Source organism: Rattus rattus, chromosome 4 (assembly GCF_011064425.1).
Source record: "Rattus rattus isolate New Zealand chromosome 4, Rrattus_CSIRO_v1, whole genome shotgun sequence".
Classification (NCBI taxonomy): domain Eukaryota; kingdom Metazoa; phylum Chordata; class Mammalia; order Rodentia; family Muridae; genus Rattus; species Rattus rattus.
The window spans coordinates 112260235-112331448 of NC_046157.1; the positions used below are offsets into that span (position 1 = coordinate 112260235).

The 71214-nt window shown below is 50.5% G+C and overlaps 1 protein-coding gene across 1 annotated transcript; it reads left to right on the forward strand.

Annotated features, from left to right (window-relative positions):
• Nucleotides 1–11843: 11843 nt before the first annotated feature.
• Nucleotides 11844–50780, forward strand: Hs6st1 (heparan sulfate 6-O-sulfotransferase 1). Its single transcript, XM_032900914.1, has 2 exons — nucleotides 11844–12635; nucleotides 47874–50780. Exons 1-2 carry the CDS (start codon nucleotides 12109–12111, stop codon nucleotides 48580–48582), a joined length of 1236 nt encoding a protein of 411 aa, XP_032756805.1. The 5' UTR covers nucleotides 11844–12108; the 3' UTR covers nucleotides 48583–50780.
• The last annotated feature ends 20434 nt before the right edge of the window (nucleotides 50781–71214 follow it).

Here is a 71214-nt window from a genome sequence, read left to right on the forward strand (position 1 = left end):
AAACATTTAACGTCTACTGGGGAGACAGTTGGTTAATATAGGACCAGAGTTTAATGCCCAGAACCCACAGTTAAGCTGCATATGGTCCTACGTGCCTGTAATCTCAATACTGAAGAGGAGAGGCAGAGACAGTAGGGATCCCTGGGGCTCACTGGCCAGCCAGCAGAGCTGAGTTCTGGGACGGTGAGAAGCCCTTACTTTAAAAAGAAGCTAGGGCTCTCAAGATGTCAAGCAGATAGGGGTTCTGCTGCCAAGCTTGACAACCTGAACCCAAACCCCAGGACCCTCAAGATGAAAGATCCTGTGTCTCTGTTAAGGCTCCTTGTCTCAGCCTCACAGTGTGATAGCCCAGCTCTTGGTCATCACAGGGGAGGTGGGGCCATGTTGGTCTTCCAAGGTAAAGCCTAGACATTGGCTGGCCTGTGCTATAGTCACAGAGAGTTCAAGGCAAGTAAAAGAGCAAGCCACCGGCTCACAACTTCCCTGGAAGCCCCTGTCAGTGTGTGCTGGTTATACAGAGGGTAAGCAGCAGGGCTTGGCACAGCAAAGCCGAGAACATGGAAGAGGCTCACAGGTCCAGGGTATCAATATGCACCCCACATGGACGTGCATGCATGTGTGCATGTGTGTGTGCATTTCTATTCTTCAGTGTGAGTCCCAGGGATGGAAATCAGGTCATCAAACATGGTGACAAGTGCCTGTACACACTGAGTCATTCCGTTGGCACTATTCTTATTACTATTGTTGTTGTTGTATGTGTGTATATATCTAACCAGGGGCACATGCCATGGCACAGGTGTGGAGGTCAGAGAACTTTGTGGAGTCAGGTCTCTCCTTTCCCCTTCAAGTGGGTTCTAGGGATCAAAGTCAAATACTCAGTATCATGCAGCAAGCGCTTCAACAGCTGTGTCAACACCGCGGGCCCCACACCTGGCTTTTAACCTGGGTTCTGGGGAACCGGACCTCAAGCCTCATGCTTGTGCAGCAACCTCCCAGCCCTGCTTGCTTTTTTGTTTGTTTATTTGTTTGTTTGTTTTAAGGCTTAATTAATTCCCTTTGTTCTAAGCTAATCATGGGCAGGCAAGCAGTAGGAAGGACTTGCAGAAAATTGGCACAGTGTTATCAACACAGAACCTAGTGCAGACCAGTCCTAGCTTCAGCACTAGTTACTTTGTGTCCTTTCAGTTCCATATAATTCTGTATTTGTTACTTTGTGTCTTTTGGTTCCACACAATCTCATACTAGTTACTTTGTATCTTTTTGGTTTCACGCAATCCCGTACCTGTTACTTTGTGTCTTTTCTGTTCCATATGATCCTATAATATGTAGGTTTGAGCCTCCACAACCACTACCAGGATACAAATCTTAATCCTTAGTAACTATTGACCTGCTCTCTGTTCTTAAAGGGTTTAGAATATAAATTGCCCTGGGACAGAGACAGATCAGCCAGTAAAGTGCTGTGTGTGCAAACATGGAGACCCGAGTTTGACCCCCCAACTCAGCACAGTGGTACACACTTATATCCCAGAGATGGTAAGGCAGGGATAGGTAGCTAGGCCTCACAGGCTGGCCATCCTAGCCAAATTGGTGAGTTCCAAGTGAAAGTGAGATTCTAGTCTCAAAAAATAAGGGGAGAAATAGCTCAGTGGTAAAGAGCACTTGTTCAATCATGAGGTCCAATGTTCAATCCCAGCAGCCATGTTGGGGGGGTCCACAAAGGCCAGTAACTTCAACTCTAAGAGACCTGATATCTTATTCTTGTACATACACAGACACATGCACACATACAATAAAATATTTTTAAAGAGGTCAGATCTCTACAAATGACACCCAAGATTGAACTCTGGCTTCAACACATACACACACTCATGTACTCCCTTATACAAGTACACATACATGCAAAAGACACACACACATGAGCAAGGGTTAGAGCCATAACTCAGTGATGTAGTGCTTGCCTGCCTCACAGGTATAAGAGCTTAGATTCAATCCCTAGTACTGCCATTAAAAATAAATAAAATAAAATAAAGTTATCGAGGTTAGAGATGGCTCAGCAGTTAGGAGCACTGGCTGCTCTCTCAGAAGACTGGTGTCTGATTCCCAGTACCTACCTAGTGGCTCACGCTCATCCGTAACTCTAGTTCCAAGGGCTCCAACATCTCTTTAGGCCTATGCAGGCACCAGGCACACACATGGTGTGCAAATACATGTGAGCACAAAACACACATATATATATATATATAATAAGTCAATAAAAATGTAAACAATGTGATATAAATGGAATCATCCTGTGTGTAACATTTTTAATGGCGCCTTTCACTCTGCTTAATGCCATTAAAATGGTTCCAAGTTGTTACTTGCGGGGTTTGTTTGTTTATTTGTTTTTGTTAGAAACAGAGTTTTTCTATGTAGCTCTGGCTATCCTGGAACTCCCTCTGTAGACCAAGCTGGTCTTGAACTCAGAGACACCCTTGCCTCTGCCTCTTGAGTGCCACCACATTAAAGGTATGTGCCACCACCACTGCCACCAGCAACCCTACCTTTGGCCAGTATCAGTATGTTGCTCCTTTTCAGCTGTGTGTAGTATCCCAGTGTATGGACATACCACAGTTATTTTAACCATTCATTTGTTAGAGAATGAGATGCTCCCATCCATCATTCCTCTAAATACTCCTTCAGTCTCACTCTTGATCTCTAGCTGGACTTCAGTCATACAGATATTGGGTCTCCTTATTGTCTCCTGATCTCTGCTGCTGTGGTAGGTTTTTTTTTGTTTTTTTTTAAGTCTACTTCCTGTTATTCAGACTAAGGATTCTGTCATTTCATAGATCCCACCTTCTTTCATTCCTTTTTTCAGGTATTGTTTTATTTTGTTAATTAAAAAAAAAAATCAATGCAATATATCCTAATCAGGGTTCCCCTCTCCCAACTTTTCTCAGATCCTGCCTGCATCCCCACCTATCCACCTCTATACCCTTTCTCTAAAAAAAAGAAAGAAAGAAAGAAAGAAAAAGAAAAGAAAAGAAACTGTCCCCACAAACAAAAACAAAAAACTCACAACATAAAAATGGAAACCGAAATATACAAGCAGAAGAAAAAAAAAAAAAAAAAAAAAAAAAAAAAAAAGCCCAAACAAAGCAAAATGAGACAGAAAGTCTACAAACATGCCACTGAGTTCGGTTTGCGTTGGCCGTCTCCTGCTGGGCATGGGACCATCTCTTATGTGGTTAGTATACCCCGGGAGACTCCATTGGAGAAGAACAGTTCCTATGTCAGCAGGTATCAACTAGCTTCTGAGTTAGAGGTGGGAGCCCATGTCCATCTTCCTCTCTCAGTGCTGGGATTCCATCTAGCTTGAACCTGTGCAGGCCATGTGCATGCAGCCTCAGTCTTTGTGAGTCCATATGTGCATCAGCCCTGTTGTGTCTGAAGGACACCATTTCCTTAGAGTCAGTCATCCCCTCAGGCCCTCTTCTGCTTCGCTCCTCAGCCCTGAGGAAAGGGTTTGATGAAGTCAGCCCCTTCAGGGCTGAGTAGTCCAAAGTCTCTCACTCTCCACACATTGTTCAGCTATGAATATTCATCTACTGAAAGGAGCCTCTGTGAGGATGGCTAAGTGAGTCCCAGCCTAGTGTGGTCCCTGGGGTCCCAGCAGAAAGTGTTTCTGAGGATTGTCAACTGACATAAGGGAACAGTGATCACTAGCTAGAAATGGAGACTAAGAGGATGTCTGCAGAGAAGACCTAAGCTGGGTCCAGGTGCAGTTTGTATAACTTCTACTTCTTTAATTTATTACTAGTGTGTGTGTGTGTGTGTGTGTGTGTGTGTGTGTTGTTCTGCGTGTGCACGTGCGTGTGTATTGTGTGTGCCTGAGTGTTTGCATAAGGGTGTGCATGCACATGTGCACCCACGAGCATGTGTGTGAATACAGAAGCATGTATGGAGGAGACCAGAGGAGCACCTGAGGTGTCGATGTTTGCTTGTTAGAGACAGAGTTTCTAGTTCTTCATCACTGCATGCAGCTACTAAGCTAGGTGGCCCACAAGCTTCCAGAGATTTCCATCTCCACCCCCACATCTCCCTGTAGGCATGCTGGGCATCACACACATCCTGGAGGGGGCCTTCCAGCCCTCCTGCTTGCAGAGCGAGAACCTTAGCCACTCAGTAATATCCCCAGGCCTGGTAGCGTCTATTTCTTGCCTACAACTTTTTCTATTTTTATAATGCAGTTTCAAGAGAATGTCTAATTGCTTATTGAAACATTTTTTTTTTCAGGATGGCTACTTGAAAATTCCTTCCAGATAATTCTAACACCTGACTTAACTGTGTGTTAGCATCAGCTGAGTTTCTTTTCATGTTCAAGCTGCAATTTTCCTGGTTTGGGAACTGATGAGTGCTTGTTGTTGTTGTTATGCCCCAGACATGTTTTCTATTACATTAAGATACAGGGGAGTGCTGGTAAGTGTTTTTATTTCAGCAGCCAGCCCCTGTGAGGTGGAACAGGCAGGTCCCAGCCTGTATGGTGGGCTGTGGCTCTGTAAGAATCTCATTTCTGAAGCCTTTTCCTGCACTGCTTTTGTCTGTGTGGTTTATCTGGTTCTTCTAGTATTACTGCTGGGGACTGAGGGCCAAGTGAATCAGCCAGTTCTCCAGGAGGTGGAGGAATATTCCAGTCAGTTGAGCTCAAGGGGCTTCGAGTGTAAGAAACAAGCCCCCCACACACACTCTCCAACCATGAGCTCAAGAGGCTAGCGAAAAGGAAACAGTTCATTCAACTCTGGAAAAAAGGACACCTAGAGAAAAGACAAAAAAAAAAAAAATCGCTTTGAAAGCCCCTGATTGAGAAACCCCTGTCCCCTTTCCCCATAGTCTGGCTTTCCACAGAGTTAACAATCTGAGCTCTTTTAGCATGCCCAACCCTTCCCCAAGTCCTCATTCTATTGGTTAAGGATGCAAAGCTTTATCTAATGAATGTCCTGAGGCTTGAGACTGCCCCCCTTTAAAGAGAGTAGGCTCTGTCACGTAACAGACTGCCTGCAATTTTCCACCTCTCAGAGTTCTGGGACAATCAGCTTCCAGGCACTTGTGAAGGAAGCCTAAGGGGAAAGAGCCTCCTGCTTATCTGTGTTTCTTTAATGAGCCCTAAGCACTCTTCATGCTCACAATGGACCGTAATGACTTACCTTTTGTACAGGCCACTCTGTGTGTGTGTGTGTGTGTGTGTAGGCATGGGGTGGGGGTGCACTTTGCCGTCACCAAATGATGACATGTGGAGACAGGGCTGGAACCTCAGGGAAAGGAAACTCCCCGATCCAGTCTGGTATCCAATCTCTTACGGGAAGGAAATGCAAGGCTCACCTGGAATTCCCAACAGCATCGCTGGCCTATCAAGACAGGGACACAGCTGACAGTCCCTCTGTGGAGGTCACCTTGAGAGCTATGCCTAAAAGAAATGTGCCCTGGGAACCACACCCAGAGAGGAGGCACATGCCATGGAGAAGGCTCAGTCACTTAACCCACCTTTGCCTGTCTCTGACGCCGTTATCCAAGGTCCAAACAAAACTTGGCAGATGAAAGGATCTAAACCGCCGTGTCCAGACCAGAATCAGACCACTGCTTTGTCTGTGCGAACCTGTTCCTACCTGCCTAAGCACCAATCCATTCTGAGGGAGAGAAAACCTGACTCAAGCTCGCCCGGGGAGCCATCTGATCCAGTAATTGCTGAGGCTTTCTTTTGTGTCTTAGCTTGTGTGTGTGGAAAGTTAAACTCACACAGATGTGGAGCAGGTGGCATCACAATAGGCTTGCTCTCTCCCAGTCCGTCCCCCCACCCCCACCCCTGCCAGAAGCCCATCAGATTTCCCACAGCCCCAGGCCTCGGGAAGATTCAAAGCAAACCCTCGATGATGTATCTCAGAGAGTCATCAGACAACCGCCCACCTCTTTGGACAGTCTGGTGTCTTATTTGCATGGCTCGAAGGCATTTGTGGTCTTTGACATTTCTAGACTTAGGGAATCTTACAGGACCATGCGTGACATGGTGTCCACAGCCCAGCACAATGAGGCTCTGGGTCTGCAAGAGATGAGCAGAGGGTTACAGGCAGCGGCTTTGAGACTCCAGGGTCGGCCCAGATTCGATTGTCATGGGGATAACTTGGCCCGTGTACCTTTAGCTTCCATCCTGTCTTAGCCTAGATCTGAATTCTGCATCCCCCCCCCGCCCCCAATTGAAGCACAATGAGGTTTTGTAGCCTCTGAGTCCTATCTCTGCACCAATGACTCAGGAATGGCCTGGAGTGCCTGCGGGACCCTCCTCTCCCAACCAAGGGACCATGTGCATAATCTTCTGGACTTTCCTCAGTGATGGACTATAAGGGGGAGGGGTGGGCTGTAAGCTAAAATAAAACTGTTCCTCTCCAGGTTACTTTTTAGATATGGTGTTCTACCGCAGCAATAGGAACCTGAGTAAGGCTCCAGGGTTCATACGTGCTAGACAATCACTGAGTCCAACACTATCCTTGGACCCTCTAAGCTAGCTGGGAAGGTAGAAGAAATATACAAAGCCCCAGTCACTCAAAGCTATTCTGGGGCAGGGGTTGAGGATGGGGGGCAAATATCTACCAGGAGACCTCTGCGTCTGTAGGCTCCTGAGCTCCACTTAACTTAACCTGAAGCTCTGCCCCAGAGTGGAGCTAAGTGGATCCTCTCTAGTCACCCAGCCTAACTGCATTGGCAAGCCCCAGGTCCTGGTAAAAGACGGTACCTCAAAGAAAACACAGTGGATATCTTTAGGGGAACAATATTGGAGCCTGACTTCTGGCTCTCCTGTGCATGCACACACAAGTGCACATAAAGGTAAATGCACCCCTTTCCACAGCCAAGAGCTTACTGGCAAAGACCCTCTCTGAAACATTGGCCCTCTCCTTAAAGCACCCCAGAGTACTGCCCTAAGAAAGCAGCTCCCACTGAGCTCAGTCCCAGCTGACATTAGCCTATCAGGAAAGCAACATTGCTGTCAGCAAAGATGAGCAGTTCAAAAGAAGTTGGCCAGATAAGGGAGGGGCTCTGCTATCTTCCAGCAAGGGCTGCTGCTCCCAGCACTGGAGAGATGCAGTGTGTCACAGGTGAAGGAGGAGTCACATGCAGGAGACAAAGGAGGTGAGATGCTAGCAGCCACGTGGTGGATGGAGACTCGGTCAAGATGCTGAATGCACCACTCTCACCAGGTTCTGGGTAGCATAGGGCCAGGACAGAGGCTGTCTTTGCCTATTCAGTGTAGGCTGCTTGTCTCAGCCTGTAGGGGTCAACCCTTGGCAGAGTCAGGATGCTCCCCAGTGGCATAGATAGCCCCACGAATTTTCCTAGACCACCCACTATCCTGTCCCAAAACTCCCCCTACCCCAGCTGGATCAGGGTTCCTTCTGGAAAACAGAAAAGTCACGTCAGGAATCTGGTAGAAGACATCCCATATACTCTCTCGGGGCAGGTCCTAGCATATGTTCCAAGCAGAAAGGACCAGCCAGGGGTCTAGGGCCATGGCTTAGCAGATAAAGCGCTGTTGTACAAATATGAGGACCAGAGTTTGGATCCCCAGAGCCCAAATAAAAACCAGGTGGGTGTGGTAGCCTGCCTGTAATCATAGTCCTAGGGGGCAGAGAAAGGAGATGCCCAGAGTCAAGGATTATTAGCAAAACTCCAGGGACAGCAAGAGACCATGACTGAGTAAATCAAACAGATATCAAGTTGTCATCCCCTGACCCTTTGCATACAAACACATGAATGCCCACATACACACATATGAAGAACACATACACACGCATGTACAAACACTCACACATACATACAAGCGAATGCACACACGTAGAGACAGGCGTTACCCTTTGGGTAACAGTATGTCTGCCCACGTCTCATCAGACTATAGGAATCTGCCTTGCCCAGCCTGTCACTGTGAGACCACCAGTTCGTCTCAGAGATGTGCTGTGGGAAGACAGTTCAGCACTGGGAAGGTCAAGAGAAAGAGGGGCCTGAAATGAAGTTTCCACTGCTGGATGCCATAGTCCCCATACACAGCAGGCAGCCTCTGGGCAGGGAAGATGATTCCTTGGGAGTGGGCAGCCTTCTTCAAAGTGGCTCCAGCATGCAGAAGACTGTTCAGACTCTCTGGTAAAAAGGGGGACAGTCTCAGTAGCTCCGATGGCCACTTCAGGTCAGAGTCCTTCCATCCACTGGTAGTGGAGTGTTTTTAGAGGACAACTAGATCTTGTATGTTCTCCGTGGGTCCCAGCAGGCAGGCCTTTGTAGGAGGGTACTACAAAGTTCTGGAGTAGGGAGTTCACCTGGCACAACTCTGTCACGGGAGGGAAGGGAATAGGAGAAACGGCTGTTTGGTAGAGGATGCTGGGGACTCCAAGAAGTACCCTTCAGACCAGGTGACAGCAGACGGTACAAGGAGAAGATGAGGTCTACGGGACTGGGGGGCTCAGATTCCACGAGAGTGGCCCAGCTCGGCTTCCCTGGCCCCCACAGTAGCAGCTTTGGACTCAGTCCATTAGCCTGAGATTCCATGGCTTCACCAAGTCACCTTTAAAAGTTTGTCCTTAAGCAAAACCTCTCTCTCTGTTCCCTGCTTGCAGCCCCAGGGGAGGCTCTAAAGGCAACGTGACTGCCCCCTCCACTCCTTCAGAAACAATGGGCAGACAGCCGACAGAGAACCAGCGAAGCAAGTGTGGAAAATCCCCCAATTTACAATGTCAACTGCTGAACTACTGAGCAGTCGGTGGCTGTGCCCCCGCGTGTCGGCCTGCGGGACTGCACGCCCGGGGATAGAGGGAGGAGGGGGGAGTAGGAGGGGGGAATTGATCTCTTGGTTCTCAGACTATAAAGACACATTATGTTAGCTGGCTTAATCTTTTTTCCAACAGAAGTATGGTAACCCGTTTTCATTCACATCCTACCACTAGCCGCGTCCTTTTCGTTTTCCTCCGTATTAGCTCAGAGCTCTGAAGTATGCAGTCTGAGGACAAAGGTAGGGACAAAGTGGACGCAAACACCGAGGCTTGGGCACTCCCTCCAGCAAATATTTAGAGGGGTTTCTCCTTTTCGTGTGCACCCCTAGGGTATTAAGGAACCTTGGCTACCAGGGAGAGAAAAGAAACAGCTAATAGAACCCTCACTGAGTCCCGGTGACAGCTGGGCCTCATCGATCTCACAGGCAATCCACAGCAAAACCTAGGTGTCACATTTCTGCCAGTTTTTCAGAAGGAAGAGCCTGGTGAAGCCTGGCTAGTCTGGCTGCAATGCCTCACTCCTTGACCTGAGACTGGGGGAATTTGACTTCCGGTAGTTCCCATTCACCAATTGCCTCAGGAGTATCAAGCTGCACCTGCCGGGCTTATTATAAATAGGGAGAGTGGATAAAACCTTCCGTGTATAAGAGTTTAGGAAAGAGAGGGCTTTCTGGTTAGGGAGGGGCTCTTCAACCATTCTGGCAAGAAGAAGTTTGAAGAAGCAGCTTCTCTTATGAGATGCTGTCGATTGCTGACCCAGCGTGCTGTGGCTACCTCTGCAGTTTGTCACAGGGACAACCACCCACTGGGTACCTATACCAAACTCTTCTGCTCTCATCAGGCTTCTGGTTTCCCTTTGGGGGCAGTCGAGCATAGTGTGGTCTTGTAGTGACCCTCTGCTTTTTCCTCTGGCCTGGGGCAGAGGCTGGGCATAGTCAGAGGTCTGGAAGGGGCTCCACACAGCCAGGGAATCAGAGTGAGAAGGGGGTTTGGCTCTGGAGATCTCCCCTAGACTGCAGTTTTTGCTTTCATAGAATGGTTATCCTAGCTTGTGTTTGCAAGATTTGCTAGTGGAAATAACATTATCTGCTATGCCTGGTACTGGAGCAGCTCTGTTTGGGATTGGCCTCTTGGTAGATCTTTAGCCTCTGAGCAAAAACATCAGATGGGTTAGCCTACTGCAATGCCCTGAAAGTCTGGACTGCTGTCAACCAAATCCCATGCAGGAATACTGCCCTGGTGGAAGCTCCCCACCCCACACCCCCGCCCCTGCCACCCCCGCCATCCCCCCAAACCCCCCCACACACACACACACTGCTGTGACACCATACCTAACCAGAATAAACCATTACCAAACAGACTGCCCTTGGGTGTCTCCGGGCTGTGGCAAAAGGCCCTGGGTCTCACCAAGGACACCTTTTGCCCTGGTTCTAGGACATTATGTAGCATGTTTAGTGCCATGTGCCCATCTGACCATAGTGGCTACTTCTTCAGTTATCTGCAAAACATGTTGAGAGAGAGAGAGAGAGAGAGAGAGAGAGAGAGAGAGAGAGAGAGAGAGATTGTCCTGTGAGAGGTGATCATAGTTTTTGAGACAGTGTCTTACACTGACCTGCTACCATATACACTGGAGAGATCTGCCTGTCTCTTCCTCCCCAGTCCTGGGATTTCAAACACATGCAAGCATGTCTAGGGTCTTAAACCTGGGTTGGGAGTACCGAACCCAGGTCCCTACTCATGCATGGCAAGCACTTTACCAGCTGAGCTATCGGCCCAGTTTCTTCTGTTCCTGACTGGGTGGATTTAGAGTGGGTCTGAATTCTCTCCTGTTCTCCCAGTTTGGGAGGGTTTTCTCATTTGCTCTTGTTTTTAAGTCTTGGATGGGGGAGGGGTGCTCTGGCGCCCTAGTGCTATCCCCTCCCCCTCTCTCCACTTTTTAACCCACCCCTTAGCAGGACAGGCTCCGGGTACTTGATGTGGGCACCTCAGCCTTGTCTTGCAGCAGGAGTGCCTCCCAGAGGCCACTCTGGCTTGAATCCAAGCACCCGAGCCCCTCCCAGCTGCCCTAGGGTATGGAGTTCTGGACAGATCTTTTCACTCCCCACCTCCAGTTGCTCCCGTGTCCTAAGTATAGCTAAGGGCCCAGTACAACACGGACAGGGCCGTCCAGATGCCATAGGCTGCGTGGAGCTCCTACTAGAGCCTCCAACTTGCATGCTTGGGCCCAGCAGGCACTCCACTGCAGGCAGAGCACCAATCAAGGCTGCAGGTCCTGCTGCCAACCTTAAAACAAAACAAAACAAAACCACGAAGGTCGGAATTCTAATTTTTTTTCTAATGTCGGTTCAATTTTTTCAACTATTTTTTTGGAGCATGACCAGGATCAAAACAATGCACACTGGGGAAAAGGGACAACATAAAGCTGGTCCTCGGGCCTCTGCATACATACTGGTTTATCTTCACTGAGGTCTTTGGGTCATTGTCCCAGTGCTGCCAGTGGAATGGTGATATCTACATAAGAGCTGGATCCATGCCCTCAACGTCTCTCTTCCTTCCCCCGCTTTATTCGTAGCCCCAAAATGTGGTCCCTACTCCCAGCGCTCTCGAACTTGGAACTTTGGATCCTTCAGTGTGAAGGTCAAAGCCTCCGTATTCCCGTGGAAGAGAGCGCGGGTGACACAAACTACCACGACAGAGAAGGTGAAAAAACTCGGGCTCCCAAATCCAAGACCAATGCCCAAAAGAGTCACCCACTCCTGGGCTCGGGACAACCCAGACGCCACCCGCAGGCCTGCGAGTTGGAACCAATGCCCTTTGCGTAACGATCCGCGTTGACAGTGTGAGAGACACGCGACCCGGCGCTGGACACTGGCCTGTGCCTGGGCCTCCTCCAGCCCCTCCCCTCCCCCAGGGCGCTCCAGAGGCGGAGCGGAGGATCAGAGCGGGCGGCGACAGCAAGAGGCGCCGCGAGGGCGGGCCGGGGGCGGGGCGGGGCGGAGCCGCGACGGACTGCGGAGACGCGGCGGCGCACGGGGCGGTGCAGAGCGTTCTCGGCGCTGAGCTTTGCGGGCGGGTGCGGGGCGCGCGCGGCTGCGGGGCGCTGTGGCGGGGGCCGGGCTGTACGCCAGCCGAGCCGGGATCGGGGCGGGGAGCAGCCACGGCGCCGCCGAGGCCTGGGGCCGGGACGCTGCGCATAGCCTGGGCGCCGAGTAGCCAGGCCGGGCCGGGCCGGGCGGCGGGCGGCGGTGGCGGCGGCGGTGGCGGAGCAGCTGCGCCCCTGCCCTCCCAGGCCCGGCGCCCGGGCTGCTGGCGATGGTGACACATGCGGCGGCGGCGCGCCGGCGGCAGGACCATGGTTGAGCGCGCCAGCAAGTTCGTGCTGGTGGTGGCGGGCTCGGCGTGCTTCATGCTCATCCTCTACCAGTACGCGGGCCCGGGGCTGAGTCTGGGCGCGCCCGGTGGCCGCGCGCCCCCCGACGACCTGGATCTCTTCCCCACGCCGGACCCACATTACGAGAAAAAGTACTACTTCCCGGTGCGCGAGCTGGAGCGCTCGCTGCGCTTCGACATGAAGGGCGACGACGTGATAGTCTTCCTGCATATCCAGAAGACCGGCGGCACCACCTTCGGCCGCCACCTAGTGCAGAACGTGCGCCTCGAGGTGCCCTGCGACTGTCGCCCGGGCCAGAAGAAGTGCACCTGCTATCGGCCCAATCGCCGCGAGACCTGGCTCTTCTCTCGCTTCTCCACCGGCTGGAGCTGCGGGCTGCACGCTGACTGGACCGAACTCACCAACTGTGTTCCCGGTGTGCTAGACCGCCGCGACCCAGCAGGTCTGCGTTCGCCCAGGTGAGTGTCCGCTGCGGGCGAGTGTGATTGGGGGGGGGTGCCCTAAACCCCGGGCCAGATCTGCCCTCTTTGCTCTCTTGGGGCCCCTTCCGATCTGCCGGATCCCAGGATCCCCGTCTCATCTGTCCCTGCAGCTGCCACTCCTGACCTCTGATCTCTCTTTTCACCCTCTGTTCTGTACCTCTCCTCATCACTGGCCTGTCTGCGCAGTGCCCAGACTTCCTCCTGGGTCACTGTCGGCCGCTCTCTGTCCACCCCACCTGCGGTGCACTGCCGGCTAGCCTGAGAGGTAAACCTCGGGGACTAAAGGTCCAGGCTGGGCTCTAGAGGCAGAAAAACAGGTGTGTCTCTGTGCGTCTGTAGCCCGTACCTGTCTAGAACTAAAAGTGGAGCAAGGGAGATGAGGATCCTCTTCCTCTGCACCTGTGGTATCCCCAGGCCCTCCAGTGCCTGCCAGTCTGGGGAGGAGCTGCCAGGAAAGGGGTGGGCTCTGCCTGCCGGTGTGTGCAGGTAGAACAAAGGCCCGTGTGACCCGGGCTGAAGACGGAGAGAAGGCAGCACTACCTGGCCTCCCCAGCTACTGAAGTGGAACAAAAGCTTCCAGTTGGGGACTGCCTTCCGCAGAAATCTATCCACCGGTCAGATTAGGGATAGCTGAGACAGTCAAAGCTACTTGTGCAGCCAAGACCCTTCCAGCAAGGCCGGTCATGTTCCTTGTCTAGGGGATGTGGGCGAGGGCCAGCCCCTCCGAAAAGCACTTTGTAAAGTTGAGATTGTAGCCCTGTTTCTGTTGGTGCCCTCTGGTCCTCCGGGGATTATCTTCCCCCTACCCCGCCCCGCCCCACCCCACCCTAGGAATTAGGGCTTCTTGTCTGCCTTTGTTTCTCTCCCATGTTTCCTGTAGGACTGAATTTACAGATGAGCTAGGAAGTGGGCGTGGGCAAGTCTTGACTGAAGTCGCTATTTTCTTTGGTACTTTTGGGGCAGGAAGGTGCTGGCTCTTCGGTGGGGTTGGGACCCTCCAGAGTCCAACCAGCCTGGAGCTGCTTGCCTTACAGTCCTGAGGGTTTATTTCACAAACTGTCAGGACACTAGGACGCTAGAGTTGGGTGATAGACATACACATTGCACCCACCCCTAGCAGTTCTCAGTCTCAAAGGAGGTATTCTGTCCGTGGCCCTAATCTAGACCCAGAGTCTCCTTTCCAGGCCCTTGAAACTGCTTCCTGTCCACATTAGCTCTGCTCTGCACACATATATGCTTCAATTACAGGACCCATCCCAACGGTTCAGCCATGCCATGCTAGAGTCTGGGTCTAGCCATAGCAGCTGTCCACTGGTCCACCACTCAAGACTGCGAGTGCCCAGTGCTGGGCACACCCCAGCAGACTCAGGGAAGTCCTCTCTGTCTGCAGGATGTGGGGCTTGAAACTGTGGGCATCCTAATTATAGAAGGTGCAGGCAAACTGTGTGTGCTGCTCTTAGAGCTGTAGAGAGGCCAGGCTTTGGGGGTGACCCTGCCCCTCATGGACAGCATCAGCCACAGATTGTAACCAGGGTTCTCTTCTTGCAGCTCTATGGATTTCCAGAGCGAAGGACCCCAGTGCCCCTTGGCTAGAGTTTATCAGAGGCTCAGGTGGCCTCGTGGCTGTGAATGGAAGGAACAGGGAGGTGGGTGGCCCCAGATACTGTTCACAGGCCTCAATTGCCTGCAGAGGGGGCAGGGATGAAGAATGCTGACCTCCCCCCCCCCAAAAAAAAAGAGGGGTGGTCAGGAAGTTGCTGACTCAGCAACTGTGGGCTAGGTGGGGGAAGGGCCTCTAGGGCCTTTGGTTCCAAAGTTTCTAATTGTGCCACCCAATAGGTGACACTGGGTTCCTTCTGTTACTCTCTTCACTGTGCTCCATTTGTTTCTTTTTTACGTACAAGGTATATAGCTTTTTTTCCCCTCAAACTAACTCAGGAGACTTTTATGTATTGGACTCCTGGCTGCACCTGAGTTCCCCCAACTGAGCCCTATCCCTGGCAAAAGCTGAACTCCCATCTGCCCAGGGACCCTGTCGCTGTCAGGGTTGGCAGCATGTTAAGTAGCACTCACTGTCACCCTTGAAGGCTCGTTCCCTCTCCAGACACCTTGCCCACTAGGGTGGGCCTTCTTTTCCTCTTCTCTCTGCCCTCGGGGTTATGGTAGAGCTTGGACAAATGACTCTCCCTAGCTCCCAACCTCCCCATGGCACATCTGCCTGTGGCTGCTCTGAACTGGGCACACATCTGGGTGACTCATGAGGAGATCCGTCACTCCCTCCTAGGTTTGTAACTTACAACATCGCTTGGTACTTCCTGCCTCAGCAGGGGAACAGGTGTGTGAGCAAAGCATTGGAGGTTTCTGTGGCCTCTGTCTGCTCCAGATGTCTCACATCTGCTAGCACAAGCCTGTGTGCTTACAAGACCAGAGTGGAGAGACAGAAGGCTCGATGGCTGGCCTAGGACAGATGGAGCTGCCAGGGGATGAGTGCCACCAAGGACCACTGGCACCTGGGCCAGCTCTAGTCTGACAGTGTGACTATCTGGGTCACAGAACCCTAACCCTCATGGACACAGCATGCCCCAGGAGGGCCAGTGAAGTCCTCAGTTGATGGCTACGGGCTCAATTTGGTGACATCATTAACAGGTAGGGATGGGAAGTTTGGTTGCCACTCTGGGGCAGTCTCCAGGGTCTGGAGTCCCCCAGGGTCCAGTAGAGAGGAAGAGGAGGAGTCTGGCATTATAGCAAGAGACCTTGAGTCTCTCATGTGCCCCCTCCCGTTGTAGTGATAGTTTTCTGTGACTGAGCAGAAAGAAGAGAAACCCTCCCATGGTTTTGTTTATGTTGGGCATCATGAAAAGCTCATTCTGTGGCAACTGCAGCCAGGCCCTCTGTGTGCCCACTCTTAGCTGCCACGTGATAGAATGGGAGCTTTTCTCTTCCCGTCTGTAAGGACGTGTCAAGTGGACACTCCTGTGTGTAAATATTTTGCACAGCTTTGACTTGCTTTAGAAATTCCTCTGAGGGGAATATTCGAATGCTTTGCGGCTGTGCAGAGCATCCTCGTTGGTTTACTCCGGGGAACCCTCCTTGCTCCGCGCTTTCCAGCCTGTGCCGTCAGAGTACCCTTCCCAGCTGCCACCTCCCTGTGATCACGATTGTGGTTTTAAAAAGTTTTCTTAGACTAGGAGTGCAACTGGACCCAGCATGCACAAGGCCCTAAGTTCTATCCCCAGTACAATATCAAACTAGAAATGAGGGTATATTCCCTACTTCTAGCACTCCAGGGTCAGAGGTCAGGGTCATCCTTGGATATATAGTGAATTCCAGCCCTGCTACATGAAACTGGAACAACAATAACAAAGTTTTTCTGTTTCTTTTTTTTCTTTAAAAGGTAGGCCCCAACTTGGAAACCACTTTTAATTTTTAAAAAGGAAGAAAAGAACTATTATTACATTTTACTTATTGTGTGTGTGCACATGCACGTGTGTGTTTGCTGAGTGTGTGTACACCTGCCATGGACATGCATCAGATGTTAGAGAATAACTTCTGGAGGTTAGTTCTCTCTCCTTCTACCACATGGCGATCAGGTCTCAGGTTTTACGGCAGGCATCTTTTATCTACTGAACCATCCATCTTACTGGTTCCCCAATTTTTTTGTTTGTTTGTCATTCGGTTTGTTTTGTTGCTTTTAGTGAACAAAAAGCACCTTTTTTTTTTTTTTTTTTTTAGTGTAAAACCCAGCCCTACTCATCATACCTTTGAGGTGACACAGCCTTGTAGGGAACAAGACATGGCCGTGTCCTCCCCCCCGCCCCCACTCCCCCTTTGCCCCCCCCACCTGCTTAGGAATGTGTACAGCAAGGTCAGAGGGAGACTGAGGTGCTGGGGGGTGGGACAGCACTTGTCTGGAGCTCTTGGCGGTGATCTCAGTTGGCCCCGTGGCTTGCTGGCAGCTCTGTCCCCAGTGTGATGATTTTGATGTGTTGGTCCTTTAAGAGGTGGAGCCTAGGCGATTTGATTATTTGAAGACAGTTTCCTGAGAAAAGAATAGGGAGACCCCAGCTAGTTCTTGAAAGAGTGAATTCTATGGACGCTCTCTGGCTTCCTGTCCAGCCATGTAACTAACCTCTCTTGCACATGACCCCTTCATGATGTCATCTCTGCACAAGGCCCTCACTAAATCTGAGCTGCTGCTGACATCGGTCCTTGAACCTCTAAAAACCAAGTTAGTCAGCTTTGCTTTGGAAAGCACCCAGCCCTGGGGATTCCATTACAGCAGTGGGACACGGTGTGAAATAGTCCTCAACGCCCCCATAAAGTAGCTATGTGAACACTGGCCCATTCAGACTCAGTGGAGAGTCTAAGCTTGGAAGGTCTGGGGCAGCATTTAGATATCTGTCCATCCTAAGCCCCGAGCCTCAGTCAGCCCTCTATTGCCTCCTGCTCCTGGGAATGACTGTCCCCAGGTAAGAAAGGCGGCCATAGATTCAGGCTGTGTAGGCTTTTCCATACCTCGACAGAAATGTATAATTGTGCTTGACACCTGAGTCATCCACCTTACTAGAAACCACCCGGCAGCCTTCACCCATTGCTGCAGGGTGGAAATCAAGCCATGTCCTCTTGGCTTTAAAAGGGGAACACCGGTGAGATCTGCTGATGGCCAGCTGAGACCAGCCGGGGTGGCAGCTTCCAGTCGTCTCCTCTGCATGGCTAGATTGTTCTCCACTAAGTGACTCCTTTCTGCTAGGCCCCTCCGCCAGTACCCTGGGGAGGGTAGACGGGGTAAGAGGCAGGACTGTGGCACCTCGGCCAACCTGTCTCTGTCTGCTTGGCACTCACACACTTGAGTGAGGAACCCTTCCTCTGTTGTCCCCAGTGCAAAGGACTTGAGAAATGTTTCCAGAGCAGATAGGAAGCCACAAAGTCAGAAGGAACTGTCACCAGAGCTCCCCACTCACCTAGTGGGTTTGAAAAGAGTAAAGCACAAGAGACCATGCTTTGGGGAGCGTTAGAGTAAGGGACTGGTCAGTTCTTCAGGTCAGACTCTAACCTAAAGCTTTAAATAGTCCCACCCAGGCTCTCCCTACCCACTGAATAAACTCCATGCCCTGGGGGCAGGTACCACTGCCACCCCACCCCCTCAGGATCTATCAGTAAGGTCATATGACTCATGTCTATCATCTTTAAGATTTTTTTTTCTTTTCTTTTGGTGAACTCAGTTGCCTTTTTCTCTCTCAAGTAAGACTTATTATTTTGCTTTTGTGTTGAAGGGATTGTATATTAGACCAGGGACTGGGGGGGAGGGGAGCTAAGGTCAAGACACACTGAGCAGCAGAGGGTGCAGGGCGTCAGTAGAAAGTGATGTGGGCAGCAGCCTCTCCTACGTGTAGGGTTCAGGCATGTTGCTGAAAGCTGGTGAGGGGGATAACTAGGGACCAGAAAGGTACCTAGAGATAGCCTAAGTGGAGAGAGATAGCCCTGGTGTTAGTGTCTCATCTGCCTTAGAATTCGGGCCTGTCATTTGCTGGCTGTTGAACTTCTATTCTAGCCTTGCGTGTCCCAGAATAAAATGCCCCTTCCTGCTTTAGCATTGTCTCAGGTCCCCCTGAGTACAGGGTCTGTCACTTTGCAGAAACAGCATATATATTTCCACACACAGGAGAGAGCTAAAAGCCAGTCATTCCTGACCTCTGACTGGAGAGAAAAGACTCTCTAAGGAAAGAGTCTCTGGAGAGACGAGACCCTCCAGCTTCCAGATGGTTCCCACTGGACACAGCCTTAGTGGAAAGCTAGGGCCAGGCAAACCTGGCTTGGATAAGCGTTCTTCCTTCTACCACTGGCCCCTCAGAGGCTAGGCCCATTCTGAGGGCAATGGGAGCTTGGCTAAAGGCACACCCCTCTAGCAGCCCTTTCCTACTTTTAGTCCACATACTTATTCATCCATGAAACTTGTCACGTTGAAGAGGCTTTTCTACCCTCTACAGATGGCTAGTGGCCCGCCAGAGATACCACCCACCTTTGGAGGCCCCACCCCCATTCCCAGCTTCCCTGGGTTATTCATTCATTGACTAAGCTGCAGACTTTGGCCTCAGCATCCTGTCGCAGGAGACAAAACCAAGGTTCCAAGAATGTTCAGATCCTCATACACACAGGGCTTAGGTACCAGAGGAGGGAACACACAGTAACCTGCCTGACTGTTCATATCCTAGGGGCATGTGTTCTGTGGGTTCCAAAACTGGATCCTCAAAACTAGACAGAGGGAACCTCCAAGCCAGCCTTGTGACCAGAGCCAGTGGCTCTGGGACTCAGTAAACACATCTCCATTTTTTTTTTTTTTTTTTTGCGGTCTAGATATCCATCCACCATTGGTGTCTAGAGAGGGACCGGTGACCTTGTGGTGCCTCCACCTTGAGATTGTGCCCACGTCTCGTGGGAGCCATAACCGGTTAGGACCCTTTGAGTTCCACAGTGTGCCAACAGGGAGAGCCCAGCTCCCCATCTGGAGAGCAGACCGTCTGTGGCACCATGGTGGGCATGACTGAGCAGGGCCTTGCACGTTTGCAGGGAGCTTTGGAGACAAGCCATTCCCCACAGCCCGGCATCTGGCCCAGCTTTGAGGGCCGTGAGCCATGCAACTGCCTCTGTTTGTTTGCATGGAGAATGTTAAAAGGCCCAGCAGCAGGGACATCAGAGCAAATCGGTAGTTGTCTGGAAAGATAATAAATGGACTGATTAAACTGGGAATTAATGGTTTACATGTGTGTAAAGCACAGAGGTCAGTGGCCAAAGTCATCAACACCCCTGGTGGTGGATGGGAGCGAGCTCCTTCCCTCTCACGGTCAGACTACTCCAGCATAAGCTTCTCCGCCAGTCAGCCAGGCTACTCCCAAGAAACTGTGCTTGCCACGGGGACCCTGGCATCCTTGCATCTGGAGTAAGAACAGTGTGGGCTCCAGCTGGGCTGCTCCCTGCCTGGACCACTCGAAATAAGTTTCCCTTACTCTCTCATGGAACCGTGAGAGTCCCAGCAAAGGTCAGGTGATAAGCTCTATTCAGTCCAGTGGGGCAGGCAGAGGAAGTGGCTGTCCAACTGCAAAGAAGCCAGCTGGGGAGAGACAAGAGAGCAGGAGCTAGGATTGGCAGGTATCGAGAAGGCCATCCTGAGGTGATAGCGAGTAGGTGAGGGGCTCAAAGTTGTTCCAACCAAGTACAATCCCAGCTTTGCCTTTCGTGGGCTTTGGAACATCTGTAGAGATAGCTCCCCTTCTTTAAATGGTCACCTGACTGTGTCTGCCACAAGGGTACAGACCAGGACCTCCACATTCAGTTCCCCCATGGTCCTGTTTCTTCGAGAGGTTATAATGAATCCTTTCACTTCTGGGAACAGACAAAAAGGACCTCCAGAGCCAGCTCTCCGCCTTACTCAATGATCTGGTGAGCTCTGAGGCCAGCACACGAAGCCTAGGCAGGATCTCGTGAGTATCCCAAGCTGTCCTTGAACTCCCTAATGTAGCGGAGGATGGCCTTGAATTGATATGGCCCTCTGAATGTTGAGATTAGAGACACACTGCCATGTATGGCTTAGTCGGTGATGGGGATTGAACTTGGGCCTCTGTGTATGCTAGACAAGTACTCTGTCACCTGAGCTATATCCCCAGCCCAAATGTGGAGACAGGCATATAGAGCCTGGTGTCAGCGGATATCCTCCCCCCCACCTTCCTCTGAGATGTTTAACAAATCTACAAGAACTGAGGGGCATAGGGCAGGAAGGGCAAATGTGCCATGGGGCATGCTCCTTGGAATGTGGCATTGGGTCAGGCACAGGTTCTAATCACCCCCACAGTGTACACTCCTACACAAGGGTACAGTGGAGAGAGTCTGTGGGGCGAGGGCTAGTGGGGGTACATCCACTGCTACCTCACCGTACACCTAAGGTAGAGCCTTTCTATATCTGCCCCAGCCTATTGTCTGCAATTTCATGATTCTCCTGTCTTTTTACTACCTTAGCACCTTGGCCGCAACTCTCTTAACCCATACGCTAAGCTGTTTCAATGTTGCAAACTTTCTAGACCTTGTATCCATTTCTTCCTAGGTTCCCGCAACCCACTGTCTGTGCTTAGCCTGTCTCTGAGATGTATCCTTGCTGGTTCATGACGCGCATATTTAATCCAGCCACCTCCCAGTTCAGCCCTGTGGCTGTCTAGACACAGCTCCTGTTTTCTCGGCTTTGTTCAGTAAGCAGCCTGGAGGGAGCTTCATTCATGCCTCCTGCCTGCCACAGTGCAGCTTATTAAAACCACACCTGTTCGTGGTCCTATAGACCCCATCCAGTACATCAGAGTATCCCGTTCTCAGACCCGAACAGGCCCTACAGACTAGGAGCGTACTTTATCTCCTATGAAGTAAGTGTGAGTGGCCTTGGGGCTCATGTGTCAACTGCAGAGGCTTTCTCTGCCTATGACTTGTTTGTGCTTTTGGCCTTGGTCTTCTTGTTGGCTGGTAGGGTCCCCTGTGTGTCTTAGGGCCAAGTTGCATGGGTGATCTGCCCGTTAGATGTGACCTCCTGCGTGCACAACCACCTTTAACGTTGCTGTAGGCTTGTGCCTCACATTGATAGGAACCTGCAGTAGCTAGAGTCCAGGCGAGCCCTCTGTCCTGATGCTGGGACCTTGCTGATGGAAGCAGTCTCAGTCACAGGCCTAGATAGCCAAGGGAGTAGATAGATCTTACAACTGTCCTCCTGGCAAAGTGGATACTCCAAGACTGCCTTCAAAGGTATTCAGCAGGGCCCAGATACACAAGCTGAGTCCAGGAAGGCCAGGTAAGCCAGCAGGGTCTCTGAAAGGCTAAGTTGGAAAAAAGGGCCTTACAGCTAAAACCAGAGCCTGGAGCTGCTGCTTGGAAGACCCACACTGCATCTCTATGCATGGGAAGGTAGGCCTGAAAAACACATTCGTATTCCCACACCCTGACTAGGACACTGCCTGTCTGCATCTGGTACCTGGCCCTGCTCCCCAAATCATCCATAGACAGCACCATCTGCTGCAGCCACACCCAGGGCTGGCCCCCATGTGATGCTGCTTTGTACACAAAGCTCTTGGCACTGCCCTCCCAGAAGAGGAGCTTATCATGGGATGCCCACACACACACTGAGTCCCAGCCCCTGATGCCTCACTCTGCAAGCTTGGGATGAGAGATCCTAACAAATGCGCCCCCTGAGTCCCTTTCTGACTGAAAATGAGAACGCTTAGAGGCTTGCAGAGCCCAGGGGACAGATGTAGACACTTCTTCTAGCTCCTGGGCAGTAAAGGAGAACATCTCCTCCAAGTCAGCACTAAAACTCCCGTGTAAATATTTACCTCTCTGGGGCTTTGGTGTCCTTGGGAGACAGAGACGGGAGGCACTGAGTTTTGCTGCTGACATCACCATGGTGAAAGTTGAGATGGGTGCCCTTTCAAGCAGGGAAATTGCAGGTATGGGGTATGGTAGGAGCCTTCCCAAATCCTAGACCTCAGAGAAAGCTTTGTCACAAGCACTCCTAGAGATGGGGGACTTGGGGAAGCCACCAAAGAGGAACACTGTAGGGGAACCAAGGCAGAGAGACTGTGACCCATAAAACCCTCACTTGATACCACACTTTTTCCAACATCATCACTAGTAGCCCCATTCTGCAGACAGTAAACTGAGGAACAGAGAGCCTAAATAAATTGCTACATAAGGTCTCCCATGGCAGAGCCACAAGCTTGTTCCAAAATCCCCTATATCCCCTGCCCCTCCTCAATGACAGACAGCAAGGTGGCCTCACTACCAGGGGAGCTAGGAGTGGCTCCTGCCAGGGTCTCAGACTTACTGTACTGTCTGTCTGTATAGAGACAAATGTGGCTGGTCATGGCTGACAGAGGCCTGGGATAGTGCACAGGGCCTGGTTGGAGGCTCCTGACTGACTACAAAGTTCTCAAAGAGTCTAGCTAAATGAATGGTTGCCCCGGTTTCATTAGGTCTGACATGGTGACTCCCCAGAGATCAAAGTCGGGGATGGAGTGAGCAGATAATCTCCCTAGGTATCTAGAGGCCTTTTAAAATACAGATTTTAAAGATTTATTCTTATGCTTTTATTTATGTGTATAACGCGTGTATGTTTCTGTGTGTTATAGACCAGGCATGTGTGGGTGGGTTTGGAGGCCAGACCCCAGAGGAAGATAATGGATTCCCTGGATCTGGAGTCACAGGTAGTTATGAACCACCCACTATGGGTACTAGGAACGAGACTCAGGTCCTCTGTGAGAGCAGCAAAGGGCCTCAATTCCTGAGCTCTTCCTAGCCTCTAACTTAATTCTTTAATCTTATTAGGTGGTGTGTGTGGAGGTCAAAGGACAACTAGCAGAAATGGCTCCTTCCTTCCACCATGTGGGTTCAGGATTCAAGCCTGGGTGGCCAGGCTCTGTGGAAAGTTTACCTGCTGAGCCACTTTGCGAGTCTGAGTCAAGGGGTGTCCGGTGGAAAGAGAGGCCCTGCCCAGGCAGAGGTGGGAGAGAATGGGCCACAAGGAGAGTGGGTTACAGCTCCCCTTTGTGAACAAAGACTTTGGTGGCCATGCCCAAGTCGGCCTGAAGGGGCTCAGGCCTCCCCTGCCGCCTCTGCTCTTTGGACAGGCGGGTGGGTAGGTGTGGGTTGTTTTGGTCATGTGAGTCCAGGCACACTTGCCAGGCCACCTCCTGAACTCTGAGAAGGTTCGCTGCTCCCCCGTCATGCTGTTTATAACCATCAGGAAGTGGAGTCCTGTGAGGACAGGTTTATGCCTGTGCTTTCCTGGAAGCTAGGCTGGCAACACGCCCAGCAGAAAATGCAGCTTCTGTAGGGGAGCAGCCGGTTTTAGTCACATGGGTAGAAGGTGGCAATGGGACGAGTAGGCCATTTGAAGCAGAAGCACGTCTCATACACCCAACTCCCGGGGAACCAGCTCAGAAAGGGACCGACCCAGGCGAAGCCCTGACATCGGGCCCTGGATCCAGAGCTCATCTCTGCAGCCTGGGATTGTCATGTTAAGCAGGGGCTTTAGACTTGCAGACCTGAGTCCAAGAGGTGATTGCCTTTGAAGGCCAGAGGAAGATTCCTAGAGCATCCCTGGTCTGCAGGCTGTGCTGGAAGCAAACAGGCTGGGATCTGATGTCAGAGAAGAATCACTGCCCCACCAGGTACAGGCACCCTGACTGAGGAGTGATGGTGGACCAGCAAGCAGCCAAGCTCTCCCTCCCTCCAACCTCTGTACATCTAAGCCAACACTAAAAGATGAGGGATAATCTTTGTTTTCCCTCGGTTTCTGGAAACACCTTCCTAGACCCACCCAGATGTGTCTCCTAGTAGATTCCAGATGCAGTAGAGTTGACAGTCGAGACAGCTATCATAGGTATCTTTCTCTGGCTCAGCGTGCATCACAGGCCCCTCTCCTTACAGGTCTCTCGCTTTGCTCAGAGATATTGAGAAGACTTGAGGAGATGCTGTGCAGCCAGGGCTGAGGACCCCCTCCCACACTGCGGCATCCTCCTCTCTGACATTTTTCAATCTACCAGTGAGCACCATGTAATCTCCACATGGCACAGGCTCCCAGACAAGAAACTGTGTGCTTAGGGGATTTGAACCCACGCTGACTGTTTAGCCAAGCAGGCCCCTTCAGTTATGGTCACCCAACCTCCCTCTGTATCCTCCTCCGGCTTCAACCTTGCTATCGCTAGTCACTATGTGCCCTCTCCCATTTCCCCGTGTCTTTTGCTGGTCAAGATGGGGCCGTGTGTGGTCTTGGCTTAGGACTGTGTGTGTAATAGACAGGTGGACGAGGTGAACTGTGGGTGAACCCTATCCTTGTGATTCATCACAGGAACTTTGCCAGCTGGTGATGGGAAGGGTTACCACAGACGTGGGGTCATAATGCTCTACCGAGTGTGTACTTGTTAGGAAGAAAGGGAGCCAGCGGCAATCCATGAGGAGATAGATGCTGAGCCGTTATGGTGTGGGGTCCTCTAACGGTGCTCGACATCTGTGTGCAGCTGCTACAGTCTGTGCTGCAAGAGCTTAGCTGGGACACAGCCATCCTCACTGTGGCCCTCTGAGATTCATACCCCAGCTGCAAGCCGGAAAAACCACTCGGAGTTGAGGGACTCCTCATGGTCCCAAGCTAGTCATCAGAAGATGTGCTAGCCCAGGGTCTTTCCAGAGGCCTGTGCTAACATCTGTTTCTAAGGCTGCCCCTGAGGGACGCTATACTTTCACAGTCCGAGTAGTTGCTTAGTATTTTACTTACCCCACATACGACGAAGCACCTGCTCTTGGAACAACAGTAGGCTCTGCCTTGATGGCCTCATGGCCCTCTTCTCTTCCATTGTATGCAAGACGAGATCAAGCTCTTAGGAGATTGGGTGAGCTTTGAGGTGATGAGCATGGCCAACAGAGTTCCCAAAGGGTGGCTGCACCTAGCTCTCCAGAGAAGCAGAACCCACAGGACATGGGTAGGAAGGCTGATGAGAGTGGACTTGTGGGACCGTGAACGTGGAAGCTGCATTACTTCAGGGCATGTTTTCTGCAAGCTGGAAACCCAAGGAAACCATGGCTCAGTCCAAGGCTGAGGGCCTTTGAACCTGGCAGCCTCTGATAATCTGAAGCGTTGATGCCCAACGGCAGGAGGAGGGCACCTCCCGGATGCTGAAGAGCACGTACCCACCCCGCTGTACCATTGTCTTCTGTGCAGACCCCTTGGTTGTTCATCCACAGTCAGGGAGAGAGAGCCTTACTTGACCGCTGAACCATTCCCTTATGTGCAGACCCCCACGCGGTACTGTCCACAGTCGGAGAGAGCCTTACCTGGTCCACCGATTCCAGTGCCAAGTGTGCTTTTCCAGCCCTCTGGGAGTCCTTAGTGCAGTCAGGTGACACCTAAAGTTAGTCACTGAAGTCCACTTTGACACAGTACCCATGGCCAGATGCCAGATGCAGTGTCACGTACCCCATCAAAATGACCGGTATTTCCGGACGCCTATTTGATGTCCCTAAAGAACAGGCTGGTGACTGCATGAGGTGGTCTATGAGACTAGGAGGCAGGATGTGTTGTTTGAGTGATGTGTTACTAGTGCATATTGGAACCTCCAGTTAGCCACCAGACACCTCTGTAGTGCCCTTCTTGAACCAGGAAGGGACTTAGACCCCCTAGAGAATTATCATGTGTTCCTGAGGAGTCACAGAGGGACCAGGAGAAGAGAGTCTTGTGGGTACAGGCCTTCTCAGCTGAAGGTTCAGTGAGGAAGTAAGCACTTGGTCACACATTTTTCTAGTCTTGACTGAACAGACCTTGCCCTCTGCCTACCCACCAGCAGCACCCTCAACCCCTGGTCTTTGACCGGGTCTTGCAGCACAACAGCTGACCACTGAGTGGCAAGACCCAGGAGCAAGTGTCCTCCTTTGTCGTGCATAGAGAGGCCCTTGAGGGAAGAATGCTAGCATAGAACACAGGCCTGGCCAGAGTCCTACTATTCAGGATCTGCACCCAGCCCTACTATGCACAATGGTGCCCAGCTTCCTTTGGCAGTGTGGACTGACTTTAAAGCATAGCAGAAGGATCTTCTGTGTCTCTGTGTGTGTGTGTGTGTGTGTGTGTGTGTGTGTGTGTGTGTGTGTGTGTGTGTGTACATGTGCACACATGGGTGTCCCACCTCTGGCTCTCTTGGGGTAATTAGACCTGGGGCATGGGTACTTGCCTTTAATCTTTCAGACCCAGCCAAGAGCCACACTCTTCAGACCCAGGAGGTCCCAGAGAACACTTGGCTGCCTCATTCTGTTGCTCCTGTGAGCCACTGTAGAAACAGACCTTGCCAAGCCTTGAGGACACACCAAGTGATTCCCTGTGATCCAGACCATGGCCCTAGAGCTAGTGCTGGGAACTAGACCATGGCAGCTGAGCCACAAGTCTCACCTGCACATATGTGCCCAGCGCAAGACCTTGGGAGACTCCTGGGATAAAGCAGAGGCCAAGGGGACAGGACGCCTGCTCTCAGCGAATGCCCTCACCCAAGTACCTGGGTGTGCATGCCTACTCATACATGTGCCCACATCAGCTCATGCTTCGCAGCTGTAGCCACACAAACATTCCAGAGTGAGACGCCTGTTTCTCCTTATAAGCACGTGGCACTCAGACACTTCCCTTGCTTGGAATTCCTTCCCACCAACACCTGATAACTAAGAACTGAGCAATTTTCCACTTGGTGGCTGGGCAGTTTCTGCAGCCTGGCCCTTCAGAAGCCCTCAGGGCAACCAGGATGTGGAAGGATATGTTTCGGGGCTGACCTGTCATGCAGAGGGTGGGCTGAAGCCTCCTCAGATCAGGGTCAGGTCCCCAGGCTGTACAGAGACTGTTGCTGGTTTGTGTGTGTGTGTGTGTGTGTGTGTGTGTGTGTGTGTGTGTGTGTGTGTGTGTGTGTGTCTGAAAGTTTGCCTGGTGTGAGATGATGTGAGACAAGGACTCCCTTCCCCGTGTGCTCTCCTGGGAGAGAGGGACTCATTTAGGAGGTAACGAATCTTTTGTCTTAGGTGAAATGTGAGTGCTCACAGCCAGTGAGGAAGGACGGGGACCAGCAACTGGGACAGCATGAAGAAAACACTGAGCCTCTGTTCTAATGGCCCAGAGGACAGGCCTAAGGTCCCACCTCTGGTTCCTACTATTGGGACAATTGGAAGGCAGCTTTCAGCACAGAGACCCGGGGGTGGTGCGCATGAGGAACAGGGTGCGGCTGATGGTCACCTATGCCTTTTACCTGTGCCAGCCAGGCCCTCCTTTCCAGGTGTTGCCCTGGCACAGAGCCATTACCAATGGGACCCTGGGTGGAGAGTCACAGGGAGTCAGTTGCCCTTCTTTCTAGTCGGTGAGTGGCCTGCAGGAACAAACTAATGGGATTGTGCAGGCACGCGCATAAGTAAGCATCCTGGGTAGCCTCTGCTTGGTCCCAGGGCTCTCCAGCCTTGCAAACCTACCTGTGTCAGAGAATGGGGGGTGGAGAGCTAGCATAGACCAGGCAGGTCCCATGTGTCCCCTGATCACTGAGCCCCCCACCCTGCGCCCTGGTAGCAGACCCTGGAGAAGGGTACCTCCTTTCCTGAGCTGCCCAGGGGGCTCCTAGAGACAAATCCTGCCCAGGGTTGGCTGTGGCTACTTCTCTCTGGGGATACCTGGTTTTGAGTTGTTTGCACAATATATATGTGTCAACCACTTGGGCATTTAAGTGTCTTTGTGCATACGCACCGTCCACCTCCAGAGCACTGACAACTTCCCAAACAGAAACCTCATCTTCTTTAAACCCTAACTCTTTGGGCCTCTGCCTGGCCTCCTTCTATAAGTGGGAATATATGACATTTGTATTTTGGTGACCGACTTTGCATAATGTCTTCAGAGATTATTAACAGGCTGTGTGTGTGTGTGTGTGTGTGTGTGTGTGTGTGTGTGTGTGTGTGTGTGTATGTGTGTGTGCGTGTGCATGTTCTCACACCTTTGAGTGTGCAGGTATATGTGCATGTGTAAGCCAGAGGCTGACAACAAGATTTCTTACTGAAAGACATCAGGGGTCTTACTCAGTCACCCTCCACTTCACAGCCCAAGGCAGGGTTTCTCACTGAACCCAGAGCCTGCTGATTTGGCTAGCCCACCTTGCCGGCTTATCCCAAGGATCCCCCATGTCTGTCTCCTGAGCCCCACAATTGCAGACACACTGCCGCCTGCCTCGCTTTTCATGTGGTTGCTGGGGATCCAAACTCCAGGCTTCCTGTTTGTGAGGCAAGCACGCTATCCACCGAGCTGTCCTCCAGACCCCAGATCCCAACGTTCAAGGCTGAACAACACCCCACTGTGTGTACGTATATGCTCGCCTTGCTGGTTTGTCCATCTGTCAATAGTTATTGGGCTGCTTTTCTTTCTTGGGAACGATGCTGCTGTCCACATGGGTGTGCAAATGTCTCCTTGAGCCTCTGCCTTCCGTTCTTTGATAGTTTACATCCCAAAGGAGAATTCCAGGACCGTGTGGTAAATCTCTGTCTGTCCACGGGTCTTCGTTTTCTTCCCAACAGGAATGTGCAGGGTTCTGATTTCTCCTCTTACTCCACACCAGTTCTTTCCTGGTTGCTTTGTGTTAATGGCTTCCCTTGCCCAGGCTAGATCACAATAGCTGTTCATAGCCCAACCCCACCGTCGTTACTAATGCTTACGAGCATAGTACACTCTAGCCTCTGACTCTGGTCTCAAGCAGTCCTCTGCCTTAGCCTCCAAAGTAGCTGGGACTGTAGCTGTATACCACTAATGGTTGGTTGGTTGATTTTTGAGAGCCACCATACTGATGCATAGGAAGTGGTACCTAATTGTGGTTTTGAGTATATACCCATGCATTCGTGTGTGTGTGTGTGTGTGTGTGTGTGTGTGTGTGTGTGTGTGTGTGTGTGTGAAGGTCAATGCCAGGTGTCTCCTTCCATCACTCTCCGTGTTTCTATTTGTTTAGTTTTGCTGTTGTTTGCTTTTGTTTGCTTTTGTCTCTTTGAGACAGGGTATCGCTATGTATTCCCAGGCTAGCCTGGAACCTGCTATGAGACCAGGCTGCCCTCCAACTCACAAGGATCTTTCTGTTTCCACTCCTGAGTCCTGGCATTAAAGTGGTATGCCACTGCCCCCAGCTTCCCCCTTATATTTTTGAGACATGATTTCTTATTGATCCTGGAGCTCACCCATTGGATGGACTGTGACCAGGAAGCTCCAGAGATCCCCCTGTCTTTGCCCACGCCCAGGGCTGGGGTTCCAGGCATGTGGCACCATGCCCTACTTTTCTTTAGAGATTGGAACTGGACCTTCTTGCATGAGCTTTACCCACTGGGCCATCCCTCCAGTCTTCTCACTGGGGTCTGGGTTAACAGTCCTCTATGTGCACTGGTGGTGAGCATCCTGTATGCTTCTTAGCCATTTGTATATCTTTGGAGAAATGTCTGTTCAACTTCTTTACCATTTTTCAATGGGTTGTTGATGTTTTATTAAGTCATAAGAGTTCTTTACATATGATGGATCTTTGGATATGGATCTGTTACCAAATACAACATTTGCAAACATTTTCTCCAATTCAGCGGATTGTCTTTTCTCTCTGTTGATGACTGAATTGCAATGAAGCCCAGTCTAAGAAATCACCCGGTCCAACTCATAAACTTCCTCCAATGTTTGTTTACTTTTTAGCTCATTAATGATCCACTTGGCATTGGTCTTGATACATAAAGAAAGACAAATTCCAAGGGCTTAAGGTACAAACTAAACACTTGCCTACTATACCAGGTCCCAGTTCTAATGCCCAGCCATACAACGTGGGATGGGGTGATATTTTTTAGTTAGGGTTTCTATTGCTGTGAAGAGAGACCATGACCACAACAACTCTAATTGGGACTGGCTTATAGTTTGGGAGGGTTAGTCTATGATTATCATGGCAGGAAACATGGTGGCATGCAGACAGATGTGGTACTGGAGAAGGAGCTAAGAGTTCTATGTCTTATCCACAGGTGGCAGAAGAAGACTCCTCCACTAGGTCTAGCTTGAGTGTGTGAGACCTCAAAGCCAGCATCCATAGTGACACACTTCCTCCAACAAGGCCACACCTCCTCATAGTGTCAAGCATTCAAACACAGGAGTCTATGGAGTTATTCTTAGTAAAACCACCACAGGCAAATAGGTTTCAAATTCACTCTGTAGGATATGGTTGCCTAGGTCTCCATCCCTTTCCCTAAGAATAGTCTTAACATCTTTGTTGGGGGCAGAGTCTGTGTGTATGTGTATGTGTGTGTGTGTGTGTGTGTGTGCACATGCATACTCCTGTGTCTGTAAAATACGTGCAAATATGTATATGCAAGCACTTCTTTGAAGGCTCCTTGCTGTTCCATGTCTTCTCCGTGCAAGCGCCACAGGGTTTTATTTACCACTATTTTCTAGGTAAGTTCTGGCACCTGTGTCCTTTAACTCTTTATGACATACTTTGGTTATTTGGGATCTCTTCCATGAGACTCTAAGATGAGCTCCGTATACACAAAAAGCATCTTGCAGTTATGAGAGGTATAAGGATCTGCCGATCCGTAGACCTGGTTAGGTCTTCTAACCCATCAACCTCTTCTGTCCGTGTCAGTTTTCACGTCTGTCTGTCTTTCCTATACTACAGTTCTCAGCATACAAATCTTCCATCGCCTTGGTTAAGCTCACTCTTGATGGGGCCGTAAAAGTAGTTGTTCTGTTCATTTCCTTCCCAGGTTGTTTATTGCTAGTATATAAAACCAATTTTTAAATTTATATCCTACAACATTGCCAAGTTCATCAGCTGTAGTTTTCTCTTCCCTCACGTTGTCTGGGGTCTTCTGCGTATAAGACAGTTCCTCTGCAAACATAACTCCACTTGTCTCTTCCTGTTTGGATGGCTTTTATTTCTTTCCCTTGCCTATTTCTAGGAGTATGTTGACTAGAGTAGGCAAGTGGGTGTCTTTGTTTTATTTGTGATGCCCCGGAGCCCTTTCCTGCAAGCTTCCCCTCTCCTCTGGTTGTTAAAAATCCCATAAGCCAGCGCTCAGGTACTTAGAGAATTTAGCTTCCAGTACTGGTGGCCTGAGACCACCCTCATGTGCTTGTCTTGGTTGTCATCCCCAAAGCCTCAGAGACCTCAAGGAGCCTTGTGCAGGGTGGCCAAGGGCTGCAGAGGCTCCTGAGTCCTAGGCTGCTGACCTGGATACCACAGGGTCTCTATACCAGCCAACAGTAGCACTGCTCGCAGCAGTTCCAGGGCCATCCAGAGTCTGTACCGAGCCCTTTACACACTCAACAGCAGGCCACTGTGGGTGGGAACCTCCACCAGCCCAGAGGACCTAAGACCGCCCTGGAGGGGTGATGGCCACAGTACTCTGTCCAAACTTCTACCCAGCTTCTTGTTGTCTTGCTCTTTGTGAGAAAACTGTGTGTGTATCTGTCTATCTGTGTGTCTGTGTGTCTGTCTGTCTTGTCTGTCTGTGTCTTTGCATTAGCTAGTCAGTTCTTGTTTCCTTTAGAGCATCAAGCCAAGGCTGGTTACAATACAAAAAGGGTATATGTCAGGGAAGGGAATTTGACACCTAACTAATGCCTGCTTTCTGCTGTTCTGGTCTTTCTGCACCCAGACCCACCCTGCTTCATAGGCCCAGGATGCACGCACCCAGAGGCTGTGACCTTAGGAGACATGAACTGTCCCTTGAGGTACAGCTCTCCCAGTTGCTCTTCCCCACCCCTTTCTCTGCCTCTCTGACCACCCAGGGCTTCCCTACTCCCCCACCCAGCTGAAGACAGTCACTGCCAGTGATTCGCTCACGCTCTAGGGAGTGGCTTTGGGATTGTTAGCCAGTGGGCTTCATGCCAAGCCTCACCTCAGAGGCTTAGCTGAGGCCTCATTCTGCCCAGGCCCCATGGGGCCGGACTAGTAGGGAAAACAAAGCAGGAAAGAAAAACAGCACAGCTCACCCTGCCTGGTGTGCGCAGGGCCCTCCAGCGGGCCCTGCCTAAGAGCAGCACTCCCTTGCAAGACAGGTGTGGGGTGGAGCCCTGGCATGTGTGACCTGTGCTGGCTTCAGAACAGCATGTCCAGGTATGTGCTGTGGCATATGTGTGCAATGCTGGGGCGGGCCCCATGGAGGCTGCACAGAGGCGTGCGGCTGTAGCTGCACCAAGGACTCCAGGTGCTCTCGGGAGATCTGTAGGGTCCTTCCTTCTATAAGAGAGAGAGAAGTGGGTGTGGGGGGTGGGAGAGGGGTGCAGAGTATTTGTAAACCCATGCTCACCACCATGCAGGCAAGAGAGAGAGAAGTGACTCCAAAGGACAGAGTTGTGCGCGCGCACACACACACCATACACAAATGCGAACCATAATAGTAATATAGATTTAATTAAAAAGAAAAATGACATGAACTTTAGTGGCACCCCAATAACAGAGCCTGGACCTGCCTTCCAGAGCCCCTCAAGAGTGCTGGCAGAGCCAAGGTTGAGGCAGCCTTTCTGCAAAGACGCATGTGACCTCACTGTCACCTATGCCCAATTGAGGGGACAAAGGGGTCTCTGGGTTCCCGGGGGCACACCATTTTCACTTGAGACAGATCTGAGGACCGCAGGGACAGGCCCCCACCTTGAAGCATAAGGAGACAAAAGCCAGTGGCAGACGCAGTAGGACCATGTGGCCACAGCAGGAAACAGGAACTCCGAGCTCCAGCTCTGTGCTCTTGCTGCACCATGTGGACACTGGATGCCTCACGCTCTGCAATCCAGGGCTTGTGGCGCCTGTGCCATGAGTGGATTCTCCCCTTCTCCAGACCTCACACCTCTCTGCATGGCCCAGAGACTCGGCTCTCACAGTATAGGGTGCACACCTACCAGGAAGCATGGTAACCCTCCGTAGCTGCTGGTGGGCATGTCCCCCATCACAGGAGGAGCACTAGTGACAGGGATTGATAAAGGGCCAGGCCACATATACCAGCTGCAAGATGCCCTCGATCTCACCCTCCTGTCTCAGGCTTCTCCTGGGTGAGTCAAGCCTTGTGTCCACTGGGAACCTGTCAGCTGACACCGCACCACATGCTCCTCCCACTGCCCTTCTGAGTCACTCCTCCCATGTCAGGAGTCTGCAGTGCCTTTAGCCCTTGACATCCCTGTCTGCGGTCTAGCCTCCTCCCCTTCCTTGTCCTCTCCCCTGTACCTGACAGGATAGACAAGCTCCCTTAGCTGCCTTTGCATATTAACACAACCCTGTGCCTCCATCTGCCCATTCAACTCTGAGCTTTCCTGAGGCGCTGAGGGCCCCAGCATCTAACCAAAGGTGAACTCTCACAGCTACTCCCAGGAAGTACGGTCCCAGGCTGCTGGCACAGAAGGCCCTCTTTTCTGGGTGAGCCTTAAACCCTGGCATCTCTACCCTGGTGGGTGTGATTGTGCCCACCCCTGACAGAAGTGTCTGGAAGACAGATGGGCCAGAAGCTTAGAACATTCCTGCCATTTCAGAAACCTCACTGCTCCCAGCCAGAGCAGGTCAGAGCCATGGGGGCCCAGAGCCATCCAAGTCTGTGCCTGTCCAGGCCAGCCCGGATGATCCTGTAGATCCTCTTGGCCTGTCTTAATGCAGGAGGAGGGACTGGGGCCCTGGCTGGGCTAAGTCCCTATTGTGCTTGCTCTGCCTCCCACTTCCCTATTTTAGCTGCTCCCTGTTAACCCTTTCCTTATGGGGACTGCCCCAGCCTAGCATAAGCCCCAGCCTAGCGTAAGCCTGACTCCTCAAAATACTTTAAGGCCTTCTAGGCTACACTGTCTTCCACACCCTCCCTGGGATTTAGAAACTCCGGAGAGGACTTTGTGGTACTGACCAGGTCAGAGTTGGGTAGGGGAGGAGGACCGGGAACACCTTAGAAGCCTACTTAGTATGTCCTCGGGCAGAAGTAACCAGGGGCATGCAGCCAAGCTGCAAGGCTGGCCCTGTCCCATGTCTGTCTCCAGCCCTCCCATAGAAACAGAGGAAGGCAGCAGAGGATTGGAGAGGCCCAGCATTGCTCATATGCATGTCCTTAAACACCCTGCCATGGGCTAGTAAGAATGGCTGTCTGGGAAATGGTGCTGGCTGGGAAGCCTGATGGTTTAACCCTAGCCCCTGGAACCCACCCTCATGGTGGGAGGAGAGAGCTGACTGCCCTCTGACACACACATACATGAATAAACACGCTATAGACAGGGCATACAGCACTGCTCCTTAGAGAAATCTATCCTCCTCCAGGCAAAGTATTGGCCCCTGGAGGTCCTGAGGCCCCAAGGCCCCATGTCACAGCCAGAACCTCCCTGACTGACGCACTGCTGAGCTCACTGGTACCCAGGAGGCCAGGCCAGTAGGAGGAGGAGATAGTTAAGAAGGCCACTCGCTGCCCACCCACTGCCACCTCCAGCTTCTAGGACGGAGTCTCTGTGAATACATTCGCAACTTAGCAGCTAGAACCCGAGGCAAGGATCACTGGGAGTGAAGTTGTCCACCTGGTAGTAAGTAGGGCTGCCTCCTGCTGCCCTAGAGCATCAGATCATAGGAGAGAGCCTGGACAGTGCTGCCCCTGAGTCCTGGTCACCTCCCATCAGCTTGGAGTTAATGTGGGGAGCGAGATCATGTTTGACCCACGTTTGAGGAATTCTCACATAATGGGGATTCCTACTTTTCCTGGGGGCTTAGAGCCAAAGAGGCATTCCATTTTAGCAAATGTTCCTGAATGCCTATTAAGATCTATGGTCAGCTGAGTACAGCGCCCACCACAGGGGAGTTTTCTCACTGCGGATCATCTCGCGCGCCTGGTGTGTGTGATACTTACTCTTGATTGTCAAGTTGTTTGATGTAGACTCTCTGTGGAAACGTTGTGTGCGTCTGTCGGGGAGTATCTAAATTAGGTGTGTTGAGGTGGGAAAGACAATGCTCCTTGTGGCACCATCCCATAGACCTAGGTCCTAGAATGACAGACAGGACAAAGGGAGCTGAGCAGTATCTATCTCTGCCCCCTGACTGTGGGTGAGATGTGAGCCGTTGCTTCACACTCTTGCTGCCCTGCCTTCGGCACCGTGATGGGCTGCGCCTTTAGACTGTGAGCCGGAATAAACCCTTTTTCCTTAAGTTGCTTTTGTTGGGTATTTATCACAGCCACAAAACAGTAAGCAATGTGCCTGTCAGAACCTAACCCCGGCCACATTACAGTGTCAACACGTCCTCTTGGAGATGAGTGGATCAATTTTGTTCCAGATGCTTGACATCTGGACTTACATGAAACTGACCGTGGTGTCCTCTCTTGGTTTGTCTGAGGTTTTTTGTTTTGTTTAAAGATTTATTTATTTATTATAAATTCAGACACACCAGAAGAGGGCATCAGATCTCATTACAGATGGTTGTGAGCCACCATGTGGTTGCTGGGATTTGAACTCAGAACCTCTAGAAGAGCAGTCAGTGCTCTTAACCACTGAGCCATCTCCCCAGCCCCTGAGTTTTAACATTACATTTCCATTGGCTTTGGAATATGCCCCAAAGAGCATTGGCATCTCCTTTCCTGTCCAGGAGACGGCACCTAAACATTGGGTAATCTATTCTTTTAAATGTCAGCAGAAATAAGTTAGCATTTTTGTAGGAATTTTCCCCCACATTTTTTTTTTTTAATTTGGAAAAAGTACCAAATCAGAAGAAGATGGTTTAATGAGTAACGTGCTTATCACAGCCTGAGGGCCTGTGTGAGTGGGTTCTGGTCCTCAGCATCCAAGTAAGAAGCTAGGCATGGTAGCATAGGCTAGCATGGAGAGCACGGAGGCCAGAGGATTCCTGGGGCTTATGGGCCAGCTAGTCTAGCCGCACTGGTGAGCTCCAGGTTCAGAGAAAGACCCTGCCTCAAAACATAAAGTAGAGAGTTTCGACCCGGTGTCGGTTGACCTATGCTTTCCACACACACGGGCACGCATGTGCACACACGTGCATCAGGTCTTCACACAGCTGAAATAATATGAGCTGAACCATCGGTGTTTTGTTGTATTTGTGCTCGTGTATGAGAACTCACTCCATTTCCAGACATACACATGAACTTGTAGATGGATGTGAACTTATAGGTGTGTGCATATCTGTGTATATGTATGTGTGCTTGCTTTAGGTAAAAGTAAGCCACAGCTGTTCCTTGGTATATACACTAAGACGTTTAGGAAATTTTATTCTGAAGTAGATTCTTCTCTCTATAGCCCAGGCTGGCCTCAGACTAGAGATTCTCCTGCTTCAACCTCCCACGCCCCCAGTTCCACAGACTGGCTTTTGCGATGTGGGTTCTGGGGAACTGAACTCACATTTTCTTGCTTGCAAGACAGGCACCTTGCCAACTGAGCCATCTGCACAGCCCAGTTCTGATTTTATTTTTGAGATTACAGGTCCATTGGTGATCTTACATCTGGACATTTTCTGCAAAAGCGTTGACCAATGTTTTCTCTTTCTCTTGCATGTTCTGGTTCGCCCGCCTCGTGTGGTGATTGGTGAGAACAGGTAAGTGTATTTCAGCTGCTTCTCCTTCCTCCCATGCTGACTGGGCTGAACTTAGTCCGACTTCCCCACCTGCCGGGTGCCATGTTATGGACCTCAGGAGAGGTCATATCTGTATTTCACAAGGAAGAAACATGTCAGGGGTGTTCTGTAGGGACCCTGTTCCAGCCACACAGCTCATCCGTGGCAGAGCCCTTGGCAGTGGAAGACCTTTGTCCTGATGCTGACTATGGCACACCTAGTTTCCACCAGGCCACACATGTAGCCTGTGAAGTCAGATACCCCCAGGAACCTCGGTTTACCAATCCACAGGGGCTTCTAATAGTGACCAGGAAAAGGGCCACTCCCTACTCCCTTGGAGGTACCAAGGAGAGCGGTCACTGGGAAGCCAAAGTGTCAGGTGAGGTGAAGAAGGATCCCTGACACTAGAAAGCCCAGTAGTCCCTACACCCTGGGGTCATTACAAGAGGCAGCTTTCCTATTGTATCAACCAAAGGTTGCCAACACCTTCCCTGTGGATGAAGCTGGATCAGCAGGATCACAGACTGATAGAAATTGGGGATATTACAACTGATTTGGTCACAGAATAGTTCTTTCTAGAATGGCTGTCGAGACTGAGGGAAAGTAGTCTACTATGAGGTGGGTGGGGGTGTGGTGTGTAGATGTCAGCCTCCTTTTGAGGAGAGACTGCTTGTGGTGGCTACCTGTAAGAGAACTACGGATAGACTGTTACTTAGGATTGTAGGAAAGAGCCTGCCACCATGGGTATTTTTTTGTTGTTTTGTTTTGCTTTTTTTTTTTTAGTTTGACATGTTGGGCCTGGAGGGTGTTCCAGAACACCCTACTTAGTCTTTAGACCCTTTCTGGACTTCCTAACCCCCAAAAAGGTTACAGAGATACAGAAAGATACAAAGTAGCCTACTGTCTTTGGACATAGTATCTATTTTGCACTCATTGTAGGTATGTATCTTTGGTGGAGGTGGTGGTGGTGGTGTGTGTGTGTGTGTGTGTGTGTGTGTGTGTGTGTCTGTGTGTGTGTGTGTCTGTGTGTGTGTGTCTGTGTCTGTGTCTGTGTGTGTCTGTGTCTGTGTGTCTGTGTCTGTCTGTGTGTCTGTGTCTGTCTGTGTGTGTGTCTGTGTCTGTGTGTCTGTGTCTGTGTGTCTGTGTCAGTGTCTGTGTGTCTGTGTGTGTCAGAGGACAACTCTCTCTGGAGTCACCTTAGATTGTATACTTTTTTTTGTTTGTTTCTTTGGTTATTAAAAAAAAAAAAATGGAAAAATACAAAGAAAGCAAAGGAAAATCTACCCAGGACACTGGACAGAGGCCCCAGCCTATGCCTCCCAATGGCCATGTAATCTCTGGGAACAGCATGTCATTGCCTCTGGCTTGTAAGCCCTGTCCAATCCTGGCAGGCATGTTCCTGTCAGGCACACTGCATGTTGCTTTGTGTGGTTATGGCTGTGTGTAGTTAGCAACATGCCTGACACAGATAACCAGAGCTAGGCGCTGCCTCGTTAGTGGCTGGAGCAGATGAGGACTGGGTGCCTTGGCCCAGCCAAGTCCATGTACTGCACACACTGGCAGAGCCCAGCACGCCTCCCCTCAGAGGCCTCTGTTTCCCCTCTTTGGCCTGGCATTCATGGGGGAGGAGGGTAGATGAAGATGTGAGAAAGAACAGTATGACTTCTAAGCACCCACCCCCACAGAGACAAGGAGGTCAAAAGAGCTAGTTGCCCTTCCTCCCCCGTCCCCAGCTCTCAGCTCCAACAAGAGGAAACAGAGTTCTGTCACCTTCTCTTGACCTCAGTATATGAATGTGTGCATGAATGCACGCAGAAGCCACATCTTGCCTGCCTGGCATCAGGAGCCAGAAAATACCAGGCAGGTGGGCGTGAAATATGAATGAGTTACGGCAGGCCTCTCCTACTCTCCTCTTCCCTGGCACGAGGCCCCAGGCAGCCTCTCTCCTCACTAGAGAATCCCACTCACTGGAGCCCTGCCTAGATGCTTCAGACAGATGCCAGGACAAGGCCACGCCTATATGTTGGAGGATGCAAGCAGAACACTGTTTAGGGTGTCTTTCTGCAGTGAGACTGACAGGGCACAGAGCCCCTAAACCCAGCCTCTCATCCCCTCTTCCCTCAAGAGAGCTGGAAGCTCTCACAGATCTGACTTTATGGTCTGACCTGCTTGAAGGCATTGATAGGACCTCCTCCAACAGCCTCTCCCTGGACGGGGATTTCCCAGAATCTCCCTTGAGCTACTACCGGCCATACTGATACCAGCCAGGTTAAAACTATTCATGGGCCTGGTAGACCAGCACCAGCCCAGTCCTCTCCGCCCCAGTAGGGGCTTGGGATGGGTATCTCATAGTGAACAGTTGGGGTTGTCCCAGCGGGTAACCAGGAAGTATGTCATGGGGAAGTGACATCGCCTGTGCCTTGGCAAGCCTGGTCAGCACACAAGCTGGGCCCGGGGCAGCCCTGAGCTCTCCTGGGCTTTGACTGAGCCTCATGGGATCTGCAGGGCTCTAGGAACTTAGAAATAGCTTGCACTTCCCCAAGGGTGGGACCGTGACACCCTGCCTTGTCCTAGGGACTTTGGGGACCTTCATGCTACCACCCAGATGCCCACACAATAGCTCAGTTTCTCTGTGGGTGCAGCTCTTTGGCACTAAGGCCTCTTGGTGGAGCAGCCAGTTCATTTATAAAGTGAGCAAAGATTTTCACACTCCCACTAAGCCACTAGGTGCAGCCGCAAGGCGGGGGGGGGGTGCATCAGGGTTTCCTACAGCTCACCCAGTCATGACGCACTTTCACACTTTGGTTGTTTTAAATACTTTAGTGTTTTGAAACAAGAATGAGAAATTTCATTTTGTTCACGACAGGGCCCTAGCCTGCCCTGTCTTCCTTGTTCCTGTCAGGGCCCTCCTTGTATCGTGGAAATACTGCATGAATCCTATGATTTAGGAAAGGGATCCACAAACCAGTACTGAAAGGGCAGTGCTTCTTAAGGCTGAGTGAGGCCTCCTGCCCCAGGACTCAGCCATGGCTGGTCCTTCTAGGCTAGCTGGCCAATGAGATTCTCCAAGGGCTCACCTGTCTCCACCTCCTATCTCACTGGGATAGGATTATGTGTTCCCTTATCCCCCAGCTCCCATCCCAGTACTGTTCTATTAACATACTATTAAAATAGATACCACTCCAACAAATCTTCATAGGCCTGGAAGTAGATATTTTCTGTCAGCCTGGTTAACAGATGCAAACCAGGGGGCGTAATGAGCATCCTGTCCATCCATCGTTGGGGTCACGAGTAAGGTCCTTCCTGTCAGGTGCAACCTCTTGCTCTGCTGTCTGCCCATTTCCCAGTCAGAACTGTAGGGGTCTGGGGTCTGGGACAGTGGATGTAAGGAGTCTTGAACACTAGGGCAAGAATGAGTACCAGCCCCCCACTCACCCTACAGAGAAAGGCCAGCCGGCACCCGTCGTCGGCACCCGTCAGGCCGGGTGGCTGCCTTGGACAGGACTTGATAGCTACTTTCCTCATTGCTGCAACAAAATACCTGACTAAAGAAACTTCAGGAAGGCAGGTGCTTTGGTTCACAGTTGAATCAAGCGGATGAGGACACGGCGGGGGGAGCGGGAGGCAGCTGGTCCCACTGTGACTACAGAGAGATGGGTGTTGGTGCTCATCTCAGATGAGCTCCCTGAGCTACTTCTGCCTGCATTCGGGGAGGAGTCTCCTCACCTCAGCTAACCCAGCCTGGACAAAGGCCTCGAAGGCACGGCCGGAGGTTTATCTCCCTTTCGATTCTGCATCCCATCGAGTTGACGTGAACAAACATACCTGTTGTGGTTAGAGGTGAGGCGGATGACTGGGATGGGCTCTGCTGTCCTGCAGGCCTGAGGTGTTCAGTCACACAGTCAGTCCCTCAGCCTGGTGGCCACTGTCCACAGGTCTACTGGCGCTCCTCCATACCCTACCCACGCCTGAATGGACTCTGCCTGGGCATTCTTCTGGTAACTTCTAATAGCCAGGGCCTGGCCCCTGATCAGAAGGGAGACCAGCACAGGAAGGCAGGAACTAGGTACTAGGTACTGGGTACTAGTAGTAGGGTAAGATCACCCTCCACCTACCCTGTTACCCAGTGACCTCCCTGGTAAGCAGCTTGTCTGTGATTCCAAAGCTGAGCGAAGGCCCTAGGAGGACTCAGGACAGAGGTGCCTACCCCTGGGGAAGGCAGGCCCTATGTCCTTGGTCTGTGCCAGTCAAGGCTTGTTGGGCCCCACTGGGTCTGCCCACCACACCATGGTCAAGGGCAATGGGAATGGGTCTTCACCAAATACACTGGCCAACGGAGAGAGCTGCAGGTAACTTGGGTCACACATCACCCTAGCTCCAGAAACAGGATCAGCCCCACCCCAGAACCTGTAACTTGAAGCAAAACTTCAAATATCCCACCTTCCTGCAGATAAGGGAGGCGCCATGTATTAACTTAAGAGACAGAGAGTGGGCTGGAGAGACGGCTCAGTGGTTAAGAGCACTGACTGCTCTTCCAGAGGTCCTGAGTTCAATTCCCAGCAACCACATGGTGGCTCACAACCATCTGTAATGGGTTTGATCCAATGCCCTCTTCTGGTGTGTCTGAGGACAGCTACAATGTAATATGTATATAATATATATAATAATATATATAATAAATATATATATATAATATATATAAAATAAATCCTTTTAGAAAAGGAGACAGAGCTGGAGATGGCTCAGTGTCACACAAACAGGAGGTCTGGATCTGAATCCCGAGAACCAATGCAAGAACCAGATGTGTAGTGTGAGTATCCAGGATCCTGGCAAATTGCAGACAGAAATGTGTGATTTCTACAGAGAAATGGAGTCAGGAGAGTCTCTGGAATCCAGCAGTCTAGCAAGCTTAACACATGTATCAGAGAATGATAAGAAAGTCCGTCTCTGGAGAGATGGCTCAGTGGTTAAGAGCACTGACTGCTCTTCCAGAGGTCCTGAGTTCAAATCCCAGCAACCACATGGTGGCTCACGACCATCTGTAATGGGATCTGATGCCCCCTTCTGGTGTGTCTGAAGACAGCTACAGTGAACTCATATAAATAAAAATTAATTTTTAAAAAATGTTTTAAAAAGAAAAAAAAACTTTGTCTCAAACTTTTGCAAGAACCTACACCTGAGATTGTCCTCTGACCCCCCATATATGTGCTGTGGCGCATATGTGTTTGTGGGTACACTTGTGTATACACACACAAAAGACAGAAGCATAGAAAGCTAGTTCCCTAGAAGGGAACTGCGCTGGCCCTGGGCCTCAGCAATCTGCCCAACCCATGTAGGACATTTGGACACACTACCTACCCCCATGCTGCTTATAGCCATGAGGTACCTACCACCTCACACCTGTGTGTGAAAACAGCGTGGAGCGAGTTCAAACGAGCTTGCTCTACTTTCAGAGCCCATGTCCTTAGCAGAGCGGCCCCGGGTCCTGAGTCTAATGAGTGGGTTAACTGGAGCAAACAGTGGGTACCCTCTCGGTTCATGGTTTGAGAGATGCTTGTGCCTCTGGAAGTGGGTTTGATGATGCAAATGTTCAGAGGTCCAGAGCAGGGCAGGAGCCCCCTTGACAAGAGCACCAATGGCCAAAGAAGGAGTTGGCAGAATGGAAGATCAAGCTACATCATCCACGTCCTGGCTACTGCCCAGAAAAGTCACAGCCTCTCTGAGGTGTAGACATTGGCATGTCCTGGGCTTTTAATGAAGGGGAGACCTCGGTGCACAGGCTGGGTGAGCACCTCTTCCGTACAAGGCAAATGGTAATGAGCCAAGTGTGGCTGGGGACAGATGGATGGGGAGGACTCCAGGGGAGGCCCTGGAGATGGGGATAAAGTATGAAGGCCAAAGACTATGGGTACAGGCCCCAAAGCATGCCTGAGTCCTCCAGTCACCCAGCTGCAGGCTTAGCCATAGAAGTCTGCAGGAAGACCCAGGCCAGGTAACCTGCTTCTTGGCAGGAAGGCCAAGGCCAAGCAGGAAGGACAGCTGTGGGCCAGGCTGAGAGAGACCAGTCTGTAATGGGATACGATGCCCTCTTCTGGTGTGTCTGAAGACAGCTACAATGTACTCACATACATAAAATAAGTAGTAATTTTTTTATTATTAAAAAAAAGAAGTTGTCCAGACACAAGGTAAATGGACACATTTACCTGGCCTTCTGGCTCACCAGATTGATAAATGTGACTGTTGTTGATACCCTGAACCCAGGAGCCTACCCTCACATTGTACAAGGTCCTCAGTGTGGAGGCCTGAGCAGATGGATTAGGTCAGAGACAAAGACAGGGTGGAAGCTTATGTCCCTCCCTTTGAAAAGGAGCCAGACACAGGCTGGCCCCGGTAAGAGCCGTGGAGACCCCAGAGACCCACGATCTACTTCCTGCCTTTACTTGGCCAGAAAATGGAGCTTCTGCTTAGGGTCCAAGTTGACTGCAGATACTCAGTCAGCAGTCACACCCATACTCCAGCCAGTCAGAGAAGAGGACAGAGTGTCTCCGGGGACATCACGATGACCAGGCTTAGTCATTCAACCATACTTAGCTGCAAATCACCTTCCGGGCTTCTTTCCCCTCGGATGCTATCATCTTGAGGGTACGTACATACAAGCATGGCTTCTCTGTCACCATTGCCTTTTGTGCTGTCCATAAGAAGTCAGCTTAGGCTGAAGTTCTTTAAGGGTCCAAGTAATTGATGCTGGGCTGGCCACTCACAACCCTGGATATTCACTTCCTGTCTTCAGCTAGCTGCATCAGCAGATGGCAGAGGGCCGTCTAGGGCTCAACTATACTCACTCCAACCCAAGAAAGGACTCCGTCCTGCTATCCACAAGGGCTGTTTGCTGTGGGCACTGCCCGCTCTGGGCGTCTGAGTGCTGAAGGAGCTCCTGGGAGGGCTGTGAGCAGGGTCTGCCTGCTCCTCTGTCTGCACAGCACCTGACCCCTGATGTCACGAGGCCTGGACCTGAACCTGGGTATTTTTGGAAACAGACTCGGCGACTCAACAGAAATAGCCACTGCTTTCCTTTGAGTATTAGCAGAGGGGGACCAGCATTTTCTCTCCAGCATTTAGAGGGGGAGAACACACACGCCACTTCCAGCTACTAACAGCTGCTCAAACTTGATGGGCTGGGAAGCCCACAGGCACCCAGGAAGGGCTGCTTGTCCCCGCATACACTGTCAGGAGGCAGGGTGAGAGGCAGGCCCCTGGGGACCCGCTCACTCCACTAGACGGGTGCCATGTCGCTTGCTTAAGAACTGCATTGTACCAGGCAGGCCTGGTGGCACATACCTAGAATCCTAATACTCAAGACGCTGAGGCAGGAGGACTGCCGAGACTCAAGGGACTAAGTTACATCATCTCCTGGTTGTGGGCAGCGTCCACTCCCCTGATCTGGGTGCCACGGCTGAGCTGCCTTTGTCTTAGGGTCTGAGTTCTAGGACCCGTGGCTGAAGTCTTGACCATTGCACCTCTGGTTGGTCTTACAGGGAGGCTTAGCAACAAATGTCTTTACCCACTAAGCCATCTTGCCAGCCCCCTCCTGTGATTTTAACTTACTTAAGAGGCTGCAAAAGATGGTGTGTCTTCCTTGCCCTGATGGTACATGATTGGGAGACCCACCAAACCAATGTGTACACACACACACACACACACACAGTTAAAATGACTGAATACGTCAGAGATGCCAGAGCTGATAGGAATCTGCCATCTGCAGGACCAGAATTATCCATTCCTAGAGGTCCTCTGAGGTCTGCTTTGCCTGTGAGTTTTATCCTTGAGGCCATTCCTGACCCAGCCTCTTCTTTCTCACTTCCTCCTTGACCCTTCTCCACCCACTCCACAGTGTGTGCAGGTCTTTGGTTGTTCTCCTGTGTGGGTACACGTGGAGGCCAGAGTTGGACACCAAAATGTCTTCCTCTGTCGTGGTCCAGCTCCTGTGTTGAGATAGGGCCTCTGGCTGAACCAGCTAAACTGGCCGTCTCACAGCCCCGGGATCTACCCATCTCCCTCCCGTTCCCCTGTAATGCGGGATTATAGGTGTGCAACTGTGCTCATCCTTTCTGCAGGTGCAAGCAGTTCGCTCTCTGACCCGCCTGCCAAGCCCTCCTGGGCTTTCTGCAAACTAGGAAGACACTGGGATCTGGCCTTGCCTTGGCCTCTGACTTCTACCATTGTCCCTTCTGACGTCAAAACTGTAGACTCTCAGTCTGCTAAGAAGACTCTCAGCCCTATCCTATTTGGGAGTGCTGCCCACAGCCCCAGGGACCCTAGTCAGGGCTGGCGCCTCCATATCCTTGTTCCCACCTAGTTAGAAGCCAGTGTTCCTCCTGAGTCCTCCACAACCCCTCTGTGGACAGGTATTAACATGGCTGCTGCCAGAAAGGCCGGGTACTGCCATTTAATGTCCATCACTCTTTCTGTAGAGGTTTGGGGAAAGCCTTCACACAGCAGATCTGACCCCAGAGTCTATTAAGGGAGCTCAACCTTCCTCAGCGAGAAGTTCTGTCCTTGGAGATAAAGGACAGAAACCCTAATTAGCACGAAGTAGCCTCTAGCTGCTGCAGCAAGAGACCCAGCCTCGATCAGAAGTATTTCATAGCGTAAACAGATCCATTGTCATACTCTTATGCAGATGACCATTCCAGAGTGATCCCTCATGATTTTCCCAGAGGTGATTTCCTTTCCTCCAGAGCTAAGTGAATTTACAGAAGCTGAGACTTGCAGGTTTCTAGTTCAAAGAACTTGCTGTCTCCGTGGGTATGGGTGGTGGTCACTGCTCATTGGGAAAGAGCAGGCATATACCTCTCCCAGAAGAGAGGAATGGAGTGAGCAGGCTCACGGAGTAGGAGTCAGCAGGCTGGGCTAGCTCTGTTGTCTCGGATCAGAGGCAGAGGCCCCTGATTCTGTGTTTTTATTGCTGTGCCCCTAATATTTCCTGAGTCAGTTCGTTAATCATGCATATTTTTTAAAGATTTATTTATTATATATAAGTACACTGTAGCATCTGGTGTAGGCATACCAGAAGAGGGCATCAGATCTCATTACGGATGGTTGTGAGCCACCATGTGGTTGCTAGGATTTGAACTCAGGACCTCTGGAAGAGCAGTCAATGCTCCTAACCACTGAGCCATCTCTCTAGCCCCTGTCTCCTTTTGTCAGCAAGACTGTATTTATGTGTGGGTGCCCAGTGATGCCAGAAGAGGGTGTCAGGGCACCTGCAGCTAGAGTTAGATGATTGGGAGCTGGGCCATGGGCGTTGAGAACTGATTGAGTCCTCTACAAGAACAGCAAGTATCCCTAACCACTGAGCCGTCTCTCTAGCCCCTCGGTTTTCTTTTTCCTGAAGTGTTTGGGGCACGTAAGAACTTGTATCGTGTCTATGAGAAATAACTAACTCAGAGCGCTGAAGGCCTATATACCCTTGCTGCCCTAGGCCCATCCCAGAGGATGGTGTCCCGAGGCCTCCACCCTCACAGCACACCAGCTCTAGCCTCTGCCTTGAATTTCCATCTCATTACAATGAAATTATAAATGACTTCAGATTTATTTTTTATTGTTTGTGTGTGTGTGTGTGTGTGTGTGTGTGTGTGTGAATAACTGAGAAAGACAGAAAAATACCTCAGATCTCCTGGAATTGGAGTTACTGGTGGTCATGAGCCACCTAAGTACTGGTTACTGACCTTTGACCTCTGGAAGGACAGCAAACGTTTTTAACAGATCATCTCTCTAATGCCAATTTTTACTTCTGAAAACTTGATAAACATATTATTATTATCATTATTATTATTACTGCTGCTGCTGCTGCTACATGTGTGGGGAAACCTGGCCTCTGAGACCAGTCTGTGCAATCCGCCAGGTGACCAGGCAGACAGAAGGCACAGTGCTTTACAGGACCTTAGACGGTATGGTGGGACAGTCAGGGTGCCCTGAGCCATGAGATGGTGCCTGCCCGATTCTTGGGGTGAGGGAACTGCTGGCTCTCAGTCACACAGAGCTCACCCCAGGAGGAAGGCAGCCCTGTTGAGACATCTGACCCTAGAGTTACCATCTGTTCAGTGCTGATGGACTTCTAACACCAAGGACACAAAATGCTTCCGAAGGTCAGAGGCCACCACACAACATGTCGGCAAGGTATATAGGTCCCAGGCGTAAGGCCAGATGGGCCCCATTCTGAGGGGGTACAGCCACCATCTGACCCACTGAGAAACTGCCAATCCCTTCCTTGAACATCCTGGGAACCTTCTAGGACATGGCCTAAGTTCGCCAGCCCATAGGAACTCCAAGGACCGGACCTGACCGGACATTGGAGGGCCACGACTGCCCTGGGGGGGATACGGGGGTGGGGTGCAGTCTATGTAAAGGGCCAGATAGCTTTTGTCAGAACTATCACTCCTGTGGCTTTCAAGTTGTCAAGTTGTATGGTGGCAGCTGCTGGGGCCTCCTCACCCTCCCTCTCCCACCAAGATGTATCAGCAGATACCTGCTGGTGGGCCCCACACAGGAGAAGGGGATGGGGAAGTCAGAAATTCAACAAGACCTTAGCCAGGAAAACCAGGGGGTGTGCTCCTTCTCACTGTCTGGGAAGGGAGGGGCCGCCATATTTTACCCATCTGCCTACATTGCCCTGAGGTTCCCAAACCTGCCATCAGAATGCTCAGGGGAGACACCCCATTGTCCTGGGTCTGTGCTGCATAGAGGAAAAATTGAGGTCATCCCTCCTTCATCTACATATCTGCAGTAGCTCAGGCCATTCGGCAGGATATAGTCAGGTTGTCCCTGCTTGAGTTGGAGACTGGGGCAAGAGGGAAGAGAAGCCAGGCACTACAAGACACCATTCTGTGGTCCCACTTATAAGGCATGCCCTGGATAGTTCCATCCCTCAGACCCCAGGTTTTCTCCTCAGAAACTAATGGCTGAGCTGAAAGCTTATGATGTAGCTGGAATCAACTGGATGTCATGTGCCTAAGGGTCCATGGTAAAGAGCCATCGTTGCCACAGTGGGCACAGCTCTGTCCCCTTTCCAGCAATACTGATCTCTTCCCCATTCTGATTGTAGAAAGTTCTACTACATCACCCTGCTGCGAGACCCCGTATCCCGCTACCTGAGTGAATGGCGACATGTACAGCGTGGGGCCACGTGGAAGACCTCCTTGCACATGTGTGACGGGCGCACACCGACCCCAGAGGAGCTGCCACCCTGCTACGAGGGCACAGACTGGTCGGGCTGCACGTTGCAGGAGTTCATGGATTGCCCCTACAACCTGGCCAACAACCGGCAGGTGCGCATGCTGGCTGACCTCAGCCTGGTGGGCTGCTACAACCTGTCTTTCATTCCCGAGAGCAAGCGGGCCCAGCTGCTGCTGGAGAGCGCCAAGAAGAACCTGCGCGGCATGGCCTTCTTCGGCCTCACGGAGTTCCAGCGCAAGACGCAGTACCTATTTGAGCGGACGTTCAACCTCAAGTTCATCCGGCCCTTCATGCAGTACAACAGCACGCGGGCGGGCGGTGTGGAGGTGGATGAGGACACTATCCGGCACATCGAGGAGCTCAACGACCTGGACATGCAGCTTTATGACTATGCCAAGGACCTCTTCCAGCAGCGTTACCAGTACAAGAGACAGCTGGAGCGCAGGGAGCAGCGCCTGCGCAATCGCGAAGAGCGCCTCCTGCATCGCTCCAAGGAAGCGCTGCCACGGGAGGACACGGAAGAGCCAGGCCGCGTACCCACCGAGGACTACATGAGCCATATCATTGAGAAGTGGTAGTAGTGTCAGGGGCAGAGAGTGATGGGCAAGAATTAACAGGGAAAGAAGTGGGGCCAACAGTTGTTGCTGTTTGGTGCCGCGGGAACCGTGCTAGTAGGCTGCCCTAGACCTTGATGGAGCAGGGTAGGACCTCTGGGGCAGATGGCCTCCCTGCTGTCCTGGCCCCTGTGTTACAGTTAAAACTGACAAAGATTTGAAAAAGACTGGCGAGGGGACGTGTCTGCCCAGCTGAGACTCCCACACCTACTATGCACGCACCGGCCCCCAATGACCAGCCCGCTAGGAACATGTTACTAGCTCCTAATAGCTTGGTTGAAGCTCCTTGGTCTTTGGGGACCCTAATACCCCCAGAACCTTGGGGAGCCTTTTCTTTTGAGAATACAAGCATATCTCTGAGGCGTCCTCAGACCTGGAGTGCTCCCCAACCCCCACCTATCAAAGCTGCTTTCAAGGTCAGGGTCAGCCCCAGCTATGGCCGAGATGACTCAAGTCTGGCACCTGGCTACTGCACTCCCTGGGCCATGATCAGAATCCACCGCATATCCTGGCTTTGGGGGAACCAGGTTCAAGCAGGGAAGGGATGGACACCAAGAATGCCCCCCACCAATCCCTATGCTTTCTGATGCACTGCCCCTCCCCCATCACTGAAACATTTATACAAGGGCTTGTGTGCCAATGTTCCTACCATACCAGCAACTCTTTCAATCCCATGCATAAAAGCATCCTTTGGCTGGGATACAGGGCCACATCAACCTGAGTTTGTACTGGATGGCCGGGATGGGGACTTTCCTATTCTCAGCTAAGATTGGAAGAAACCATTCTGGATGTCCTTTCTGGGGCTTGTTTGCATAACCCTCCCCATCCTGGCTCTCCCTACACCTTCCTACCCTTCACCAAGTCTGACCCGGCTATTTCCAGCAGCCCCGTGAACCAGCCAGGGACCGTATTAGAAGCCATGTTGCATATTAAGTTCTTTTTTTTTTTTGGCCTAGTGCCCTATCCCTTACGTTCTTTAAGAGGCCCTGGCAAGCCCTTAGTGGAGGTGCCATGACTTTTTTGGAGTCCATATGCATGCAGCCAATGGTTGTGAGCTGACCCTGAGATAGGACAGGGCCCACTCCCTGCCTCTGCCTCACTCTGCACTCAGGCTAAGAAGGGGAGGGTCACCACAGACAGGAGTCGGGGCCATTATGTAGCACAGCAATATTCTAGATGTTGGCAGGTGTCACTGCTGCCCCAGAGCAATGGCTTAATCTTCACATGGGTGTGGTATAGGATCAGGCACTGGGCACTTGACCTTGGGGTCCGGGGGCAAGATGAGTTCTGATTGTGCACTGTCTGGCCCAATCTAGGGCCACCTTTATGGTGGTTGATCACTCTGAAGATGTGGGTGGCAAGATGAGTTAGAAGGTCAAGGTCACTGAGAAGAATTGGCTTAGATGGCCAAGTTTAGAGTGAATATATTATCTTTGGGGAGCCTGGGGCATTTTGGGGAACCCATGGATCTCTTACAGGTCATTCTGGTTGCTGCCACTTCTGTCAGGAAGCACCCCAGCTCCACGTTACCCCTCCCCCCTTCACAACCTTCTGTGTACCCGACCTAAACATAGGCTCTGTCCTATACATACTGGAATAGGTTTTAATGTAGCCCCGTCATCCTGACTCACACGGAAGCACGGGTCTCTCCTCACTCTTTGCTGCATTTGAAAAAATATTCCCTCCCATCTCAGGCCAGCGCCAGGTTGAAGCGCCCTCAGTCCCTCAACTGTCCACCCCTGCCTGAGGCTCAGGCTACCAGCTTTGGGACACAGCTTCCTGGTACTCGCGGCATCTCAGAACAGGGTGCTCCTCCAGCTCCGAGGACTCTGCCTACAGGGCCGTTCCCCGGCAAGCCGAGAACTCAGTCCCCAGGCACCCTGCAACCCTGCAGACACCCCCTCCTAGAGTGGGAAGCAGGGAACCTGCCCAGCTGACGCGTCTGAACTGGAACTGTCTCACTTGAACCCGGGAGCTTTAAAACTTTATTTATTTATAGCTTCTTATTAAAAAATTTAAAAAAAAAAAGCGCTGAGAAGGAATCGTTTTGGTTATTCATACGGAATTGATCATGGAAAAGCAAAACTGGTTGGTTGTCTTCTAATTGTCTTTGCCTAGATGGAGTCTGAACATTAGCGGATGAATAAACCCTGAAAAGGTCATCTTGTGCTGTAGTCTGTGGTGATGTAGTCATGGTTAGGCAGGGGTGACGGCAAGACCGCTCGGGCGCAGGCGGCCCACCAAACAGTGAGGTGCTGGCTAAGTAAAAGCTCATAAACCACAAAAGGTAGAGAGACGTTCATCATTTATTATAAGACGTGCCCAGGTGACACCGGACGAAAGGGGACTGTCACCGACAGCAGTGACCCTGCCGTCCGTCACCAAGACCCCCTCTGCTCAGCCTTTGACTTTCAGATGGCAAACAGAAAGGGGTCTCTGGGCATGCCTCTCGCTGGCAGAGCGTCTAGCATACAGGAAGCCGAGCTTTGACTCCCCGCACTGGGGAGCTGGAGGCAGGAGGATCAGTTCAAGGTCATCATCCTTGACCAACAGGAAGTCTTGGTGACAGGAAGTCTGAAGTCCGGTGTGTAGAGCCCTGTCTCAATAAAACTAGGCTTATCCTTCGATATAGGAAATTCTGAGTTAGAAAATATTGACTCATACACGAGCGAGAGAGTTGTTCTTAGAGACCATCAGCTCCATGTTAGCTCCTTATCTGTTGCTAGCAACACAGCCCACAACTCAGTTACAAAGAATAAAGGTTTGCCAGGCATGGTGATGTGTCAGGAATCCTGGCAGAAAGAAAAAGGGTTCGTTTTGCTCCCAAATAGAGGAGCAATTCCTGGTAGCCTTCTTGCTGGCAGAGCACTTTCTACCTGAAGACAGGTCGCAGAAAATGACCAGAGTGGCGACTGAGCCAAGCATGAAGTGGTCGTTTCTTTTGTTTGTTTGGTTGGTTGTTTTTAATTATTTCTTTTATGTATGTGAATATACTGTTGCCGTCTTCGGACACACCAGAAGAGGGCATTGGATTCCATTACAGATGGTTGCGAGCCATCATGGGGTTGCTGGGAATTGAACTCAGGACCTCAGGAAGAACAATCAGTGCTCTTAACCACTGAGCTATCTCTCTGGTGCAGAAATGGTTGTTTCTTACCTGCAACCCCAGCTCTCAGGAGGAATAGGCAAGAAGATCATAAATTCTAAGCTAAACCGAGCTGCACAGTGGTGACCCTGTCTAAAATGACCGGGAAAGGGTTCCGTTGCTAAAGTACTTGCCTTGTGAGTGTAAGGATCTTTATTTAATCTACAGAAGCTACATTTAAAAACAAAAAATAACCAGGTGTGGTGGCAAGTGTGAAAATCCCAGTGCTGAAGGTGCAGAGACACGGGGACCAGCCTAGCCACCTGGTGAGTTCCAGTCTACTGAGAGACTCCGACTCAAAACACCCAGGTGGACAGCACCTGCGGAGTGACAGCTGAGATTATAGTCTGGGTCACACACACACACAGTGAAGCACTTATGTGCCCTCTACTAAAGCCACAGGATATATTCATGGGGTTCTACCCTCATGCTATCTAATCCTAATCAATTCTTACTCTTACGTGGCCCCACCTCTGAACGACATAGAGGGAGTCCCCACTCTCTTACTACTTCCCAGTTTAGTGGACTAAACTCTATACACGAGGCCTTAGGGGACACGCCAGTCATACGGAAGCCACGAGCCCGAGAGTTCAATGGAGGTAATATTTTCTCACACTGCTCCATGTTCCGTTCTCCATCTTCCAGACACGTGTGCACTGTCAAACTTTCTGAAGGACCTCAAAGTTGGTTATGGCCATCAGACTCCTCCACCCCAAAACGCTTACACACACATCTACCAAAATGGCACTTGGCTGCAACATTCAACCCAAGCGCCATGCCCTCCCAAGCATAACCTATGTGCACGATTGTTATGTAGTATATCCTTATCCCATAACTCTTCAGAACCAAACACTTGCTTCTTGTGCTTCCCCCGTATGGCTTAACTAGAGCCCAGACCCTCTCCCGCTCCTCAATGTCCTATTGATATTGTGTATGTGTAAACGAAGGTACAAGAATCCCACAGCGTAACACATGGCAGCCAGGGGATGACCGAAGGTGTTACACCTCACTCTTCATCTTGTTTAAGACAGGATCTCTTTGTTTTCTTCTCCCTATACCAGGCTGCAAGTGTTGGGGGATCCTCCTGCCTCAGCTTCCTGTTTCCTCTGAGTATTTATGAACTCAGGTCCTCACTCTCTTACAGCGAACTTTACCTGCTGAGCCACCTCCAGTCTCCCTGCCCTCCCCACTGATGCTATTGACTAACATGAACCACTTATCTCTTAAAAGGTACGCGACCCATCCCCCACCCACCCCCATCTAATTGTTTAACTGTCTTGAACCTGAACAACAGGTAGAGGCCTGGTGCTGCTGGGCTTTGATTCTGTCCCGGGAACCTGGAGAAACTGAGTCCTCCCCACTTGTGTCCTATAAAGCAAAGTGAAGAGTCACGAGGAACCCCAGCCGTCCTACACAACCTCCAGCGACTACTAACCTGGCAGCAAGAGGAACCCTCAAACTCATTGGGGATGTGTGGATCCCAGCCTCACATCGGCCCAAGATATCTGTCCTTGACCACTGAGTCCACGCATAGAAAGATAACAAAATCTTAAGAAGAATCAGGCCGGGGAGCTAGCTTAGATGCCTGACACCCAAGTGCAAGGGCCTGAGTTCTGTTCCCGGAACCCACATAAAGTCCAATGCCCGGGAATCATCGCACTGGGAAAATAGAGACAAGAGGGTCTCAGGGGATCCACTGCCCAGATAGTCCAGCCCAGTCCGAAGCTCCTGGTAAATGAGTCTGCCCCCAGGGTCGGGGGGGGGGGTGAGGGCGGTGGGGCTGGTAGGGACCTCAGTCATTCGGGAGGGCTTCCCAGTTCCTCCTTGCCTGGCTCTCCCTCAGACTCAACGGCCCCTCCCGCCGCCACGGCTCCCGAGGCTGAGGTCGGGGGGGGTATGGGGGGGTGGCCGGGGTGCGTGTCCAGAGCCCCCTCTGGGCACCCATGGGGCGAAAAAAAAGAGAAATTCTAAAATAAAGTAGAAGTCCTGACGATCTGAGTCCAAGCCCAACAACTCACAGGGTAGAAAGTTGTCCTTTGACCTCTGTGCATGCAGCTTGCTAGCCCTTCTCCAGGATCCCATTGTCAGCCCTCCTCTGTGGCTGGCTGTGGGGTTAGGGCAGCCTAGGCTCTGCTGGAGGAAAGCACAGAGATTCTAGGAGTGCCCTGACCCTTGGGGCTCTGTCTCTGAGTCCTTAACCTCAGCAGACCCAACCTCCCCCTACAGGCCCTTAGCTTGCCCTAAGGGAGTGAGACTGTCTCTCCCACCTACCCTGTTGCTCCAAGCAACACCACGCTCCTTGCTCTCACCCTCCTTCCCCATCCAGGGCCTTTCCCAGTATCCAGTCCTGGCAGAGAGCCAAGGTGTGTCCTCTTTTCTTATCCAGAGAGGGTCTCTGATCCAAGACCCCTCAGGGCTTCTTTCTTGAAGTCCTGTACGGTTACATCCTCCCACTGTCACCCCACACCCTCTTGTACTCCCCAGAACCCTATGACTTCTGAGGGGCCAGAGGGCTTTGGAAAACACTTTTTTCTTTGTCAAACAAAGAGAAAAGCATTCAGGACACAGAGGCTAGGATTCCAAGGAACCACGGCTCCCTAACCTCTTTGTCTTTCTGGGACCATCCTGTCCCAGAGCCTCATATCAAGCACCAGTTGTTCTCTTCTATCTGAAGGACAGTATGTGTCCCGTACATGAATACATGCATCCCCCAATGTTTGTGACGTGGACTACCTTCCAGGGATTAGCTGAGCTCACCCAGGCTGTGCCTGAGAGGTGTACTGGCCTCCATGGGCTGTTGTCTCTACTCCCAACTGTGGATGCTCACTTCTCGCTACCAAACTGCAACACAAGATGTCTGGCAAGTCCAGAACCTGTCAGTTCCCCTACCAGGCATGGCTGGTAGCAGTAGATCCTTGTTCTTTCTATATTTGCATCATACAAAGCTATCATAACTTCTTTGTCTGTTTTTCTGACTTTGAGTTTGGGGTTGCTTTAGGGTTTGTCTCTATGAATAGAGTTGATATCAAGTTCTCTTTCTTTGTCTTTATGCAAAATGTTACTAAATGTCTTTGCAGACCAATATCCAGCCTTCACATGTAGCTGTGGAGAACCTGTTATGGTGTGGTCATTGACTAGGATGTGACAGCTCTGGCTTTCTGCCCTTCTGTCCTGAGATGTAGGGGTGGAACATGCAGGGTCTCATATTTAGGCTCCACAATACTCACCTGAACAGACAGAGGCATGATGGGGTGAAGGTTAGTACTTGAGTCCCAAACATGATCTTCACTTTGATGTCCAACATACCCATCTAAGTAGCACATGGGCTGTGGTGCCGTCAACATAACAGTTAGCAGAGTCAACACCATGGGTTACAAATATCATGAATGTAACCCTCAGTCCTTTGAACTTTCTAGAAGTTATAACCGTGTGACAGGACAAGAGGATAAAGAGATTTCTCCATCTTGTATTCTTGCTGAGGCCATTTCAGGTTTAACTAGACTTTGATCTCCTTGATGGAGAATCCTTTGGAAAATTACCCAAGGATCCAAAGCCAAGATGCCCCAACTAACTTTGCTTCTGTTAAGCTGCTTGCTTGCACAAACCTTACCTGCAACTGCTGAGCAAGAGACCAGGATATGGAGTTTGCCTTTAAAGGCTCCTTGGTATAAAAGTTCATGACTACACATAGGTCCTGAATGCTCAAGTCCCAGACAGCTGGATAAAGACTTCCAATTGGCTACAAAATGTGGCAGACTAGTCATATCTGGGGAGCTCCCTGTAACATTTTGGAGGCCCCAGAGAGATCCCTAGAGAATGGACTCTAACACTTTGGGGCCTCAGTACATCAGAAAAGCACACCCTTAGTTAGGGTTTTATTGCTGTGAACAGACACCAGGACCAAGGTGACCCTTATAAGGACAACATTTCATTGGGGCTGGCTTACAGGTTCAGAGGTTCAGTCCAGTATCATCAAGGTGGAAGCATAGCATTATAGGACAGCCAAGCTTAGGCAGTGCAGTAGTCTGAAAACAGAAAGTTAGTGATAATGTAATAGAACAAGGGGGCTATGTTCCAGCTCCTGCAAGCAGCAGAACTCAGCAGCCTTGGCCACGTGGTTCTGGCTTTAGAGTGAAAAATAGAAAGGACTACTGGGACAATTTTTTTTAAAGGTTTATGTATTTATTTTATGTATATAAGTAACTATCTTCAGACACACCAGAAGAGGGCATCATATCCTTACTACAGATGGTTGTGAGCCACCATGTGGGTGCTGGGAATTGAACTTGGGACCTCTGGAAGAACAGTCAGTGCTCTTAACTGCTGAACCATCTCTCCAGCCCCCACTGGGACAATTGATGACAGTCAGCTAGAGCTATGAAATTAGTGGTGATTAAGAAGAGACCAGCATCACTGAGGTGAAATCTTCTGAATAAAGTGTTTTCTGAGAGCACAAAGAAGCTGTCTGTGTTCCAGAGATGGTCAAGGTTGCACCTCATGCTGCAGCTGTACTTGGTAATGTGTAAAAGTCATCCAGGTGGTACTGGTTTTGAAAGCATGAAGGCATCAAGGAGAGCAGCTGAGGCTGGGCACTGGGCGAGGCCATGGAAGGTCATTGGTGAAAGTGTAGCCTCAGTTGCAGTTGAAGGCCCTGGACTGATGGGGTCATGCAAAGGATGTGAGGCTTGGCACCATGAAGAGAGCCTATGAGAGGCTACTGGTGAAGTCTAGCTGCAGCAGAAGACCCCAGTGTATTGGAGATGCCAGTACCATGGGATGATCCCCAAGTATAGCAGCAGCAGTGGAGTGGATCACCCTGAGCTTAGGGAACTACAGAGGGCAGAGCTGGAGAAGTGACCCAAGCCCTTTGGAGGAGCCCAGAAGAACATGAGTGGATCCCAGACATTGGACAGTTAGAGTTTGATTTTGATTTTGATTATTACTGAGCTCTGATATTTTTCTCTCTTGAAGGATGAAATTATTTTAGTGGAACTCACAGGTAAGAGACTTTGAATTGTAAAAAGATTTTAAATTTTAAAAGAGATCGAATATTTTAAAGGGATTGAATTTTTAATATGTAAGAATTTGTAAAGACTATAGGACTTTTAAAGTTATTTGGATCTTGGGGATGAATAAGAAAGTAAGAGTTGAGGCTTAATAGTGATCTGTTTGTGTGTCAGGTTGACAAGGGGTCACTTGTACGGACTGGTTTTTGGTCAACTTGACACAAGCTGGAGTTATCATAGAGAAAGGAGCCTCCCTTGAGGAAAGCCCTCCATGAGATCCAGCTGTAAGGCATTTTCTCAATTAGTGATCAAGGGTGGGAGGGACCATCGTGGGTGGTGCCCTCCCTGGGCTGGTGGTCCTGGGTTCTATAAGAAAGCAAGCTGAGCAAGCCAGGGGAAGCAAGTCAGCAAGTAACATCCCTCCATGGCCTCTGCATCAGCTCCTGCCTCCAGGTTCCTGACCTACTTGAGTTCTAGTCCTGACTTCCTTTGGTCATGAACAGCAATGTGGAAGTGTAAGCTGAATAAACCCTTTCCTCCCCAACTTGCTTCTTGGTCATGATGTTTGTGCAGGAATAGAAACCCTGACTGAGACAGAGAGTGTGGCCCCTGAAATGATCCAGGACCGCAGGAAAATCCTCTCCAGCTGATGACTGCCAAGCACTCCTGCAGCACCCCCATGCCACCACCCAAAAGACAAGAGGGAAATCAAAAGTCATCTGGTCTGAATGTGTCCAGAAGTCATTTGCTCTTTAAGAGGCACCGTCTAGGGAGAGCACAAGAGGATAGGGTGGACTTGACTGCAGATCCTGTGCCTGAGATCATGTGACACGTCACCAGACTCCCCTCATCTGTTCAGGTGTATGAATGTATGGTAGACGTCCCTGTTTATCTTTACTGTGTGTTTCTCTGTAACTGCGCCTCTCTGTGTGGCTCTGTGTTTCTGTCAGTTCTGTTGATTGGAAAAACAGATCAAAAATGGAAGGGGAAGTGAAGCCTGCCAAGGCCATAGCTGCTCCTTAGGTGGGGCACCATTTCCCCTCAGGCTCACGGGCCATGCTAGGCCCGTTTGCACCATGGTGCTCCTGCTTCCAGTGGCCACTGTGGCCCTGTGGGCTCCCAAGCCTTGGTGGTAGCCACCAATTTCCTGGTAATAACCAATGGCTTTCTCTGGTTCAAGAAACATGCACACACAAGCACATGTGCACACACACACCATGGTTTAAGACCTGTGCTCTCTTGTTGGGTATCTAAATCCTTTTGACCTGGTTAGGTTGCCCAGAGACATCCAAAACCTTCAACCTAGCTTGAGGAAATTGACCTCCACCACACACACACACACACACACACACACACACTTCCCACTCCAAAAAACACTCGCTTCTGGCTTCTTTAACCCCTTGACTCCTGTTTGAAGTCCTAGGGTTCTGTCTGAAAGTAGAGAGGGTCTCAGAGTGATCACGGGGAGGAGAAATAAGTTCTCAGGCACCAAGCCCTTTGCTCCTTCACTGGCCTGCTCTAAGCAGCTGGTTGCATCCAGGGAAAGGGGAGGTAATTCTCCCAGTCCCACCAAGAGGAAAAGGAGTTTAACTCCTCTCTCCTTCATTGTTTATATTTCCTTCTCTACCAATGACTTGTATAATTGGAAGACTCAAGAACCCTCCATTTTCAGAGAAGCCACAAGCCCTGATCAGCCTGTTCAAACCTATTTCAAGATAAGAAGACATTGGATGCCCTTTTTTTGTTAAACATTATTGGGAGGATAAAAGCAGCAGTCAGAAGTCATGCTTACCCAAGGTAAGATTTACCCAAGGTAGGTCAGGTTGCTCAGCAAGCTGATGAATCAGCTGCTGGGTTTCTGGAAAAATTCTGAGCTAAATCAGGTGTTTACTCCCATAGACCCAAACACCCCCCGAAAACCAGAGACCTACTAATGTTACCTTTGTTATGCAGCTGGCCCCAGATATAAGGAGAAAGCTCCGAACTTAGACAGATTTGAAGGAGTGAAAGGTTCCAACTTCTGGCAGTTGTTCAGAAAGTTTACAACACTGAGATGTAGCTCTTGTCAAAGGGAAAGAAACGCCACCACGGTGATCATAGGATGTCTAATGCCTGGGTGACCCAATACGAAGTCTTACTTCTGGATCAAACTGCACCCTCTCAACCCCCACGTTCAGTTCCACGAGACATCAGCCCTCAACTCTGCCAGTCTCCTGCTGGATGATGACGTCACAAGTCTCCTGCATGACTATCTTGAGGTGACTGACTGACCTGATCTGGTCTGGTCAGGTTTGATCTGACTGATGTCCTATTGGTGACACCAGGCAAGGTCTTCTCAGTTTAGAGCAGTTCCTTCCAAAAACAGGATCAGGTATGCAGGGACAGTGGTGGTGACTGAAGACCCCTGTCTGGGCACAATCTTTTTTTTTTTTTTAAAGGTTTATTTATTTATTATATACATTGTAGCTATCTTCAGACACACCAGAAGAGGGTATCAGATCTCATTACAGATGGTTGTAAGCCGCCACGTGGTTGCTGGGATTTGAACTCAGGACCTTTGGAAAAGCAGTCGGTGCTCTTAACCACTGAGCCATCTCTCCAGCCCTGGGCACAATCTTTAAGTGGGAACCTCAGTTCAACAATTTGAGCTTTTGCCTTGGCTCAGACACTCTGCTGGGGAGACAGACAAAGGATATTACCATACACACTGATAACTGATATGCTTCTGCCATGGCCCATGTCCAGTGGGGTTCTATAAAGGTAAAGAGCTCGGCTAACCTCAGCAGAAAAAGAAATCACAACTGGAGAAGAAAGCTCAGTCCTATTGGAAGGGATCTGTTTACCCAGTAGGGGGTCCTATTGTTCATTGCAAAGGAAGCCAAGAAGGGGATTCCGCAGAAGCCAGAGGCATCAGAGCAGCTGGCTGGGCCACCCAGGAAGTGGTCCTAGAACCAGCTGGCCTCCCCGGGTGTTGGCAACCCTGCTGGAGCTGACCTTACCAGACTGCCCAGAATGCACCCAGGGCAAGATTGGCTGGGCTAAACAAGACCTGACCAAACAGAATAAACAAGGATGTTGGGGGCCGCGTCTGGAAAGGCAACCAGTTACGAATCTCTGCCAGGCTGCCCACCCAGGAGCCACAAAAACTGCTGAACTCCTCGGACCTGGGTATAATGATCCGGATTTGGAAAACCTGATTAAAGACACCAGTTTTGGGTGTGCCATCTGTACTCAGGTAGACCCCAAATGGGGAAAGGAGGGGCTTTAGGACCCCTGGGGAACCGTGGGAGCTGGATTTTACTGAAATCCGAATCTACTTTTTTTTTTTGCAATAAGTGTTTGCTGGTGTTTGTAGACACCTCAGGATGGGTGCAGACCTACTCCACTCGAACAGAGACTAATCCGATAATAACTGAGAAACTTTCTCAGGAAGTAGTTCCTAGGTCCAGACTGTCCCAGTTTGGGGGTCTGACAGCGGCCTGGCCTTTGTGGTCAAAGTATCTGATGATCTGACAAAGGAGTACATATATATTAGTCGGAAGTGACATTGTGCATAGAGGGAAAGAGCCCAGGTCAGGGAGAAAGGATAAAGAGAAGTCTTGAGGAGAATGTGACCAGATTGGTCCTAGAAACTGGTGAAAAAGATTGGGCCAAGGGCTGGAGAGATGGCTCAGTGGTTAAGAGCACTGACTGCTTTTCCAGAGGTCCTGAGTTCATTCAATTCTCAGCAACCACATGGTGACTCACAACCATCTGTAATGAAATCTGATGCCCTCTCCTGGTGTGTCTGAAGAGAGCAACAGTGTATTCAAAATCATAAAGTAAATAAATCTTTTTAAAAAAAAAAAAAGTAAAAAAAAAAAAATGGGCCAAGCTCCTCCCCTTTGCCAAGCTCATAGCCCAATGCACTCCTGACTGGGAGGGGCTGACTCCTTTTGAAGGTTTGTCTCAAAGGTAGCCTCCCATCCTTCCAAACTCCAAGATAGTCCTCAGGCAGAATTGTCTAGACACTCCCTTCTCAAGCCCTTGCAGGCCTCGCAGGAAGCTCACAATGCCATTGCCCAGACTGTGAAGGGAATTTTGTCATCTCTCATCTCCAAACCTGCCCACCAGTTCCAGCCGGGAGACTTGGCTTGGATAAACAGCATCCCTCCCAGATCCTGGAACCTGTCTGGAATGGTCCCTGCCCAGTCATCCTCACCACCCCAACTGCTGTCAAGGTAGCTGGTGTCATCCCTTGGAAAAGGTCACTGAGGACAAATGGACTGTCACTTGGACCCCTTAATTAACCAAAGTTTATTAATCTGTTTATTAACACAGAATCCCCATCAACCTCAAGCCTAACATGGAAACTCAAAAAACAGAGAAGACTCACAACTCTTTTGTGTGGATCTCTCGTATGTCTCCTCCAAGCATGGAACAATATGGTTTGAGGGGAGGGATGGGTGTTAGCGTACAGGCAGTTCAGTGGCCTGTCTCAGGGACCTAGCAATGGCTCAAGTCATTATCACCTGCTGTTGCCAGGTGTAGACTGTTTAAAAGGCTTGCCTTCCATTCAATTCTCTCTCTCTTCTCTCTCTCTCTCTCTCTCTCTCTCTCTGCTCTGCACACCCACAGCCCCTCCTCCCCAGTTCCGATCTGTCTGCCTGTCTTGTCTACATGTCTACTATCTCCCTCTACCTCTTCTCCAGGTCCTCATTCCTCTCCCTTCCCGCAATAAACCCCTTTTATACCAAGTCTGTTGTGTGCGGTAATTTCTCAAGGGTGCACCTTAGCACCTTGGCATGGGTCCTCCAGGCACCCTCTCACTGCATTATATTGAAATATAATAACGGGTCTCAGTAAATCAGGTAGTGGAGAAGGGTGGCGTGGAGAAGGCCTTGGGGGATTACAATTTCATGCCTGCCCTGCTTACGGTGACTCATCCTGCTAAGCATGTCCTCAGACTACCTAGCTTGCTTGTAGTAACAGCTTGGCTAAATGTTCCTCCTCTGACTCACTAGTCACACCCCCGCTCTTTGTATACCCAGGTATATGTCTACAATAGAGAAGGGGAGAGCCCAGGATGGCTTAGATTCGGTGTTAACAAGGTTCTAACGGGCCCCAGTCCTGGTCCTGATCCTAACAGGGGCTGGAATACTTGGTGTGACAGTTATGGGCACCTCAGCCTTGATTGTTAGGGAATCAAAACTTTAGGGAACTCAGTTCTCAGATAGACTTAGACCCAGGCATTCTGGAGAATTCTATTTCCAGGCTGGAGAGCCAAAATTGACTCCCTCGCAGGGACAGTCCTACAGAACCAAGGGAGATATGAAACAGGAAAGGGTTTTCATAGTCTTAGGAGAAACTTACTGGTTCTATGCCAATCAATCCATGGTAATTAGGGGAAATCTTGCCATGGTCAGAGAAAATCCCAATGAAAAGAAAGAAAAGAGACATACATCAGAAAATTGGTATCCGTCTCTGTTTTCTGGGCCCCTAGACCACCTCATTGTGAGCATTAGCTGGATCATTGAGTCCTATTCTATCTGGTTTATGGTTGGACTCTGATTCTCAACTACATGGCCAACTATGTCAAACAGAAAAGAAGCTCAGTTAAGCTATTATTCCTCAGAGCCAACTATGTCTCACTAGAGAGAGGACAAGTCAACAATTTCACTCATGCCCATAGAACCAGTGAGGAATAGGACAAGGCAAGACAGGGCAGAGGTTCCTCCATTTTTATGCCTCCATTTTAACTAGAATTTGATCTCCTTGATGAAGACTGTCCTGTAGGAGATTTCTACACTAGGACCCAAGACCATGATGTCCCGGCTAACTTAGCTTCTGTTAAACCACCTGTTTGTGCAGAAGCCCCCCTTCCCCCAAGGCTGCTGAGTGAGATGCTGGGATTCGGTGTTTGTTTTCAAAAGGTCCTCTCTCTAAATACTCAGGGACTTAGGTCCCAAACACCCGAGTGCATGACCAGCAACTGGAATAAAGACTCTGCACTGGCTATGTCTGAGTGGTTATGTCAGGTGGGCTCCCATAACAACCTCACAGCCCTCGGTCCCTGCCCGCACATTAGAACAGGCCTTTCCCATAGGAAAGGTATTTGTAACTGAGACTTTAACCGGTGAAGGGGATCACAACGTTTGCATGAAGTTGAAATGACTTGAACCCCTTGTCGTAAACTTAGTGGGTTTTTTTTTTCTACGTTGGTTTATTTGTTTGCTTTTTATTGACTCTTTGTGAATTACACATCAAGCACCACAATCTGATTCACACCCCAGTCCCTTTGTATCCACCCTTCACCCTGGCGAACTCCCCCCAAAAGAAAAAGAATGTGCCGTGGAAGCTGTTGTGTGCCCCTACAGTGCACCCTTTTGTTCACACTTCTTGCTTGCAATGAGTCACTGATCTGGTTGAGGTCTTTTGCTAACACCATCAACACTAAACTCTCCCTGGACTCCTCTCAGATGTCCTGTTGTTGCCCTGTGTTATGGAGATCCTGCAGCTGTGGGTCTACAGGACTGGCTCCTCACTCATTCCAGCAGTTCATCAGTGGGGTAAATGTTGGGGTGGGCCAACTCAAAGCCTTCTGTCTGGGCCTGGGTGGTGGCTGAGCTGGTCAGCCTGTCCGCTCTCCTGCTCTGCCCCAGCTAGCTCACTCAATGCTGCAGCCAGCAAGGGGCAGAGCCACCCTCCTGCTGTCATGCCCTTGGGGCTGGCTCACAGAGTCCCCAAGCTGTATTGTGCTGCCCAGGCACAGAGCAGGGCCCGACGAGTTAAAGACTAATACTTGATGTTTCTTACAACAGCACACTGGAACTTGGGGAACATCTCACTGTGAATTTGAACTTTATAACAAGCGGTCAGTTTCCCACAGCGGGCTAGTTGAAAGCCAGGCATGGTGCAGCAGGCAAAAGGTCCCCGGAAGTTTTAATAGAAGCTGACCAAGTAGGGCAGGGACCCTATACTGGTTAGTACTATTTTCTTTTTTAAATAATTTTTTCTCTTGGGGGGGGTTATAATATAATTGTATCATTCCCCAATGTTGTCTAAGCTCCGCCCCACAGTTACCTGGCAACAGCCAGGTATGCCCCAGTCACTATAAAAGGGGCTGCTTGCCCCCTCCTCACTCTCTTGCTCTTGCCTTCCTGCTCCCACTGTCTCTCCATTCCCTTCCCCCACCCCTCCACATGCTCATGACCCGACTCTAGTTCTCTGCGCGCTCTCTCTCTCTCTCTGTTTTTCTCTGCCCCTACTACCCTTTCAACTCCCCTCCCCATGCCCTGAATAAACTCTATTCTAGAGGTCATGTGTGGCTGGTCCCTCAGGGAGAAGGGACACCTCAGCATGGGCTGGCAGAGGCACCCCCTTCCCCCATACCTTACCACATAGAACATATTCCCCCCTTTTTATCTTTTTATAAACACATCACACACACCCCTTCCCTTTCCTCCCTCCAACTCCTCTGATGTATCCCAGCTCAGTCATTCAAATTTGTATTCTCTTTTTAATTGTTGTTACGTGTGTGTGTGTGTGTGTGTGTGTGTGTGTTCCTCAATACCTAACACAGCCTGCTCAGTCTTTATAATGTTGCTTGTGTGTTTTCAGGGCTGGATGTTGGTATTGGATAACCAATCGGTGGACATGGTTTGCATCAGCTGGCTGTGCCCCACGTTCTGGGGTATGTGCAACTGTGGTATGCACTTTGTGGTCCAACCGTGGTTCCGTGTCCTCCATTTCTTCTCTGTCAGGGTGGTCATATGTCGCTGCACATCGGGCCAGAAGGATGAAGTGCAGTCTGTAAGGAGTGGGGTTCTTACAGGATCCTGGTCTGGCTGGGAGAGGGGGAAGGCCTTCCAGAGAATCTTAAATGTTAAGCTCTTAGGCAAAGGTCTTTTCTGATGATCTTCAAGGAAGCAGCTCGCTTAGACAGTCTCAGCTTGTGAGCATGCCTTTATTCAGGAGGGCTTCTACACATACACTTTATTCCGGGTGAGCCAGGGGTATATATAGATGGACCTTGAAGAGTGGGAAGGAGTTTTCAGGGTAAATGAAAATCCCTGGCTAGAGTTTTAAAGTTCTGTGAATGCTTTGTTTGCATGGAGAGGCATGCCAAGAATCCCAGGTACTTGCTGGGCCAGTTCTTGGGGAGAGGGGAGGAAGGGGAAGTTGAACTTGTAATCTCACCAAAGCTATGTCACTTTCCACAGGTAGAGGGTAGGGGTTTTGGGGGCTCCCAGACAAAAGAAGGAGAAGCCCCTTGATGGTAAATGGGAGTCCTCCATTTTGCTCCAAGCTCAAGAGAACGGTCTGGACAACGGTACACTGAACCTTAGTTAGCAGGGCCCAACAGGCGGGCTCTTCCCTGGGTTTTAGACCATTTCTCCTCTCAGCACCTCTACTTGCCTGTGGTTCTTTGGTCAGTTGTGGCCTCATGAGCTTGCCCCCTTCTGTGATAGCATACCTGCTTGTGTTGTTCCGAACTTGTTTAGGCTTGTTGGTGAGACTTCACGAGTTTAGCTTTTCTGATTTCTTAGGAGACACAGTCTCCCAGCAAACTCCCCAATCCTCCAGCTCTAACAGTCTTTCTGGCCTCTCTTCCGAGATGACCGCCAAGCCTTAGATGCAGGAGGTTATACTGCTGACGTGTCAGTTGGGACGGGGCTCCAATGATCAGTGTGGCTTTCTGTCACGGTCTCCATCCGACCTTGATGAGGGGTGAGAGCTACACTTCCATGTGGATATAAAGCTAAATATTTAGAGTGTAGTTAGGGATTAGGTTGCTTTAACAAACTGGTTCTTCTCAAAGATCATGACTTCACTAGCCGCAGGTCGTTGGCTAGGTTTCCCGTACCTACCTGGCATGATTTCCTGCTTAAGTTCAATTAGAGAACTGCTGGTTGTTGCCCGTCAACGTGACATGACCTAGACTCTCCCTGGAAGGAGATTTCTGTCTAGATCCCTTGGCATATAGACATGTCTGGGAAGGGAGGGGAAGAGTCTTGATTGTTAACGAGCCCAGCCCACCATGGACAGCACCCTTCCCTGGGAGGGGGTCATGGATGGTAGTAGGCTGCAAGAGGCAGGCTGGGTGCAAACTGCTGATAAGTGAGGGTTTGTTGGTCTCTCTCTCTCAGGCACGTGCTTTGGGTTCCTGTCTCAGCTCCCTCCCTCTGGGATAGGCTGGAAGCTGGGATCATACACCAAATAAACTTGTCTTCTCTAAGTTGCTTTTTGGCTAGAGCCTCTTATGAATAAGAGAGAGAGAGAGAGAACAGACCTCCTGGCAGTTTCGGGACGTTCTTGCAAGAGGCCAGGAGTGCCAGGAGGGAGGTCTTCTACTCCCCTGTTATGTTCTCTTCTAATGAAAGCTGCTGTCTCACAGCCTCATGAGGGGAGGGTGTGACTGACTGAAATAGAAAGGAGACACCTGGACACTCAGCGGACAGACAACTGGACCACCCCACCCCATGCCTCATTCCTCCTTCTGTCATCAGCCCTATTAAAAAGCCCCAGACAAGCAGCCTGTTAGTACCCTATTTTCTGGGAACTGTCCTGCCATACAAGATATACTTCCCTTCTGTAGTCTGTGAATGTCGTCTTTGAGTTGGAGGAACAAGAACTCATGAGAAGGCTAGGCTGGCTCCATGACAGGCTTCAAACTGGCAGAGACCAGGCCTAAAAACCCAGGCTTCAGGCAGCTACTCAGAAGCTGCCCGCCACCTGGCCTGAAGCAAGGATAATGGGTCAGCAGTTTCCAGCCAGCCACCACGCCTCCCCTCCCGTAATGGTTCTGGAATGCCTAGAGATAGAGTAAGACCAAGGCCACCTACCCCAGGATTCCCCTAAGGTGAATTGAGCCTATGAGCTCACTTCATGGGCTCTCTATCTTGGGGGACCCCGGCATGCTGGACTTCTGCAGAGTAAAACGCTCTTTGTGTTTACATACTCTCTGAGCTCTGGGTGTCATTCTTCAGCGAATCATGGACCCTTACACTCAAAGGCCCCCGACTCAGCAGAAGTTCTGTATAGCTATGAGCACTGGGCACCATAACTCCTGGTTACTCGTGGTGAGAACTACATAGTGAGGCCTTGTCTCAGGGCTCAGTTGCTCCTGCATGGGGCTGGGCCCCATCAGGGTCTGCTGATGTGTGTCATATGGGGTGTTCTCACTGTCCTCACAATCCCACGACTCTGCCTCTTCCCCTGCACCCCATCCCCTGACCGATCCATCTGCCAACTCTGAGTGCAGCGTCTCTTTCTCCAGCACGTCTGCAGCCTCGTCAACCCAGCTCCTCTCCTTCAAAGTGTTTGTGCATGTGTGTGTACGGGGCCAGAGGTCAACCCTGGTGTGGAGCAGTGGTCTGTGCCACTAGAGAGAAGCATTGGTAAGGTTGAGCAGGCCCAGACCCCGGGGAATCTCAGAATTGAGAACAGTAGATGTGAGGCCAGCTCCCTGCCCACTACCTGATCTGGAGCATGGAGCCATGACACCCCCACTGAGAGGACTATGACAATTGACCCTATAGCATAAAAACCTGGAGTTCTCCATGCTAATGAGGTCTCTAGATGGGCCCCAATGAGCTTCCCATCCTGGGCATGCCTTCCTGCAAAAGGTATTTAATCGCTGATTCACCTCGAGTAAGGGGTATGCATTCACACCTGCCATTAAAGCGGTTTGGGCAAGAAGGACCTTGATGAAAGCACCAAGGATAGCCCTGGGGGAGGCTTTCCTCGAAAAGAGCCACCCCTAAATCTTCCAGAGAAGGCCTTCTCTCTTCCAGGTCCTCCGTACTCTCCCGGCGCACCCAGAACAAAACTGGACTGTGCCCCCATCCCAACTTAGCCATCCCCTTCCTGTCTGGCCTCTACATACTCTGAGGGGACGTGTGGACATGTGACCCATTCCCAACTCCCAGTGGTACCCCAGCAGCGTCTGCTCAGCGGACCCAGGAATCACAATATCCATCCCAGACCCCGCTGTAACATAGTCTGGGACTGCCATCGCAGACTGTGTTCTGTGGCTTGCCCCTGGCACTCCTGCACCCTACCGGTGAGGCAGACATGCAGCCTGACACCCTGGTGGTGTTCCTCGGGAACCAGCTCCTCTCACTGAATTCGCAACTCACGGTGAGGCTAGGTAGGCTGGCTGAGCAGTGAGTCCCGGCAATCTTCTCCTCCTTCCGAGTGCTGGGACCATACGTACTCAACACTACACCCAGTTTATTATGAGAGCTTGGGGATCTAACGCACTGAGCCATCTCCCAAGACCCCTGCATGTCTCTGTGTGAATTCACGAATTGGTTCTTTTTATGTGTTCAGTGACATTCTGGAGTCACTTCATTTGTTTCTCCGTGTCTCAGCTGCTTCTGAAGTCCAGACACTTACAGATAAAGTAAGTTGCAGGATCTGTGCTGTTTCAGGATCTGAGCTGTTGCGGGATCTAACTGGGCTGTTGCTTGATTTTTTTTTTCATTCTTTGTCTTTTGAAGTGATGAGTTACATCACTTGACCAACAATATTCGATGTCTGCGTCACTGTGGCTGGGCTGATAGACATTCTCTATTTTTGCCTCTGTTCCAGTTTTCTTTGCTTTTCTCTCTCTCTCTCTCTCTCTCTCTCTCTCTCTCTCTCTCTCTCTCTCTCTCTCTCTCTCCATGTGCGTGTGTGTCTGCATGTGCTCACGTACACATATCCCTGTGTGGAGGTCAGAGGACAACCTTGAGTGTCGATCCTTATCTGCTATCTTGTCTGACGTAGGGTTTTACTGTACAGGACAGACTAGCCGGCCCAGAGGCTTCCAGATATTAGGAATAGGGTAAGGGGGTGTCACAAGATGACCATACAGCTAAAGGATCTCCACAGGCATTACTTGTACAGAAGGGTATGTAGCCATAACAAGGTCTGGCAAGCATGCGCACTGAGCGGGAATTCTGCTGCGTTTTCCCCCCTAACACGAGGCTTCAGTGTTTTTACTCTGGTTACATTGTTACACTGTTGGCTAATTCCCATGACACAGCACAGGGGAGGGAGTCCTTGACAGTTCTCCGGGCAGGCAGGATCAGGAGAGCCAAAGCTTACATTCCAGGAACTAGGAACTAGACACTGAAGTGTGGAGGAGGCAGGGCGAAAAGACATTTTCTTTCGAAATGGAATCCTGGTTTCATCTTTTTTTTTTTTTTTTGGTTCTAATCTTTTTTATTTTAATTTTCTGTTTATTTTTTTTTGCACTGTCGATGTATAAGTTACTTTCCTATTGCTGTGAAGAAACACCATAATCAAGACTATTTATGAAAGAAAATGTTTACTGCGGGCTCACGGTTCCAGAGGGCTAGAGTCCATGGGCACATAGCATAGCAGCAGGGAGCATAGCAGCAGGCAGGCAAGCATGGTGTGGGGACAGTGACTGAAAGCTTACACCCTGATCCACAGGGACAACAGTGATTGAACACCCTGATCCACAGGGACAATGGGACAACGAGGGGGGGAGGAGCTAACTGGAATAGTATGGGCATTTTGAAACCACAAAGCCCACGCCCACTGGCAAACCTGCTCCAAGGCTACACCGCCTAATCCTTCAAACAATTCCACCACCTGGGGACCAAACACTCAAATAGATGAGCTTCTGAGAGCCACTCTCATTTTTTTTTTAAGATTTATTTATTTTATTTGTATGAGCAGACTGTAGCTGTCTTCATGCACACCAGATGAGGACATCAGATCCCATTACAGATGGTTGTGAGCCAGCATGTGGTTGCTGGGAATTGAACTCAGGGCCTCTGGAAGAGGAGTCAGTGTTCTTAACCGCTGAGCCATCTCTCCATCCATCACTCTGACTTAAACCACTACAATATGGTGTTTTGTCTTGTGTGTTTTTCTGTGACTGATATATATATATATATATATATATATAATATATATATATATATCCCAAGAGGCCAGGACTGTTGCTGGAGTTGGGGTTTCTGTCGAGTGAACGGTCTGCACAGATGTCCAGGTTCTTCCCAAAGATGAACGAAGAATTGAATGGCCAGGGACCAAAAGGAAAGACTCAGAAAAGGTGGAAATAGGGGTTTGTGGGGAAGAAAGCAAAGAGCAGAAAGTACCCTGTTGGGAAGAGGGGGTTCTCAGAGGTCCTGCAAGTGGTGTCCTATTAGCTGGTCCCTTTGTGAAGCCTCTAGACCCTTCTCACCTTTGACTCTCTCTCTCTCTTATATGTTATTTCCTCTTTGCAAATTGAAAATACCCTTCAAAACAGCGTTGTTTGTCCAAAATAACAGTGAGTCAGAGAAACATGACTCACTGTTCACAGAAGGGCCTTGATTTGATTGATGGCCCTGTTTGATGGCTGGCCTTGTTGCTTAAGCAAGCCCGTTCCAGAGGTTCCCTTCCCCGTGGGAATGTTATTCTCTTCCAGATAAATGTTATCTTTTTTCTTTTCTCCAACCTTTTACTGACCTCTCACAGGATCCCCTTGGGGCTGGCATTATGAGAATGGTGAGCTGACGTGTGGGTGCTGGAAAATGAACCAAGTCCTCTAGAAGCACAAACAGCTCTTCACCTTGGAGTCTTCTCTCCAGTCCTCAGCTAACCTCTCTATGGAAAAGATAGTATGTTTCTCACAGGGCGATTCTACACTGCCTTCCTGTGGGAGCACTGGGATTGTACACACACGCCACCAGGACTGGCTATACCAGGTTCTGGGGATTCAAACTTGTGTCGTCCCCACTGCGTCATTCCCCCAGCCCTCTTCTGTGGTTTTAACTGAGCACCTTTCCCCAGGCTTTGATTTGTCCTTTTACTCTCTTGGAGAACAGTTTCCGGTTTTCATAAAGTCTATGTGGTCAGAATTTGTTCCCCTCGTCCCCCTCCAAGAGTATGGAAACCCATGCAGATACAACATGACACCTGTAGGAAAGTTCCCTAAAAAGGACAAAGTATACTCTTCAGTCCCTTGCCTCTGTCCTGTCACTTAAGTGACAAGTTAGTCTAGGGCACAAAACCCACAGGATTAGAAGAGTCTGAGATGCCATGAGCACCCAATGTCTCTCCCTGAACTGTCTATGTCCTGATGTACAAACATCCAGGCAGAAGGAATATTCGGGGCTTTGTTCCTCATGACATAGCTGTCACGTTTAAAAAAAAAATCAAGCCAGATGTGGCGGTGCACACCTTTGATTCCAGCCCTTGGGAGGCAGAGGCAAGCAGATCTCTGTGAGATTCAGGCCAGTTTGGTCTATAGATGGAGTTCCAGGACAGCCAGAGCTGTTATGAAGAGAAATCTTGCCAAAAAATAAATAAATAAAAATAAAATAAAGGATCCAACCCAAAGGAAAGTATGAAAACAAAGGTGCATCCTTCAAGACTCAGCCCAGAGATTTACCCCTACCAGGGCTCCACTGCCTGGCATCCCATGTAACTGTGTCTTTGTGAGGGTTCTACTGCTGTGAACAG

What these genes read in the sequence shown, in the direction of transcription:
- Hs6st1 (XM_032900914.1), top strand. Translation starts at nt 12,109, where the DNA reads ATGCGGCGGCGGCGCGCCGGCGGCAGGACCATGGTTGAGCGCGCCAGC. An exon ending in GCAGGTCTGCGTTCGCCCAG is followed by an intron (nt 12,636 to 47,873) that starts GTGAGTGTCCGC and finishes TTCTGATTGTAG; the next exon opens with AAAGTTCTACTACATCACCC.